The 72,089-nt window shown below is 44.5% G+C and overlaps 3 protein-coding genes across 3 annotated transcripts; 2 read left to right on the forward strand and 1 right to left on the reverse strand.

Moving 5' to 3' along the window:
* Positions 1 to 26,116: 26,116 nt before the first annotated feature.
* On the reverse strand, positions 26,117 to 26,648 carry LOC109557005 (late cornified envelope protein 3B-like). Its single transcript, XM_019958361.2, has one exon. It carries the CDS (start codon positions 26,630 to 26,632, stop codon positions 26,369 to 26,371), a length of 264 nt encoding a protein of 87 aa, XP_019813920.2. The 5' UTR covers positions 26,633 to 26,648; the 3' UTR covers positions 26,117 to 26,368.
* An 11,900-nt stretch (positions 26,649 to 38,548) lies between these two features.
* Positions 38,549 to 39,141, forward strand: LCE3D (late cornified envelope 3D). The gene has a single exon (XM_019958362.2). It carries the CDS (start codon positions 38,558 to 38,560, stop codon positions 38,819 to 38,821), a length of 264 nt encoding a protein of 87 aa, XP_019813921.2. The 5' UTR covers positions 38,549 to 38,557; the 3' UTR covers positions 38,822 to 39,141.
* A 22,392-nt stretch (positions 39,142 to 61,533) lies between these two features.
* On the forward strand, positions 61,534 to 62,592 carry LOC109557007 (late cornified envelope protein 3D-like). Its single transcript, XM_019958363.2, has 2 exons — positions 61,534 to 61,563; positions 62,085 to 62,592. Exon 2 carries the CDS (start codon positions 62,106 to 62,108, stop codon positions 62,367 to 62,369), a length of 264 nt encoding a protein of 87 aa, XP_019813922.2. The 5' UTR covers positions 61,534 to 61,563; positions 62,085 to 62,105; the 3' UTR covers positions 62,370 to 62,592.
* The last annotated feature ends 9,497 nt before the right edge of the window (positions 62,593 to 72,089 follow it).

Below are 72,089 nucleotides of genomic sequence, written 5' to 3' on the forward strand. Positions count from 1 at the left end.
TGAAGCAATAGGTGCAGTTTTATTCGAGTAAATAGGATCTTCTGTGCAAACTACTTCAGTGACATGGCTATTTTTTTATCATTAATATTTTTCCAGTCTCATGGAGATATAATTGACATGTAACATTGTATAAGTTTAAATTGTAAAGCCTGTTGATTTGATATAATTATGTACTGAAATGTGATTCCATCTTAGTGTTAGCTGACATCTCTATTATACCACATAATTACCTTTTTTTTTAGTGCTTAAAACATTTTATTTTTTTATTTTTAATTTTTTTAATGCTTAGAACATTTTAGATTTATGCTCCAGCAGCTTTCAAGTATATAGTACAGTATTGTCTACAGCCACCAAGTTGTGAGTTGAGTTCGGTTGCTCAGCTGTGTCCGACCCTGTGATCTCATGAACCGCAGCACGCCAGGCCTCCCTGTCCATCACCAATTGCCAGGGTCTACCCAAACCCATGTCCATTGAGTCAGTGATGCCATCTAACCATTTCATCCTCTGTTGTCCCTTCTCCTCCTGCCCTCAATCTTTCCCAGCATCAGGGTCTTTTCAAATGAGTCAGCTTTTCGCATGAGGTGGCCAAAGTACTGGAGTTTCAGCTTTAACATCAGTCCTTCCAATGAACACCCAGGACTGATCTCCTTTAGGATGGACTTGTTGGATCTCCTTGCAGTCCAAGGGACTCTCAAGAGTCTTCTCCAACACCACAGTTCAAAGGCATCAATTCTTCTGAATTAGATCCCAGAACTTATTCCTATTCAGATTGGAAGTTCATATTATGAACAATATCTCCCCATTTCTCCTACCCCCTGCTAATATTTTTTTTTAAGTCAGACTCATCTTGGAATTCTAGGCAACCCTTCTTTATGGGCGTTACATGAAACAGCAACATTTTAAACTCTCTTGAAGATATGCATACATTAAACATGAATTCATGAATTAATTGGTTGTTTTTTCTTCATTATATCTGACTTTCTACCTAGGGAAAAAAGATTGGCATTTAGGTAAGAGAGAAGAAAAGTGGAATAAAAACTACAAATAGGGAAAGGAATGCTTAAAGTTGCAAAGCAAGGCTTTAGAGTTTTTCCAACAATCTGAGAAATACAGATACCTACATGAGGCCAATAGAATACAAAACCCAAGGCATAACATGGATGGCTTTTGGGAGACAAATTTTCCCTGTTTATTTAACTGATGAGGGCCCAGAAAGGAAAGATATGAGAGAAGAGGGTAAAACCAGGCAGCAGTAGGTCCTTTGTCCTTTCATTCTTCCAGTGCCCTTCCTCAGTGCTTCTTGTGGTCTGGTCAAGGTCAGCAGCAGCCCCCAGGGCCAGCCATCACAGCATCCGCAGCCCCCTGAGGACTCACATTCACAGCAGTAGGGGCTCTGGTGCCCGGGCTGGTGGAAGAGACAGGTTCTGTGTGGCTCAGGCAGCAGCCCCCATACGTGGGGCCACAGCAGGAAGAGACAGGAGATGGATAGGGAGTTGGACACTGGAGTGGGCACTTTGGGGGACGCTTAGGGGTGGGACAATTTGGGAGCACTTGGGAGGGGGTTGGCATGGCTGCTGGTTCCTCTGACAGGACATCTTGGTGGGATTTCAGTAAACCTAAATGACAAAATAGAAACATATCCAGAAGCTTAATATCCAGAGCCATTCAGTTCAAGTTCAGTCACTCAGTCATGTCTGACTCTTTGTGACCCCATGGACTGCAGCATGCCAGGCTTCCCTGTCCATCACCAACTCCCAGCGCTTACTCAAACTCATGTTCATTGAGTCAGTTATGCAATCCAACCATCTCATCCTCTGTCATCCCCTTCTCCTCCTGCCCTCAATCTTTCTCAGCATCAGGGTCTTTTCAAATGAGTCAGTTCTTTGCATCAGGTGGCCAAAGTATTGGAGTTTCAGCTTCAGCGTCAGTCCTTCCAGTCCTTAGGATGGACTGGTTTGATCTCCTTGCAGACCAAGGGACTCTCAAGAATCTTCTCCAATACCACAGTTCAAAAGCATCAAGAGCCATTACATTTTTGCTTATTTTAAAATCCATCCCCAAAGTTGGGGAGGGATATCTAGATTATGTGCAGAGATCTCTTTGAGACAATGAGTATGTCTTTTCCACCTTTGTGCCTCTAGAGTCATTTGTGGTTTTTAAGTGGTTAATAAAAGACTGCTGAGCTAAGAAATCTAGCAATGTTTCAAATACTAGAATGGGTATCTCATAGCAATTCAAAGACATGTTAAATCCTTTGCAATTCTAAATACCTGAATCTATCTGGAAATATTTCCCAGGAATTTGTAGAAGAGCTGTCATATCCTGATATACATGTATATGAAAAGTAAAAGTCGCTCAGTCGCATCCGACTCTTTGTGACCCCATGGACTATACAGTCCATGGAATTCTCCAGGCCAGAATACTAGAGTGGGTAGCCTTTCCCTTCTCCAGGGGATCTTCCCAACCCAGGGATCGAACCCAGGTCTCCTGCATTACAGGTGGATTCTTTACCCGCTGAGTCACTGTGTGTGTGTGTGTGTGTGTGTGTGTGTATAGTACATATATATAATACATATGTGTGTATAGTACGTATATATAATACATATGTGTGTATAGTATGTATATATAATACATATGTGTATAGTACAAACATATAATACATATGTGTGTGGTACACATATACAATACATATGTGTGCATAGTACACATATATAATACATATGTGTGCATAGTACACATATACAATACACGTGTGTGTGTGGTACGTATATACAATACACGTGTGTGTGTGGTACGTATATACAATACATGTGTGTGTGTGGTACGTATATATATAATACATGTGTGGATAGTACATATATATAATACATATGTGTGTACATGTATATAGTACATATATATAATACATATATGTGTATAGTACATATATATAATACATGTGTGTGTACATGTATATAGTACATATATATAATACATATGTGTATAGTACATATATATAATACACATGTGTGTACATGTATATAATACATATATATAATACATATGTGTGTACGTGTATGTAGTACACATATATAAAACATATGTGTGTAAGTGTATATAGTACATGTGTGTGTGTATGTGTATATACTACATATATATAATACATATGTGTGTGTGTGTGTGAACTCAGCTGCTCAGCCATGTCTGACTCTTTGTGACTCCATGGACTGTAGCCTGCCAGGTTTCTCTGTCCATGGAATTTTCCAGGCAAAAATACTGGTGTGGGTTGCCATTTCCTCCTCCAGGGGATCTTCCTGATTCAGGGATCAAACCTGCATCTCTTGTGTCTCCTGCACTGGCAGACAGATTCTTTACCACAGAGCCACCTGGAAAGCCTTGGTATATGTATATATACATACCTCTGTATAATAAATTTGGGGTTTGCACAGTCAGGGAAAGTTTCCCTTAGAGCAATGGGCTCAGCACCAGCAGAGCAGTCGCTGCAGAACTGTAAGCTGTCCTAGGTCACTTATCACCCCACTGTTTAACCCCAGGGACAACTCTTCCCAGGTGGTTCCTTCTTGGTTTAGAGAAAACTTTAGTCCTGACCCTCTGTCCTGTCCATTACTTTGTCTCCCTTCTCCACAGTCCACTGTGCCCCATCCCCAAATCACTCGTCAGTCTCACCTCCATCCTGATCAGTACCTCTCTCTCCCACCCCACCTACAGCTTCTAGAGAAGACTCACCATGGTCTCAGGCAGCCACAGACACGTCCCTGAGGAGGCCAACAGATGAGATGCTGACTGCAGGGACACAGTTTATATGGGCTCCAGGACTAGGCTCAGGTGAACCAGGCTTCTGAAAGGAGCAGAATGTGGCCACTGCACAAGTGAAGCACAAGCGGATTCTTCCTGGTATTCCCTGGCCACCTTGTTCTTTCCACCCTGAGCTGGGAGCTCCCTCTCCCAACCTGGAGTCAGGGCTTTGGGAGAAGTTCTATGTGGCATTCTACAAAGCATACTCTTTCTAAGTTTTGGGGAACCCATGGTCTTTAGATATTCTAGTGCTACAGCCCCTGAAATTCTTTTTGAGGGGGAAAAAGAATTGCCCTTCTTTCCAATCTCTGTCTTGAACTTGATCTTGTCTATCCCTGAAAAAGAGTCTTTTGGCCACATTGGGTTTAGACCTACCTCTTCTTTGGGCTCCAGCCACTTTTAGCAAGGTCTACTAGGTGCCATGAGGTTCTTCTTCCCAAAGTGCAGTCAGGTTTGGCCTGGCACCCCCAAATCCAGTGGTGAGCTGGACATCCAAATGTGTGCATCTCTTCTTAATTCTGAATTCAATGTCATCAATTTGGTAGCTTGAAATCTTCACGTTGGGAATATTTACACCATTGATTTGTTGTTGTTCAGTCACTAAGTCATGTCCTACTCTTTATGACCCTATGAACTGTAGCCTGTCAGGCTCCCCTGTCCTTTACCAACTCCCAGAGTTTGCTCAAACTCATGTCCATTGCACACGAATCCCTCGGACTGCAAGGAGATCCAACTAGTCCATCCTAAAGGAAATCAGTCCTGAATATTTATTGGAAGGACTGAGGCTGGAGCTAAAACTCCAATACTTTGGCCACCTGATGCAAAGAACTGACTCATTTGAAACGACCCTGATGCTGGGAAAGATTGAAGGCGGGAGGAGAAGGGGATGACAGAGGATGAGATGGTTAGATGGCATCACCAACTCAATGGACATGAGTTTGAGTAAACTCCGGGAGCTGGCGATGGACAGGGAGGCATGGCGTGCTGCAATCCATGAGGTCACAAAGAGTCAGACACTACTGAGGGACTGGACTGAACTGAACTGATGTCCGTTGAGTCGGCGACTCCTTCTCCTCTTGCCTTCAATCTTTCCCAGCATCAGGGTCTTTTCCAATGAGTCAGCTCTTCCTAACAAGTGGCCAAAGTATTGGAGCTTCAGATTCAGCATCAGTCCTTCCAATGAGTATTCAGGGTTGATTTCCTTTGGGATGGACTGGTTTGATCTCCCTTGCAGTCCAAGGGACTCTCAAGAGTCTTCTCCAGCACCACAATTCAAAAGCACTACACCATTGAAACTGACAATTCATGTCTCTTTTTTACCCCGAAATCCCATTGTTAAACTTTACCAGTGTACTACTTTTCCAGATTTCAGTCCACTCCTTATGGGATAAATATTACCCTTACTTTTAATTAAGTCAAATCCATGAGCCTATGCATGGGTATAACACCTCAGTCAGTGCACCAACATCTTTTACAGAGCTGCTACTTTAAGAACCCCTCAGATTGAATCTCAAAGGCTACCATCTTTGTCCTTGTTCTTGGGTTAAACTATGGAGTTGGGGATATAAAATAGTTTTATGTATGGAGTATTGACTTTGGTTGTTACTGTGCTTTGACTCTGCCCTGTCTCCTGGAATGCACAATGAGAGGCTTTGTAAGCTGGTCTATACTTCTACTAACTTGCAACATTTCTTAGAGAGTTTCTCTCCTTTCCTCTCTCCTTTTTCTCCCATTTCTCTCTCTCTCCCTCTTTCTCCTTCAATATGTTTTTCTCTTTCTATGTGCACACACACACACACTCACACACGGAGACATGGGCACATATAGACTGTGGGAACCAATAAGAAAACAAGTGAGTTTTCTTAACGTACAAGAAAATTAGTGTACATAAGGAATTCTTTCCATAATTAAAAAATAAAACAAAAAATACACTGACAAAAACAAAGCAAGGAACTCCACAGAAACAAAACCTGCCCTTCTGTCCCAGATCATAGACACCTAGGATAAGAAAATTTATTGTTGGAAGTTGTCACTCACAGAAAGTTCCCTGTGGTATCTAACTCTTTTCATATAATATATTTATTTATGTGCCTTCTCACAAGGCACATCTAGCAATATCTGCTCTGGAAAATAGATCCCTAATGATGACAAAGTTGCTACTTGTGTGAATGATATTCTAACAAGGACAAGGAAGATGACTAAATTTCAAACTTGCATTCCCTCCCTTCAAAGACCATGAACTAACTGACTTTGTGGTAACTTTGACTGCCAGCTCAGAATGCATAGGTTGAAATAGGGGTGGAAAAGAGTTTTCTGACAAGTGTCTTTCTAGAAATGTCCTCCTCCTGTCACTCCACTAATACAATGTCCCAATCTCGAGGCATTCAAAACTCACAGGAGAGTCTCACAGAAACAGGGATAAAGTAATAGGTTACAGGGAATAGTTATCATAACAAACTCACCCACATCTTAACCTTTAATCTGTGACCAACTCTGCCCTGTTACTGTGAAAAATACTGATGAACCAACCTAAACCCCTGCACTCAGAGTTCACAACTGAATTGGAGAGAGAAACACAAACATCTAAGTTAGATAGTAACCCTGATACTCAACACAACACAAAGAGTAGACTGGACATGGCAGCAGCCAAATTCCAGAGTCAGAATATTTGTGTGGAACCCTAGTCTCAAGTTAGAAACTTTCAAAATCTGATATGATCAATAAGAAGACAGTAAAACAAATAAGTAAAACACTAAGTGTTTTAAGATAAATGGGTATTATTAAAAAAGAAAATCGAAAAAACAGAATTCAAAGGAATAATAAATATTTGGGCAAAATGCTTCTTTTACATCTTTCCTGACACCCAGACTAACTTAGGTCCCCCATTTTTTCACCCATAACATGAGTTACTGTAACTGCTTGCTTAATCATCTACCTTTCCTAGTAAACTATTGTAATAATGATAGTTTTTGCATTATTTATAGTGGAAAATATATTTTTCCTTTGTTTATCATGTTTTGACATCTTAGGGACCACTGATGGGGAGAGACTGTCCCTCCCAGAGCTAGCTAATTCCACCTTTCATATTCAAACCAACCAATCCCAAGTCTATGCCCCATCTCCTTTCTAACTCTCATACACGAAGACAGTATTTCTCTTGCCCTGAACCATCCCAGGGCCAGGCACCAGGCAACTGGAGACAGTCCCTATTTCCCAAAGCCTGCTGGAATTATTCAAACTACCCAGTCTTAAACTGCTGCTCCTATCCTCTCTTTCCTTTCCCATGGAAAACACAGTAAGGGTTATGGTCTCTGTTTTCCTTTCCCTCCTGCTGTTGCCACCAAAACCCAGTAAGGGCACCCCCATGTGGCCCTGCATGACAAGATGTGCTGACTTCTCTTAGGAAATAAAAGTAATAAGTTTCCCAATTGCAAGAGCCCCTGCATGTTGTCACCTTTATAAATTAAGACTCAGGCATAGATCAACTAAAAGCTCCATGCTCACAGCCAGGGTCTGTCTCATGTCAGGTTCTTGGTAAACAAATTGTTATTATTTGTGGTTCTTCGTCATAACTTCAATTGTTCCCTGAAAATTGTAATTCTATGCTGTGCTTGGTCGTTCAGTTGTGTCTGACCCTTTGTGACCCCATGGACTGTAACCTGCCAGGCTCCTCTGTCCAGGGATTCTCCAGGCAAGAGTACTGGAGTGGGTTGCCAAGCTCTCCTCCAGGGGATCTTCCCAACCCAGGGATCAAATCCATCAACCCGAATTGTAGGCAGATTCTTTATAATCTGAGCCCACCAGGGAAGCCTGAAAATTGCAATATTCATGTTCAAACGATAGATTATTCTTTTCATCTTTGCTGCAACATTTGTCTCCTGTGTGTTTTTTAAAGAATGAACTTCAGTGTACTTTTTCACACTATTTAATGTCTTATGGTTTCTGTGTTTATGGGTTTTTGTTACACAGTTCTGCAAAGCTGGATTTTCCTGGACCAACTTGTAGCAGGAAGTTTCTGTGGAAGCCATAGAGGTGGGGATGGACCTGGTTTAGCCTTCCACGTTTCTTTGCTCAAGGGCTCCCCCTTCTGTTGTTACAATGAAAGACTAAACGACTAAGCACCGGTAGCCATCTCACCTGGACTCTCAGGATCTGATATAGTTCAGAGAAGGTCTACAGCCAGCCCTAAGACCCCCAAACACTGCTCAGCTCCATGTTGCCACTGGCCTCTGCTACCAGGGGATCTACCTCTGCATTCCACTCCCTTTTCTAGGTTGTTGCTTCCAGAGATCTGCCACTGGAAGATCGCATGGCAGAGACCTTCTGCCATGAACAATTTAGTGATCCGCAGACATCCACAACTTCATCTTAGTCCTATTCATGGCTGTTCCCACTCAGGGTGGAGCTCTGTCCTGGGAGTGAGTATTGGCAGATTATCCTGAGGCTTGCCATTGCTAAGCTGCTCTGACCTTGCTGTTCGCCATGGCTCCACCCACAGCTGCCCATGCAGGCCACACCCTCACATCATTGAGAGGCTGTAGGTTTTCTCTGTATCCCAGATTCACCGAACATGTAGGGCTATATATATGTCTCTGTGTATATGTATTTACTCATATGCATCCTGTGCTCCTTTTTGCTTTGTATGACTTCCTGGAGGAAAACTGGTTAAGATGTGAAACTAAGCTTCTATCATGTTTTACAGGAATCAAAACTTCCTGTTGCATAAAATCAGTGAACAGAGCAAGATAACGTATTGCTTTCATCTTAAAATCAAAGATATATAAAAGTGCAAATAGAGGAAGGATACTAATGCCTAGAGTCAAGTGGCCGTGCACTGCTGATTATTTGTATTTTCCAGTCCACATATGTTCTGGGTTTCCACAAAAGCACATTTTCCTTTTTATAATAAAACAAAATTAACATTTATATTTAGACACACACGCACACACACGAGGTTTCTCTGATGAGGGAAGAGGATGATTTGGAGAGGAAATGCCTGCAGGAGAGAAGCCTGTCTGTTGGTCATTTCCTTCATCCAGGTGACAGAAGTGAGAGGACTCCTGGGCTGATGGTCACATGATTTCTCTGTCCTTACAGTTCTTTCTAATCTTCCTGACTCTAAATTCCAATCCTATAGATAAAAGTTTCTGTTTTGGGTAGCTTTTCACTGACCCTGGCTTTATCAGTGTTAGGTAGTTAGAATAAGAAAAAGGAGTCCAGAATGGCGGTGGCTAAAAGACAAGGGAAAAGCCCGCAAAAATAGAACAAAGGAACGTCCAAGGACCGGAGTGAGGACCTCAGGTAGAACAAACGGCACTCCTGGCTGACCCAATCTACATAGGGCAGGCCTAGGGGGAGGAGAAAAACATATAAAAAGAGGAACCAAAGGGCCGGGGTGGGGTGTCTCTTTCCCGCGTGCGCACACTCGTTCTTCCTCTCGTTATCTCTCTCTTTTAGGTCTTTTAGGTCGGCATGCCCTCATGCCTCAAGGATGTATTTTCCTTTATTTTCTAAATAAAACTGATCTGTCCAAAAACTATAACATGGACTGTCCGAGAGCTGTGACACACCGAGGGCTTCAACATCTCTCGCTTCAAATCTTTGTTGTGATGAGACAGAACCGAGGAGATTACACTCCCCTGACATCAGGAATGTACTATCCTCTGCCTTCAGCCTGGTTCTCCCTATTCCCCTGGTGCCTCTGTGCCTCTCTGGCTCCTTCCCCAGGCATCATGGGTGGGTATTTCCTCTCTTCCCTCACCTCATCCTCACAGGTCCTGAGACTTCCTCCCACCTGCCTAGGCCAGCGCTTTGGTCTTGATCTCTGACCATGAGTTTTCTTCTCCATCACAAGATCCTACTTCCTTTCTCTTTTCATATTTTTGGAACAATTATCTGTTGAATATTTTAAAGCAATGACGGATTTCAATTAGTCCACATATGTATGTCTAAACCTTAAAAACAACCATGGAAGACATTAATATAGATTAAATCAAGCTAATTTTCAACTAGCAAGTCATATAAAACACAAATATTTTTTATGGACAACTCACCTGGAACTAATTTGATGAGCAAAAATTTGGCTTTTGGAAAATTGGCATTGGGTGACTTTATTTCCCTAAAAAAAATAATGTGAAGGCCCAGAGTGAGCTTGAGGGACTCAGCATATTTTGAGTTCTCATTACCAAAGCTTTAATTTAGGTCTCTTAAATTCTCTCCAGAGCAGATAGTTTCAGTTCAAGGTGAATGAGAAAGGCCATAAAATATGCCAAAGGCTCCCTGACTCTTTAGGAGGTGTTCTTTCTCACTTCCCCATCCCTCATTACCCAGAGAGCTGGTTAGAGGTGGGATGAAGGAGGAGAAATTACCTACTCATTCTTCATGGTCCAACTGAGAAGTGAAGGAGCTCCGCTGTGAGTGACAGGACAGGCCCAGAACAGCTCTGTTCCTCTAGGCAGAGGCAGAGGGTGAGGAGGAACACAGCAGTGTGACTCTGTATCTACGGGGAGCCCAAGATGGAGCGTGATACCCAGAAGCAGTGCACTGTGGTCCCATTGACAGTTGCTCTGCCTGGAAGAGGGGACTCTCCTCTGCCAGCAGAACATCACTACTGAGCTTCTGTCAACCCTCCATGGAGTCCAAACTTTTTCCAGATATATCTAGCTTATGCTGCTATCTCTCTATTAATGTTTTTCAATTAGTTCTCATGGAAATATTGAATAAAGTCTGAAAGCTAAAAGAATGTGAGAAACCATTTCTTCTGCTTTTGGAACTGGGTATAAAAAAGGTATGGTCTATCCCTTGATAAGCCTTTGTGTTTAAGCCCTGACATGTGCATGCCAGGAATTCAGGGGAGAGAGGGCGTGTGCTGTGTGTTCTCTCCAGACTTACAAGGTGCTTGGTGTATAGACAAAGAGCGAAAACTCTCAGGGCCTGGCAACCCTTCCTCAGGAAGCAGGATGCAGACAGAGGGTATAGACCCCTTTACAGATGCTGATTTTCCCTTACCCAAAAAAGTTGATAAGCACATAACAGACATTCCAAAGTGTTTGTAAATGGAAATAACTCTGCAGGGTACTATGCTACTACAGAATTTCTTTCTGGAATGGCTGGATTTAATTCTGGTAACAATTGGAACAAACCTAATTTGCAACAGCATTCTTTCCTTTATATGGCAAGCTTCTCCCTCTAGGCCCCCCAGCCTCTCTTCTCTGGTGCCTCGCCAGTTCCCACCTCTTTCTGCTTGCAGCCTCCTGCGTGAGGCTCCTGCTCTCACATCACCTTTACCCTGGCTCACTCCTAACTTTAGACTCATCATAGAGGAGTTGACACGAATGACAAGATTGTCCTGGGCTTGCCTTCAGGGGATGCAGGGATTCCAGGATGAGCCACTACGGCTTTGACAGGAGCAGATGGTCCTTGCACAACCTATGTGTGCCAGGTCACTACTGGCATTCCCCGGCCTCCTCGCTGTCTCCTCCAAGGAGGCCTTGGGAATGACTGGAATTCCTCTAGGACCAGCATTGTAGGTTGAGCTACAGAGCATTTGGAAGAGGAGATTCTTAGATCTTGGGATCAGGAGCTTTTTGCTCAGGTCACTGTTATGCTAAGAAACCAAAGGCTCTGGGGAAATGTCTTTCTGCCCGGAGGCCCAGCCACATCTCTGCTTTGGGCCCCCACAATTCCCAGGCTATCCTCTCAGCTTCTCCCCTGTCTCTGCTCTGCTCAGCCCTGCAGCTGGGGCTCTAAGACTCTGAGTCCATCTTCTGCAGCCCCTGGGAAGCTGCAGGGCCAGGGAGCTCTGTACCTGAGGGCAGGAAGCAGTGATGGGTGGAGGAAGGAAGGGAGAAAACTTTGTGGTTTTCCTTATTCCCACACCAGACTCTTGACTATTTTTTATAATAGAGGTGTTCTAAAATAAAGGAAGAAGAGGGATTGACTGTTGGGGGCAGCTAGCAGCTTCAATCACAGTATGACTCTGTAGGAATCAGTAGTTGGACCTCTGGATATCTAGATGCAGCATGTCCTGGGTATGTAGTATCCCAATTGACAGGAGCACCCCTGTGACCTTCACCACAAAAAGTGAGGAAACTCATACCTATGATGCCACCTCCCTGGATCCAGATGTGAGGAGGCACCAATGACCCAGGTGAGGTAGAAACATCGATTTGGCAATCACCTTGGGAGTTCCCAAGAGCTTCTCTTGTGGCTCAGCTGGCAAAGAATCCGCCTGCAATGCGGGAGACCTGGGTTTGATCCCTGGGTTGGGAAGATCCCCTGAAGAAGGGAAAGGCTACTTACTCCAGTATTTTGGCCTGGAGAATTCCATGGACTGTATAGCCCATGGGGTTGCAAAGAGTCAGAAATCACTGAGCGACTTTCACTTGGGAGTTCCCAAAGGCATGGCTTTGGTCGGGGTGTGCACTGTATTTGAGGGACGCTATGGGGACTTTCTGAGGGGAAACTACTAATTTGGCCTTATCTATAATTGAGGAAAACTGTGAAAATGTCTAAAAGTGGAGCTTTAAGAAAGCTCAGTGATGGGGCTCACCAAGCTGGTGGTTGCCTTTTGCCACGTGTCTTCTCTTCTTCTTGCCGGAGACCCAAACATGGTGACTGAAGACCAGCAGCCTGTGTTCTGGCAGTGTTGTAGATGGAAGCCAGAACTAAGGATGGAGAAGGGGCAAGGGGAAAGGGGCCTAGGTCCTTGAGGACATCATGGAGCTACCAAGTCACCCTGAGCTAATCCCTACAGATGTTCAAGATGTGAAACAATAAATTCAGTGCTCTATTTCACTTAAGCACTGTTATTTCAGCCAAACTGAATTCAAGTCACACAATGTCTAACACAGACACATACACAAACAAAAGCAAGGTATGATACAAATACATGCCGGAGCTTGTTACCGAGTCCAAGCTAGCTCTGCTTCCAGCATGACAGGTCAATAAATTGGAGACAAGATATTGAGGCAAGGAATATGACTTTATTCAGCAAGCCAGCAGACTGTGTCTCAAAATAACCGTCTTTTGGGGTCTGGATGTCATCCAGAATGGTAGGGGGAGGTGAGGAAGTAAAGTAAAAAGACCATCCTGCAAATTTCTCCTGGAATGGCCAACCCAGATGTATTCATTTCTTCTTTCTGTAGACATCCACAAGGTCCTGAACAAAGGCACTTTGGTTTAACATTCAGGCAGAGGCAGGATTCCCCGAGGCAAGCTGTTCTGTATCTACAGTGTATACAGAAGAGGCAGATAAATAAAGGAGCTTCTCATCACAAAAGGAGCCCAAGAAGTTCCAGGTAACCCTGGAAAAGAAAAGGCAGCTGCTGTCACTTCAGAAAGAAGTTTCTGTAAGTGAACCTGAGTATCCAACTCCTTTTAGACCTCCTCTGACCTCTGACTAATTGAGATTCCTTGTGAAGAGCATATTATACCCCATCCTTATTGTAACTAATTAATATTGCTTCATTTACTGATCTAAAAGCTTCAATTCAATCCACAATGAATCCTCATGTGAGGTCTCCAGGGCATTAGTAAATAAAGCATTAAACAGATTTTTATGGTGATTACAGGAAGAGCATATTTAGAAAGCAGGTTATGCCAATTAGATGTTAACAAGTTTCTTGATGCTGCAGCTACTGATGCTGCTACTGATGGTGATGTTGGGGAGAGTAGTGACCAAACGTGAATCAGTTCAGTTCAGTCACTCAGTCATGTCCAACTCTTCGAGACCCCATGAATCGCAGCACATCGGGCCTCCCTGTCCATCACCAACTCCTGGAGTTCACCCATACTCACGTCCATTGAGTCAGTGATGCCATCCAGCCATCTCATCCTCTGGCGTCCCCTTCTCCTCCTGCCCCCAATCCCTCCCAGCATCAGAGTCTTTTCCAATGAGTCAACTCTTCCCATGAGGTGGCCAAAGTACTGGAGTTTCAGCTTCAGCATCATTCCCTCCAAAGAAATCCCAGGGCTGATCTCCTTCAGAATGGACTGGTTGGATCTCTTTGCAGTCCAAGGGACTCTCAAGAGTCTTCTCCAACACCACAATTCAAAAGCATCAATTCTTTGGTGCTCAGCCTTCTTCACAGTCCAACTCTCGCATCCATACATGACCACTGGAAAAACCATAGCCTTGACTAGACGGACCTTTGTTGGCAAAGTAATGTCTCTGCTTTTGAATATGCTATCTAGGTTGGTCATAACTTTCCTTCCAAGGAGTAAGCGCCTTTTAATTTCATGGCTGCAGTCACGATCTGCAGTGATTTTGGAGCCCCCCAAAATAAAGTCTGACACTCTTTCCACTGTTTCCCCACCTATTTCCCATGAAGTGATGGGACCAGGTGCCATGATCTTAGTTTTCTAAATGTTGAGCTTTAAGCCAACTTTTTCACTCTTCACTTTCACTTTCATCAAGAGGCTTTTTAGTTCCTCTTCACTTTCTGCCATAAGGGTGGTGTCATCTGCATATCTGAGGTTATTGATATTTCTCCCGTCAATCTTGATTCCAGCTTGTGTTTCTTCCAGTCCAGCATTTCTCATGATGTACTCTGCATATAAGTTAAATAAGCAGGGTGACAATATACAGCCTTGACGTACTCCTTTTCCTGTTTGGAACCAGTCTGTTGTTCCATATCCAGTTCTAACTGTTGCTTCCTGACATGCATACAGATTTCTCAAGAGGCAGGTCAGGTGGTCTGGTATTCCCATCTCTTTCAGAATTTTCCACAGTTTATTGTGATCCACACAGTCAAAGGCTTTGGCATAGTCAATAAAGCAGAAATAGATGTTTTTCTGGAACTCTCTTGCTTTTTCCATGATCCAGTGGATGTTGGCAATTTGATCTCTGGTTCCTCTGCCTTTTCTAAAACCAGCTTGAACATCAGGAAGTTCACGGTTCACGTATTGCTGAAGCCTGGCTTGGAGAATTTTGAGCATTACCTTACTAGCGTGTGAGATGAGTGCAATTGTGTGGTAGTTTGAGCATTCTTTGGCATTGCCTGTCTTTGGGATTGGAATGAAAACTGACCTTTTCCAGTCCTGTGGCCACTGCTGAGTTTTCCAAATTTGCTGGCATATTGAATGCAGCACTTTCACAGCATCATCTTTCAGGATTTGAAATAGCTCAACTGGAACTCCATCACCTCCACTAGCTTTGTTTGTAGTGATGCTAGACTAATGGCCTCTTAGCCTGCTCTTGCTTCCATGGGTATTACCATCACCTGGTGGTAAAGGGCATATTCATGGAATGTCAGAGCCTTGGCAGTTGTACCCTCTCCTCCTTTCCTCATACACCTTAAATAAGATGTCAGTGTTTGTGTGTCTATCCTCTTAATGTTGGACATTTAGACAGTAACTGATTTTTCCTTTACAGTTGATTTCCAACTGTAAGTAAGCTGCTGAACTGCTTTAAAGAGTGTGCTTGTGTGCGCATGTAAGTGTTTGACTACTTAACAAATTTTTAAATTGTTAAGACAGACAGTATGCCATTTTTTGTTGTAATAGTAATGGAAATTTTACCACAATGACTATATGACAATTGACACTCCCCCATAGTCTATATAGTAATATCTCTTTATCAAACTCAGTTAGTATTTAATATTATAAAACTATTGTTTTTCATATTTGCCAAAATGATATTAAACTATTTATTTAAATTATAGTTCTCCAAATAACTATAAGGTTTGGCATCTCATTTTATGCTTATTTACTGTGTGAATTTTTTCTGTTGTGAAGGGCCTGCCCATTCAGCTATTCAGCTCCTTCTTTTTTTAAGGATAAATAATATTCCATCACATGTGTATACCACATTTCCTTTATCCTTTTATTTGTCAATGGACATTTAGATATTATTAGTTTCCATATCTTGGCTATTGGGAACAATGCTGCAGTGAACAGGAGATACGGATATCTCTTCAAGAACCTAATTTCAATTTTTGTTGGATATACACCCAGATTGTTGGATCATATGGTAGTTCTTATCGCTATCAAAACCCTAATGGCATTTTTACAGAATTAGAAAAACAGCTATTAGGATGGCTACCACAAACATTTTTTTTTAAGATAAACTTTGGAGAGGGTATAATAAAACTTCAACTCATATATTCTTGGTGGGAATATAAAATGGTGTACTCACTATGGAAAAATGGTTCCTCAACAGTCAAAAATAGAACCACTATGAGCATTCTTATACAAGTTTTCATGTGGATACATGTTTTCATGTCCCTTGGAGACAAATCCAGGAGTGGAATTGCAGGACAATATGGCAACTCCATGTTTCATATTTGGAGGAACTATCAAATTGTTTCCCAAAGTGGTTGCATCATTTTATATCCATGCCAGCAATGGGTTCCAATTTCTTCACAACTTTGTAAACTGTTGCTATTTTCTGTCTTTTTTTTATTATAGTCATCCAAGTAGGTGTGAAGTAGAGTCCCACCCTGGTTTTGATTTGCATTACTCCACAGCTAATTATGCTGAGTGTCTTCATGTGCCATGATGAATTTATGTATCTTCTGGGAGACATGCCTATTCAGAGCCTTTGTCCATTTTTAATTGGGTTATATGTCCTTTCCCTTATTGAGTTGTTGACTTCTTTATATACTCTGCATGTGTGCGTGCTGAGTTGTTTCAGTCGTGTCCAACTCTTTGTGATCCTATGGACTATAGCCCACCAGGCTCCTCTGTCCATGGGATTCTCCAGGCAAGAATACTGGAGTGGGTTTCCATGCCCTCCTCCAGGGGATCTTCCTGACCCAGAGATTGAACAAGCATCTCTTAACATCTCCTGTTTTAGCAGGTAGGTTCTTTACCACTAGCACCATCTGGGAAGACTTTATTGTTTGTATACAATCTCTTAAGTCAGATTTATGATTAACAAATACTTCTTCCCATTCTGTGGATTATATTTTCCCTTTCCTGACAGTGTCCTTTGAAGTATAAAAGTATTACATTTTGATAATTCAACTTGCCTGAAGCTCAGCTATGAGCCAGGTGGCAGAAATGAAAGTGGGCCTAGCCCAGATCCTAGTTTTATACCCTGTGACCCTCAGGCCATTCTGTCTCTCTTAGCCAAGGACTGAGCCAGAGGGACTGGGCAGGCTCAGACTTCAGTACCCCTCAGCCTAGATTATTTAAACATTTATGTAAGATTTGCTTGAAGGAGAGGCTGAGACATAAATGAAGACAAGGATGAGGCAGACTCACCCTCCCCAGAAGAAGGTGAGTGACAATGAGTTATCATTTAGACTTGTCCCTCCAGGGTACCAAATCTCACACCAAGCATTTTATTTTACTTTTTTTAATTGCTAGAAAGTTATTTTACATTTTGTGTTGGTTTCTGCTGTACAACAACATGAATCAGTCAATGGGGGTGGGGGGAGGCAGGCTCAGGCCCTTCCCTCCTGAGCCTACCTCCCTCCCCCCATTCCATTCCTCTAGGCCATCTGTAGTGAGGTTGGTGAACCTAGAGCCTCTTATATAGAGTGAAGTATAAGACCAGAAAGAGTAAAACAAGTATCATATATTAATGCATAAATGTGGAATCTAGAAAAATGGTACTGATGATCCTAGTAGAGAATGAACCTGTGGACACAGAGGGGGAAGGCGAAGGTGGGATAAACTGAGAAAGTGGCCTTGACATATATACACTATCATGTGCAAAATAGATAATGGGAAGTTGCTAAATAACACAGGGAGCCCCCCCTGTCACTCTGTGACGCCAAGCATTTTAAATCAAATGGAAGGAGTTCTGTTAAATGTACCTTTCTCCATCTACTTGAATTTCAAATAATTTTCAAATGTGGTTGTCATGGTATGCAGAAAAATTAAAATAATTTACACATAGCATGATGGATTAAACTGACCAGTCTGCTGGTGGCCTAAAATGCTCAGCCCAGGGATCCCCAGGTTCTTCCAGTGACTTCTTGGGCTAAGAGGACCCAGGGCTCACACTCCATGATTGCCCAGGGCAATCCCATTGAGAAGCTCTATTAAGCAATCACTCTTCTGTGATTACCTTTCCGGAAAATCCTGGGGCTTCCCTGGTGGCTCAGATGTTAAACTGTCTGCCTGCAATGCGGGAGACCTGGGTTCGATCCCTGAATCGGGAAGATCCCCTGGAGAAGGAAATGGCAACCCACTTCAGTATTCTTGCCTGGAGAACCCCATGGATGGAGGAGCCTGGTGGGCTACAATCCACGGGGTCGCAAAAAGTCGGACGCGACTGAGCGACTTCACTTCCAACCCTTTCTCAGACTCTATTCTTACCAAGCCATCCTAAGTCTGTGTGTTGCAAGGACTCTGAGCTGTAAGGGATTTCAAGAGAATGGGATGGACGATGTCAAGGGCATCTTGTAAGTAGGCAACAGAGCTTTCCTGTCACGAGAAGGGAAGTAGGAAGGGGTCAGGATCCAGTAAAAACCTTGGGTGATCAGAACAAACAGGACATGTCACAGGTCTTCAGAATCCCAAGAAGAGAAGAGGAAGAGGGAAAAGCTTCACTCTTGAGGTTCGTCTATGGATTTCTCTGTGATACCAAAGGTCTGGGTCAGCAACAGCCCCAGAGCCTCTGCAGCACCTGGAGCCCTGCAAGGACTGGCTGCAGCTGTCAGAGCTCTGGGGTCTGCAGTGGTGGGATCTGCAGTGCCTGTGGTGGCTCAGGCAGCAGCCCCCACACCCAGAGCTGCAGCAGCCCCTGGAGCTGACACCGCAGTAGGAGGAGACGGGGAGGGGGGTGATCTTCTGGGGTCACTTTGGAGGGCACTTAGAGGCTCAGCACTTGGGGGGTGAACTTGGGAGGTGGCTGGCACTGCTTCTGGTTCTGCTGGCAGGATATCTTGGCAAAAGATCGATCAACCTGCAAGAGAATAATTAGAGGTTTTGATAGGTTAAATCAAGAGCCATGCTCTTTATCTCCTTTAATGAATTTAATGAGTTCATGATAAATACATTCTGAGACACGTGGAAAAGCATCTAGAAGGAAATAATATAAAATTTCCCCCGAGTTAAAAGTACATAGATTTAAATAAAATGTAGTGAACATTTTATTCTCCTTGGAAGCAGGGATTGCTCCATCTTCAAAGACCTGCATGCAGAATTCAAGTCTCTCAAGTGCCATCATCCTAATATAAACAGGCCCTTAATCTCAGTGAAGTCAATACACACCTTTTACCCCAGGACAGCTTCCAGAGTGGAAGAATGCTAATGACTTCTTAGTGATGTGTTGTTAGTTGGTCGGTCGTGTCCAACTCTTTGTGACGCCGTGGATGGTAGCCCTCCAGGCTCCTCTGTCCTTGGGATTCTCCAGGCAAGAATACTGAAGTGGGTAGCTGTTCCCTTCTGCAGGTGATCTTCCTGACCCAGGAATCAGACCCAGGTCTCCCACACTGCAGGCAGATTCTTTAATGCCTGAGCCACCAGGGAAGCCCAAACACTTCTTAAGTCACAGTCTTTTCCTCTTCTTCTGAATGTCATTCCTGCTCAATGTAGCAGGAATCAAAGACAGCCCCTTCTTTCCACAGCCTCCTTCCTTCCTCCCCACCTTCTGCTCTGTTCTTAATCTCCCAGCAGTCAATTCCTCCCCAGTCCTGCTCAGAGTCCCTCTGGCTCCACTTCCCACTCACTCTGGTCACAGGTAGGAGTCCCTGGGGAGTCAGAGTGGATGAGATGCTAAAGCCAGGATGTCTTTGGCTCCATAATTGGCCCAGGAGGGGCAGGAGGTGGTTCTTACACAAACAGGCACGTGCTGGGTCATTCCTGACATTCCCTTGCTTCCTGGTCCCTGCCTCCCAAGAGACCATGGGAGCTTCCAGAATCTCCTCTAGGGCCAGGAGCTAAGGGGCTTTCCCAGCCACAGCCTCCCTCAGGCTGAGTACTGAGGAACTGACTGTGGATCCCTAAAGATCCAGGTCCCCGATGAAGACTCATGAGGTGACTTCTGAGGAAACCAGAGAAGTGTTTTAGCCCATCTTTCTCCAATCCCCAAGTAAGGTCTTTGAGCCTGTTTCCATGGCCTGGCTGGTTTCTTGAGGACTGATCCAGGAACCATGTCCTTCCTTTCTAATACACTCGACACATTCTTCCCTCCCTGGTCAGACCCTCATTCCTGATGCCCATGTCCCTGGGTAACACGATCATTAGAGGACCAATGTGGTTCTTCAAGTTCCTTTGGTGGCAATGACGGTTGTGACTAAATCCCTTCCCTCGTACTATTTAACATAGCAGTTCTATTATACATAAATCCTCTCTCAAATTGAAGCCATGATATCAGGGATCACAGCATAGCTCTGCTGTTTATGAACTATGTGTGCGTGTGTGCTCAATCTTGTCCAACTCTTTGCCACCCCATGACTGTAGCCCGCCAGGCTCCTCTGTCCATGGAATTCTCCAGGCAAGAATACTGGAGTAGGTTGTCATTCTCTTCCCCAGGGGATCTTCCCAACCCAGACATTGAACCCAGGTCTACATTGCATGCAGATTCTTTACCATCTGAACCACCAGGGAAGCCCCATATAAAAACTTAAGCACAGTTATTTGGTAGGTGAAATGCATACGGCCCCATCAATCTCATCATATCAACGAATTAACCAAAATCTTTATCAATTTTCAGTAAAATATATAAAATTAGTTGTGACCTCATGTATTCCACTGACGACCACATGACAGATGCCCTTTGTCTTCCATTCACTGTGATTTCTGTTAGCCCAGCAGATGCAGGTCATATTTTGACATTGTCCCACTCCTCCACCAAGTCCTACCTCAGCTTCACTCCCTTCTTACCCAGCACTCCATGCTGCAGATGCCATGAAGTTCTCTCAAGAGTTCAGTGTCACACGCCATTGTCCCAGCTTCATCCTTCCACTCCTTACCCATCCCACTTCCAAGATCCAGTAAGCTCAGCTGAGTCAACACACATAAAACACAAGGCAAAGACTTCATTCCCATCAGGGAATCTACAGAGCAGTGCATGTACATGTGCCCCATCACTTAGCACACAGGATCTACTGAGTTGTTCAGTTGTCCATCTGTCTCTCTGAGCTAGTCAAAAGCAGTTCTATGTGTCTCTGCATTACCACTGCCCACAAAGGATAAATCCTGAGTGCAGGGTATGTGAGCTGAATGAGTAAATAAAAGTAGAATGGCAGCCAGCAGGCCTGAGCTATGGGTAATTGGATTGTCACTGAAATTTCCTGCTTCCTCTTTGTCCTTCCTCAAAATCTGTGCCTCAGAAAATGCTGACAGCCTGATCCTGGGAGGATGTGGTCCTGTCACCTTGGGCTGAGCTTGAGGACACACACCTGGGCTGTGCAACAGAAAGCTCAGCCTAAAAGGGCTCAGGTCCTGGGATCCAAGGTCCACAGTCACCTCAACAAGAGCCTCTCCTGCTTGCACAGACTCAGGTGAGTGTCCAGCTGAGCTGAAGGGGCTGAGCAGATGAACCTGTGCTTCAGCCAGGAGAGGGCAGCAGGAAGACAGGATGGAGGTGGCAGAAATGGGCCCATGGTGAGCAGCAAGGGTGGGATTGTGAGGGAGTAGAGTCCACAAGCCATGTCAGGGGGTCTGTGATGCAGCAGACCTCAGCATCTCTCCTTCCTAATTTTCCCAGACCTGCACCCCTTTCCTCCTCACACCCTCAGTGATCTCCTGGCTCCTCACTTGGTGTCCGGAATGTGCTTAGTCGCTCAATCATGTCTGATTCTTTGTGACCCCATGGACTGGAGCCCACCAGGCTCCTCCTTCCATGGGGATTCTTCAGGCAAGAATACTGGAGTGAGTTGCCCTGCCTTCCTCCAGAGGATCTTCCTGACCCTGGGATCAAATCCAGGTCTCCTCCCTTGCAAGCATATTCTTTACCATCTGAGCCACAAGGGAAGCCCAAGAATACTGGAGTGGGTAGCCTATCCCTTAGCCAGGGGATCTTCCCGACCTAGGAATCGAACCGGGATCTCCTGAACTGCAGGTGGATTGGGTGTGTAAAGAGAGGAGAGATTTATGGGACAGTTGTGGGTCGTGTGCGCTGCCTGCCTGCAGGGGACACCATTCACGCTACATCTGTAGGGTGTTTGCAGTGTCTCTGGAGACTCACCTGGACGTCTGTCAGCTTTCTTTCCTTCCAGGAGAGAGATGAAGCAAAGACAACTCATTAGGCACATTTAACTCCAAATCAGTTCCCACCTTTCTTCTGATCCTGACTCCAGGAGCAATTGGTCTGAGGGGAAAAGGACCTACAAATAAATGAAACAGTGGCCTGAAGCCTCTGCGTTGACACATACTTGCTTCATTTCTGTTTCGCTCAGGTTTGCCGACCTCCCGCCGAGATGTCCTGCCAGCAGAACCAGCAGCAGTGCCAGCGCCCTCCCAAGTACCCCTCCCCCAAGTGCCCCCAAAGAGCCCAGCACAGGGTCTGCCTCCAGCCTCCTCAGGCTGTGCCCCCAGCTCCAAGGGCGGCTGCTGCCTGGACCCCCACAGGCGCCGCAGGCCCCACCACTGCTGGCGCCAGAGCCCAGAGTCCTGTGATGGTGCCGGTGCTCTGCAGTCAGGATGCTCTTGCCGTGGCCAGGGATCTGAGGCCTCGTGCTGACCTGGATCATGAGATTAAGTAAAAACATTTGGTTCTAACGTGACTGGAATCTACCCCTCCTGGTGCATTCCATTCCTGTGCCCTTCTCTCCTGCAAAGATCTCCCTTGGAGATTTCCAAGTGTTTTCCCAGAAGGTTTTCCCAGAAGGCTTCAGGAGCTCAGAGCTTCACCTCTCCTTCTTGATGTCCCTGTGAAAAAATAAAGCTTTTCTTTCACATGGCAACCTTTGTCTAACATGTCCATGTCTTGGCCCAACCCCAGGATGCCCTAAGTTGGGTGCAGAACCCTGTCTCAGAACACAAACATAGCAGCTCATACTCTGCTCAACTCACAGGTACCTTTGGGGGATCGTGTACTAGGGTGAAGGTGGGGTTAGGGGAGGGTATCAATGGGGCAAGTTAGTGAAAGTCTTGAGTTTTCCTGTAGGAAAGAGAGGAGATAGTACGGATGTTGAAATCCTCAAGGTCAATTCACGGAGTTCCTGTAAAAACGTTCTGGGCTCCCCAGCTGAATGGCAGGGCTGAGAGGGCAGAGAATCAGAAAGAGGCCAAAGAAGGACAAGATTAAAGAGGATGGAAGAGGAGACTATTAAGCTAGCCATCAATGAAGGATGAGAGAGGAGAGGTTGTAGAGTGTAGATGTGAAGAATTTGAAATTGGGGGACGGGAAGGAGTGGATTGGAGAAGCTCACCAAATGAAGGGGTTCTGAGAGTGTGAGCTGGGAAGGGACGAAGAATGAAGGGCCTGGGTGGATGGGGAAGGAGCAGCACTCAAGAGTAAAGTAAACTGCAAAGAGTAAAGGGGCTGCAAAGATGCCCAGTGAATGCAGAATCTTGCTCTGCACAGGAGGTCTCTTTCCCTGACAGTTCCTGACTTTTCACCTGACTCACTCTCCGGAAAGCTCCATTCAGGTGGAGGAAGACCTCCTTTCTCCCCCTGCTCCGGTCCTAAGGTTGCTTTCACTCACAGTGCTGGGCTGTTCTCTGGGAATCAAGGAGAAAGGAAAATCCCTGGAGTGCCTGGAAAGGGGAGGATGGGAGTAGAGTGGTGCAAACGCAACCCACAGTCAGATGGTGCTCAGCTGGAGAATCTTTATAATTCCACGAGGTCACAGACAGAGGGTGAGCTGGGAGTAGCACAAAGCTCTGGAAAGCCATGGAAATGAGCTGCATGGTCCAGCTGGGGCCCCTGAGTGGCACCCTGGGAGCCCATCCATAGGCATGCCAGGGAGGGAACGAGAAACACCAGACTGGGCAGCTCCTTGGCCCCTGGGCTGCCCCAACCCTGATGCTCTGTGGTCCTTGTGACCCAGAACAAGAGAGGTTCGCAGAGCTGTGACAGTAACAGGGGTCTCCAGAATGCTCTGGTGTAGTGTCAGTGGGACGTGTGGTCCTTGTGAGGGCTCAGGTAGCCTCTCCCCCACCTGAGCTGGAACCATAGCAGAATGAGACTGGAGACAAACAGTCTAAAGGATACGTGAGGGTTAGACATGGGGAGCGAGATGACATTGTTGGTTTTTCTTGGCAGGACATCTCTGACCAGTGACACTGTGGGAAATAAGTAAACCAGGTATAACATTGAAGTGTGTGTGTATACACACACACACACACACATATGCATACATATCCTGTCCTTTTGCCCTTTCAATGACATTTTGCAGATCCTGACTCTGTGACTCTCAGCCCACAGTGTAAGGAACCTGAAGGCAGCAAGGAAACAGAAAGTCTTTTGGGCAGAGATGATCTGGATCAAGACTGTTGATCAACCCTGAGATTTTCTCTTTTCCTCCTTTGATTTATAGTGAAGGGGGAAAAAAGGGGGACCTGACATGGACAGTGGCGACAGTGAAGGGTTATCATCTGAGTGGCAGATCCTCAAACTCTCCAGCCCCAGGCCTTCAATATTCCCTCTGTAGATTCCCAGACATGTTTCTGATAGAAGGGAGCTAAGTAGACCCTAAGCTGCTCAAATGTCTGCCCTTGACCCTCAGGACTTTTGAAGGCTGGGTGTTTATAATTCTTCATTCATTCAAACAACGTGCATTGAGTACACATTTCAGAAATGTGTTGAACACAGAGAACTCAGCACTGTATCAGACACAGTTCCCAGACTTGAGAAGCTCATAGTGTAACAGACGCAGTGTAGACTGACATGAAATGAAATTATCATTAACTGGAACGGTACTTGCTATACGTGTGTGGGAAGTCCTTGGAACTTAGGTCATAGACTTTGGACCTCAGTTCCCATTTGACAAGAGTGAGGCATCTAGCCATCATCACTTGTGGACAGTGAGTGAGGTCTTCAGACTTCAAAATGGCTGTTGGTATAGGGCAGGAGCTAAGATGTTGTTCTGTGGCAACCCAGTTAAGGTGTTCAAGAGGAACTCATGGGATTCAAGAGCCAGGAGTCCCTGGGCTGGAGATTTCCAGAAGGAAGGAGAAAATAGCTGCATTTTTCTGTTGTATTTTATTTTAACTTTGTAGAATGAAGTAATGACTTAATATGACATATGTAAAAAATGGATGTCTTTGATAAGACATTACAGTTGCAATAATGATTCTGAACTTTCTAGATACACAAAGGTTGTGGGAACAGTCTTTCTCTTCAAAACTTGAATATTTTGTAATCATGGCCAGTATTTGAGCCTTTTCAAAATTTATACTAAGGCTTCAAGAATAGATAATGTGAGCTGGAAAGAAGTGAGGTTAGTGGTCAATATACCCACTGAGATAATTTTAAAACATAGCTAAAAATTCCTTGACTTTCTTCTCATTGAGAAATAAAGTCTGTGTTCCCGCCTCTTAAATCTAGACAGGCTTATGACAGCTTTAACCCATAGACTATGGTAGAAGTGATGCTATGTAACTTCTGAGCCTGGACCATGAAAGGTCATGCAGATTTCTCCTGGTCCTCTTGGGATGCTGTCTCTGGGAGGTACCATGTGAAGAGTCTCAGGAACACTCTGAGATCAACATCATGCTAGAGAGGCCAGGAATAAAACAAGCAGCTGAAGCCAGCATCAACTCCGGTTATTTGAGTGAATGAGTCTTTATTGCTATTGGATTTGAAAACTAGCATTCAATAGCCAAAAAGTAACGGAAATGAGTTCCATTCTACATCAAATCTCTTGAAAAAAAATGTACAGGCATCCAGTTTGTAACCCTCTGAGACGCTTCTCATGTCCTCTTTTTCTCTCGGTTTTCTCAAAGCCCAGAGGCTCTCATTTCCTGGATGCCGCATGCATTCTTTCCAGGAAAGCCCTCACTTTGGGTTTCTTGAGAGTTCACTGCCTGTCCAGTTCACCTCTCTCTCCCAAGTTCATTATTTTCAGATGAACTTGCTCTTTCTTCACCAGGTCTTTCTTTCTGCCTCCAAGTTCTCCATCCTCTTTGGTCTCATTTTCCTCAATGTCTGATCCGTCATACTAGCCTCAACAGAGAAACGGATTCCGAGGACAGCTCATCCCTCCTCTCCGATGTTATACACGGCCTTTTTCTGAGAGTGTTCTCAGCAACCAGACAGCTCCTCTTCTCCCACCTGCCACCCCCAAAACTCCCACTGGGCCACCCCCACAAACCCATGTGAGAAAAAGCAGACCTATTAATGAGCTAGGCCCCTGCCAGGATCATTCCCTGGTGCAAGCAAGCCGTACCTTCAGGAACCGAGGGAGGGGCCCACCGGGCAGCCTTGGGTGGAGCACTCAACGGACAGGTGAGAGGCATGTGGTGTAAGAAGAAGTTTTATTTCTGTATGTGGTCAAAGAGCGGTGAGAACACTGTGAGGCACAAAGCAGGGGAGCCCATGGGCTCTTGGGAAATACACCTTAGAGCCTTCTAGGGAGAGCGCACCAGCCTGCTGTGAACATTTCAGCTCGTCAGCCTGGGAAGCAAAGACCAGGGTGTCCAAGAAAGGATGCATCAAGCTGGGGCTTTTCCTTGGCTTTTGGCTTCTTGTTTCCTCTGAAATCACGTGTCTCGGCATCAGGAGGCCAGGTCAGCAGCAGCCCCCAGATCCCTGGCCACAGCTAGAGCGCCCGGACTGCAGACCACCATCACCATCGCAGGAGTCGGAGCTCTGGCGCCGGCAGCAGTGGGACCTGGGGCGCCTGTGGGGGCCTAGGCAGCAGTTGCCCTCGGACCTGGGAGCACAGCCCGAGGAGGCTGGAGGCAGACACCGTGCTGGGCTCTTTGGGGGGCATTTGGGGGAGGGGCACTTGGGAGGGGGCTGGCACCGCTGCTGGTTCTGCTGGCAGGACATCTCCGCGCGAAGTCAGTGAGCCTGGACACATTCAAGGAGAAAAGATCAGTGCACAAGCTCCAGGCCAGTGTCTCCCCTGTGAGCGGTCTTACTAGGGCCTATGCTCCTAATCCCAGCTGCCTCCTGAGTTGTGATGTTCAAGAGGAAAGCGGAAATGGATCTCAAGTTCAACTGACCTGGCAAGACAGTTCCCTCACTCTCTAGTCCTTCCCAGAACCATGCTGTCATCCTCTAAGTGGGCCCTGTAGAAACACAGAGGGAAATACACCCACTGGGAAGTGACCCCTGGAGGATGTCTCTGGTGCATGTGTGTTTCAGGATGAAGCATGGGGGTGGTGCTGAGAGCCATGTGTCCCAGACCCCAATGCCTCCCACACTGGTCCTTGCTCACTGTCCCCTGCCCTGTTCCCAGTTGCCCCCCAAAGTCTGATTCTTGCTGCCTCCACAGACACCTCTGCTTTCCTCTTCCCCACCAACCCCAAGTTTGTCTCCCCCACACTCCTAGCTGAGGCTCTGTCTCCTTCCAGTCACTCACCACTGCAGTGGAGGCAGGAGAAGGATGCCCCTGAGCAGGCTGTGGATGCGCAGTTCAGAGCAGAAGCCCTTTTATCCTGTGCTGGGTGTGTGATGCATGGCCCGAGCATCCTGCTGCTTTCACAACAAGGGGGAGGGCAATGACAACACACACTTCCTACTTGCTTGCCTCGTGTCTTCCTGGGCATGAATCTAAAATTCTACTAAGGTGGAACCAGGATGTCCCTGTGACTGCTGAGCCACTTGCTACTCAGATCTGCTCTGGATCTATTGCTATGTCTTTAGTCATTCATTCACTTCCGTTCCTAGACCAAGCTCTGGCCATTTTACTTCATTTGACAAGAATAATATAGAGAGATGTATGACAGGTTTCTTCTCTGATTATCTCACAGGTTAAATAGATCATGACACAGAGAAGTAAATATATATTTTAAAATAATTTTTAAAAGTCTTTATTGAGTTTGTTACAATATTGCTTCTATTTCATGTTTTGGTTTTTTTTTTTTTTTTTTTTTTTGGCCACAAGGCATATGAAATCTTAGCTCCCTGACCAGGGGTTGAACCCTCACCTCCCATATTGGAAAGTGAAGTCCTAACCTCTGGGTGGCCAGGAACCTCCCTAGACAAGTAAGTATATTGATCTGTTGAGATATGTGCTATCATAGAAGTGTTTATAAAGACCTCAAGCCTAAGATTTTAGCTTATGATTGGTCCATCCCCCTTGTCCCCGCATTGCACTGCAAGTCCCAAAGGGTAATGAAGACTTCTGCGTTCTCTGAAGTCTGGTGACAGCTGGTCAAGGTCATTATCCTGAGGGAGATGGGAGATGTGTAGGGTAAGGGATGGAGGTGGGAGCCATTTCTTGTCTAAGACAGACAGGTTCCTAAGAGGACCTCACTGTCCCATGTGGCAGCATGGGCAGCAGTAGACGAGTCCCACTAAGAAGGGGCCTACAGCTCTAGATGTGACTAGATTCACAATTGATATAATTAAGAAGAAGGAGGAGAAGGGGAGATGGGGAGAAGTCCACTCTTCACTGAGGCTCTGTTGTGTCCACATCTGCCAATGTGCACTATTGATTCTAACACTGGAGAAGCTAATAGAAGGAAGTGGTTCAGATATTGGAAGAGCTAAGGGAAGGAAAATAGTGCAAATGATAATAATGAACCATTTTACAAAAATGGTTGGTAATTTTAAGATTGACCATGGTGGAGGTTTTATATGAGCCTCATTTGATATCATAGGCCTTATAATGGCTAAAGTGAAAGTGTTGGTTGCTCAGTCATGTCTGACTGTGACCCCATGGACAGTAGCCTGCCAGGTTCCTCTGTCCATAGAATTCTCCAGGCAAGAATACTGAAGTGGGTAGCCATTCTCTTTGCCGGGGGATCTTCCTGACCCAGGGATCAAACCCGGGTCTCCTACATTGCAGGCAGATTCTTTCCCATCTGAGTGCTATTTTCCCATTGAATTTACTGGTGACATTACATATCTATTCCTCATCAAACTGTCTCCAATATGAAAAATATATTACACTACACCTACCCAAAATAAATTTATCATTGACACTTCAGCATTCACATACTTAAATTTAATTAAATAGAATTACATAAAACTTTATTATAGTAAATGTATCACATTGCATTCCAATTTCTTATAAGCTTAAAGGACTAGCTACCTGTTTTTAGACACAAAATTAATAGTAAAGGCTATGGTGTCCTTTTTCTCATCAATGTACAATTTACTTGTTTTGAATCAGTGATTCCAAAAGTTCTTTCAGGATACATGTGAGAACATAAATGGTCCTGGACAGGGGGAGCTGATATGTATTTTCACTCTGATATCCCAGTTAGAGTGAATACTAAATATATATTCCAGGAAGATCCCCTGGAGAAAAGAATGCCTACCCACTCCAGTATTCTTGCCTGGAGAATTCCATGGACAGAGAATTCCATGTTCATGGGGTCACAAAGAGTCAGACACGACTGAGCAACTAACACTTTCACTTTAGCCACTATAAGGTCTACTATATCAAATGAGGCTCATATAAAACCTCCTAAGGCAAATGTGTAGGTAGAAGGGAGGAGAACTGACTGAGTCTTAGGGTTCAAATCTAGCTGCAGAAGGGAGCTAATTATTTGTCCATGCAGTATGCTTTTCTAAAAATAAGCACAGAGGCCATGTTTTGTCCCAGCGATGTGTGATTCTGCATTGCTGTGGGGCTACACTTTGGTGTGACACTTGTCCCCAGTCAGTGTGACTCAGATCATTTCAGAGCCTGCTAATAGAGCTGCCTTCTGGTCCTGGTGCTTCACCAGCTGACTGGTAGCTGGCTTCCTCCCAGCCCCACCCCTGAGCCCCTGTCTTAGTCCCTGTCTCCTGATGTGCCCATTCTCTTCCTCCTTGTGATGGAGCTCCTTAATTTCACACCTCCCTCCTGGAACCTTGCCAGGTGGCTCAGTGGTAAAGAATTCACCTGCCATTGCAGGAGGCATAGGAGACACGGGTTTGATCCCTGGGTGGTGAAGACTCCCTGGAGGAGGGATGGCAATCCACTCCAATATTCTTGCCTGGGAAATCTCATGGACAGAGGAGCCTGGTGGGCTACAGGTTGCAAAGAGTCACACAGGTCTGAGTGTGCACATTCTCCTGGAACCTCCCCCACCTCACAGCCAGTGTTTTCCTTCTCAGAACAGAGTCCACAATGAGCCTGAGAAGACCAAGGAAGACACTTGAATTCACAGCTCAAAGCATGTATCAACTCCAAAGATGCTTTACTGTGAAGTATGTCAGATTCCTCTGACATCCTGAGGAATCTGAGATAAAACATAGAGAAAAAACTAACATGGAAAAGAAACTGACCTGGTTGGCCTAAAATGAGGATCTTATGACCTAGTAATGTATATGTGAGCTCTGGAGCAGGAAATGCTTTATCTGAGGTCCAGCTCCAAGGCAAGCCTTCTGAGCCACGCATATTAGTAACAAATAAACAAACAAGGAGTAGCCCTTCTCATCTGCAATTTATGACTGATGTTGTGAAAAGGGGAGGATGAGAAAAGTAAGGCCCAAAGTGGTATCCTGGGAAGGTATTTCTCCTTGGAGTTTATGTCCTTTAGTTTTCTTATTATCAGATATTTGGTGTAGACTGGAACAATAAACCTTGGTTTTTAATGTATGCTGGTCATTGGTCCACATATGCCCCCTCTTAATTTATCTACCTATCAATCATTTAAATAAAGACACACAAAAGTCTACCACCTAAGTGAAATAATAACTTTATAGGACCTACTGAGTTCTCTGTCATCCCATGTCCCAGCCAACTGACATAACCAAAATCCTGAATTTTGTGCTTAATGTTCTTTCTTTCTTCCTTTTTAATATATTTTTGTCATATTTGTATATATTCCTAAAAAGTATTGTTTTAAATTTTTTCTATTATTAAGTCAGATTCCTTAAGGTATATTTTGTTGTTGTTTAGTCACTAAGTCGTATCTGACTCTTTGCAACCCCATAGGCTATAGACCACCAGCCACCTCCATCCATGCTTTCCAGGCAAGAATACTGAACTGGGTCACCATATTCTTCCCCAGGAGATCCTCCCAACCAAGGGTTTGAACCTGCATCTCTGCATTGGCAGTAGGATTCTTTACCACTGAGCCACCAGGTAAGCCAAGGTGTATGTTACATACTCTAAAAAAATCACACATTGGAGTATACAATGCCATGGGCTTTAACTAATAGATAATTGCTGTCATGTAAATGCTGCTACAATTAAGATATGGAACAAGTCCATCACCCCAATATATTCCCTCCCCCATCCCAACCCTGGGCAACCACCAATCTATTTTTTAGTCTTTATAGTTTTATCTTTTCCAGAATGTCATATAATTCAGTTCAGTTCAGTCACTCAGTCGTGTCTGACTCTTTGCAACCCCATGGTCTACAGCACGCCTATCTGTCCATCACCAACTCTCAGAGCTTACACAAACTCATGTCCATTGAGTTGGTGATGTCATCCAACCATCTCATCCTCTGTCGTCCCCTTCTCCTCCCACCTTCAATCTTTCCCAGCATCAGGGTTTTTTCCAATGAGTCAGTTCTTTGCATCAGGTGGCCAAAGTATTGGAGTTTCAGCTTCAGCCTCAGTCCTTCCAATGAATATTCAGGACTGATTTCCTTTAGGATGGACTGGTTGGATCTCCTTACTGTCTAAGGATTCTTAAGAGTCTTCTCCAACAACACAGTTCAAAAGAATCAATTCTTTGGTGCTCAGCTTTCTTTATAGTCCAACTTTCATATCCATACGTGACTACTGGAAAAAACAAAGCTTTGACTAGACGGACCTTTGTTGGCATATAATTAGAACTATATAATATGTGACATTGATTTTTTTAATGTATTTATTTATTTATTTATTTATTTATTGGAGGCTAATTACTTTACAATACTGTATTGGTTTTGCCATACATTGACATGAATCCACCACGAGTGACATGGAAAGCCTGACTTCTTTCACATAGAAAAATGTATTTAAAATTCATTCCTTTTGTTTCATATAGTAGTAGCTCATTCCTTTTTTACTGCTAAGTAGAGAAGGCAATGGCACCCCACTCCAATACTCTTGCCTGGAAAATCCCATGGACGGAGGAGCCTGGTAGGCTGCAGTCCATGGGGTCACTAGGAGTCGGACATGACTGAGCGACTTCACTTTCACTTTTCACTTTGCTGCATTGGAGAAGGAAATGGCAACCCACTCCAGTGTTCTTGCTTGGAGAATCCCAGGGACAGGGGAGCCTGGTGGGCTGCCGTCTATGGGGTTGCACAGAGTTGGACACAACTGAAGCAACTTAGCAGCAGCAGCATTCCACTGCATGGATGTATCAGATTTTTAATCCATTCACCAGTTGAAGGACACTTGGTTTATTTGCAATTCAGGGCAATTACAAAGCCACTATAAACATTGACTTACAGGTTTTTCTCGGAACATAAATTTTATTCCTTTTGGCCAGTTGCCTAAGAATAGGGCTCTGGGGCAAATGGTGAGTATACATTTCTATTTATGAGATACTGGCAAACTATTTTCCAAACTGGTTGTATAATTTTGCATTGTCACCAGCAATGTCTAAGAGCTCTAAATGCTCCACATCCTTCATAGAATGTGGTATTGCCAGTTTTTTTTTTTTTAACCCTTCTAATGTGTGTAGAGTGGTATCTCATTTTGCTTTTAATCTGCATTTCCTTAATGACAAATGACAAATGACAGATGTTCAGTGTCTTTTCTTGTGCTTATTTGCCATCCAGGCATTTTCTTAGTTGAGATGGCTGTCTGTTTTCTGTTTTCTGATTTTTAGTTTTCAAGTATTTTTTATATATTCTAGACATAACTCTGTAAGATATATGTTCTGCAAATATTTTCCTCAAGTCTCTGAATTTTCTTTACATTTTCTTAACAATGTCTTTTGAAAAGTTAACGTTTTTACTTTTGGTGAAGTTCAGTTTATCAAGGTTTTCTTTTTTGAATGACTCCTTTTTTGCCATATCTAAAAAATGTTTGTATAACCCAAAGTCATAAGAGATCATCTATTATGTTTTACTTTAGAAGGTTTATGTTTTACATTTTGGTTTAATATCCTTGTTGAGTTAATTTTTGTATATAGCATGAAGTAAAATTTAATTCTTTTTTAACACAGAGATGGCCAAGTGTTTCAGCATCATTTGTTGAAATGACTGTCCTTCCTCCATTCAATCGCCTCTGTACCTTTGTTTAAAATAAATTAATCCTCTATACTCGGTCTAGTTTTGAACCCTATGTTCTTTTCCATAGATCTACCCTTGCCTTGCTCCTGATTTTAGGAGAAAAACATTCATTGTCTATATCAAGTATGAAAATATTATGAAGTTGAGGATGCTCTTTATAAAGTTGAGGATGTTCCCAAGGAATCCCTACAAGATTCATTGTCTTTCTGAAAGTTTTTTTTTTTTTTTTAATCATGAATTCACACTGGATTTTTTTCAAATGCTTTCTCTGCATTTATTAAGATGATAATATGTTTTTATTTTCCCTTTAGTCTGATGTGAATGCAATAATGTCTCAAATATTTCAAGATTCTCCTTAGAATTGCTGGACTGTCTATATTTTTTTTTTTACATTTACCAAAAGACACATAATTTTACAAATTATGAGTATCTCATATAATGTATAATCTAAATATCAGCTACTTTTTTTCAGCCTGTGAGTACAGATAAGACTATAATACATACATTTGGCCAAATAACAGTGTATGGAAATGACCATCTAAACAGTCACAAAGTGTCTCTACACCATTTCCTGGAATTTCCAAAGATGAGTGTCACATGGCCGTACCAGCCAGCCTGACAGCTCTCATCACCGCATATCCGCCCAGCTCATCCTGTCCTGATTCAGCTCGCATCCTTAATGTCCATCCTCCCTGATTGTCTGCTGGGAAAATCATCCTCTGTTCTGACATTCCTCATAAAATTCCTGGCATTCTATTTTCATATGGCAGTGTTAATGAGAGAGATACTTCTACAGTTTCTTAATATACATAGAGGAAATCTGGGACTCTGCCAATGCGCTCTTTAGAAGTTAAGGATATTTAGATGCTATGGTTTTAGGGTTGGGGCTCGAATATTCTGTAATAACCAATATGAGAAAAGAACCTGAAAAATAATAAATATATGTATAAATGAATCACTTTGCTGTACACCTGAAACTAACACATTGTAAATCAACTATACTCAATATAAAATGAAAGTTAAATTAAAAAATAAAACCCCAAAAATAAAAAATATATACAATACTGAGAAAAATCCCAAACCAATATCATGTTAAGGTTTTAATTCATATGGAATATTTTCAATATTTCCATATGAGGACACATTTTACATGCCCAAAGTGTTAGACACCATCTGGGGAGGAAATTTTATATGTGGAAGCTAGGAAGAAATGTCCTCAATTAGAAGATTGGGAGGCATTTTCACACTCCTTTGCACCATTTTCCCTAAAAGAAATTGAGCCACTGGTCACAAAAGCTTCACACAGTCACCTCCTGGTCCCATCCCTGAAAGAAGGAAGAAGTTTGTCTTTGTTTCATTTCTTATGTAAGATGACAGACTTGATTGATGAATTGAGATTTAATTCCTCCAAGTGCATTTTAAGGAAGATGCATCAGAAATAAAGTGCATTCTCTCTGATAGCTCCACACTGCAGGATGCCCAGCTCCTGAAGATGAGCTACTCACACTGGTCCTCACAGAGCTGCCCTAATGGCCTCACAGCATCTTCTTCCATCATCAAGGACATCTGCTCCATCTGCAGGCCTGTTTGGGAGAAGTGGAAGGGGCTGTGAAGAGGGGTTTCCTCCCTGAGGTGGATATAAAATGGGAGAGCAGCAACTCCAGGACTAAACCAGGTGCCCATAAGACAAGGAGCGAGGAATGGAGCCTGAAACCAGAGAGAAGTCCACTTACATTTTTAAAAATATTTATTGATGTATTTGGCTGTCCTGGGTCTTAGTTTCGGCATTCGGGATCTTTAGTTGCAGCATGTGGGATCTAGTTCACTGGCCAGGGATTGAACCCAGGACCCCTGCACTGGGAATGTGGAGTGTTAAGTCACTGGGCCACCAGGGAAGTCCCCCACTTACATTTTAAGGAAGATGGAGAAATCTTCACACTGAGAGCCACCCAGAAGTTTTGGAACTTATTCCACCACTGAGATTGATACTACCTTTCAGCTGTTGTTGGCTAATGACTCGAGATAGAGATTGTACTCATTTGGACCAAAAAGAGCCTTTGTACTTGCTTCTATTAAACAAGTCAAAGAGGAAAACTATTCACATTTTGCAGAGGTCTGAACCCTGGACCGATTCAGGCCTTATCCTTACACCTGCCACAGCACCTGCTATCTCTCTTTAATGTATGCTGCTGCTGCTGCTGCTAAGTCGCTTCAGTCATGTCCGATTCTGTGCGACCCCATGGACTGCAGCCTACCAGGCTTCTCCGTCCATGGGATTCTCCAGGCAAGAACACTGGAGTGGGTTGCCATTTCCTTCTCCAATGCATGAAAGTGGAAAGTGAAAGTGAAGTCACTCAGTTGTGTCTGACTCTTAGCGACCCCATGGACTGCAGCCTACCAGGCTCCTCCATCCATGGGATTTTCCGGGCAACAGTACTGGAGTGGGGTGCCATTGTCTTCTCCCCTCTTTAATGTATAGACAGTTGTAATTCATCATGGTGTCCCTCCTTTCTGCTAGACTGGCAATCCTGTGAGGGCAGGCTATGTTTCCTTCATAGCTGGACTCCCAGTGCTGAGACCAGTCCATGACCCACAGCTGACACTCCATTAAAGTCTGTTGAATGTAGAAACTTGGGGATTAATAACTGGATGGGAAGAAATATTCAGGAAGAAGGAGGGCTAGCAATAGGAGAATCTGGTCTGCAGGGGAAGAAACAGTGGGTGACATCCCCCTCCCAGTCATCCCCCCAGGTCAGTTTGGACATTCAGAGGAGCCCCAAGGGTGATGTTAGCACCACTTCCTTTAGGCTGCCCACTTCTCTCTGTATTATACCACAAATTAGGACATGGCTGAGTAATCACGTTGGGACACAAGTTGTAGAGTAAGACTTCCCTGATGTACCAGGAGGGACAGTAGCCATAGTTTGTGGCATTACTGAAGGCTTTCCCCATCCAGAAAAGCTGATGAAAATAAATATGAGTTGCCTTCTATCCTCTCCTTCTGCATCCTCGCCATGGAGTCCAAGAGAAAAAATAATGTCTCTTTTCATAGCTCATATTTTCCCCTTTGCAACCCAGTATCCAGTTGTAGGGCTCTCAGTGAAGTGAGGCAAATAGTGGTCAAACTGAAAGGGAGGCTGGGACTGACAGCAAGGCCTCAGGGCTGTCAGGAACCTCACTCTGGAGACAGGATAAGGTCAGTGAGGCCACAATTCCCTCCACACCATCTCCACCACCTCCATCCTGAGCTAACACTCTGAAGGTCCACTCCATGCCAAGTCCTTCCTGCACAGGGTCTTGAAATACTGTACAGGTGCCCTATGCTTTAGTGTTGGGTGAGTGTTGAGCAGAGGGAGAAAAACAAAATTTTCTGAAGGCAGGAAGCCATTCCTAGAGGTTTTAATGGTCATAATAGAATAAGATACCTTCCTCTACAAAAAGACTTCATTCAAAATCTCACTTATTTGGGACTTCTCTGGCAGTCCAATGGTTAAGACTCTGACCTCCTAATCCAGGGGACATGGGTTTGATCCCTAGTCAGGGAACTAAGATCCTGTATGCTGCCAGGCATGGCCAAAAAAAAAAAAAAATCACTTAACTATGTGCACTGCTTTATCACCTGATTTTTACTAGTTAATAGACCATGAACATTTTTCTCTGTAAGAAAATATGTGTGCTAAGTTGCTTAAGTTGTGTCTGACTCTCTGCAACCCTATGGACTGTAGCCTGCCAGGTTCCTCTGTCCATGAGATTCTCCAGGCAAGAATCCTGGAGTGGGTTTCCATGCCCTCCTCCAGGGGATCTTCTGGACCCAGGGATCAAACCCGAGTCTCTTATGTCTCCTGCATCAACAGCCAAGCTCCTTACCACTAGCACCACCTGGGAAGCCCTGTAAGAAAATATAGGACCATGATATAATATTATTATAATAGCAAAACTTGTTTAAATTAGCTATGGATTATTAAAGCTTACAGCCTTAATTATATATTTGAATGATAGTATAATAGGTTTAAGTGTGCAAATAGTAATTTTTTTAACCATATAGAGTTTTATTTCTCATTATTACATGAATTTTAATGTATGCATGATTGACCTGTGCCCTTGCAGATGTTATATCAGATCTCTTTTTATTTTTTATGTCACTTCCCTCTTGAACCTCCCTCCGATCTCCCTCCTTAAGTGTGCAAATAGTTTTGAGTTCAGATGATGCACCAACAGCTTTTTTTCAGCTCAGATCAATTTATTTATTTGTCCATCAACACCTAATTTGGCTCTGCTCCCATGCATGAAGCTGCCTGCTGCCTGGTGCCATGAGGTCATCAGAGGGGCTCACTGCCCCCAGACAGGGTGCAGGTACAGTCAGTCCCCTTCCCTTGCCTGTATCTCACTGCGAGGAGCTCAGGAGGCAGCAGTGCATTATTCTGAAGGTCCTGGTCACTGGGGCAGCCAGGAAACATGGTCCACTTGGAATTTTTTCTATGATCTATTAATTTGTTTGTCTGTGTGTCTGTCTTGGTAGACTCATGATCCAATAACAGAATTCTTCTGGGATTTCCCTGGCAGTCTAGTGGTTGAGACTGAGCTTCCAAAACAGGAACATAGGTTCAATCCCTAGTCAGGGAACTAGGATCCCACCAGCCACATGGTGGTGGAGGGAGGTGGCGGCGGCGGGGGGCGGAGGGGGGACAAAACAAAACAGAATTCTTCCATAGCTGTACCTATTCCCAGGAAAGAAGGTGAGTCAGAATCTTAATGGAGGCAGATGGTCTGAAACAACGAAGGAAGGAAGGAAGGTTGCCAGGCTCCTAGCTGCCCCAGGGGAAGGTGTGTGGACAGTCATCATGCTTCTTGATGGAAACTCCTTAGTTGGACATTATGTAAGTGCCCAGGAAAAGGGCTTGAAGTCTAGTCCTGGGAACATACCAGACTGTCACCCTCCCCCTGATTGTGAAAGCAGTGGCATGCTCAAATCATGTATCACACACCCAGCACAGGATAAAAGGGCTCTTGCCCTGAGCTCTCCATTCACAGCCTCCTCAGAAACAGACTTCTCCTCCCTCCTGGCACCTGGTGAGTATCCGGCAGGGAATGGAACTCTACCTGAGATGCTGGAAAGGAACCCTGAGATCATAGCAGAAGAGTGGAAAACAAAGGGGCCTGAAATGAAATCCCAGAAGTATGGTTGCAGAGAAGGTAGCCAGGGGGATGTAAGGGTCAAGAAGGAATTCCTTTGGGATGTGACAAGAATTCTGGGAACTGCAAAGGTCACAGGAGCTCATGACAATTCCCATGCTCTTTCTATTCATGTCTACACACAGTTTCTGTGATAATCAGTTTTCAGAATACTTTCCTCAAATGGGTACATCCCTTGTGTATTTCCTTTGAGATACAAAAGTCTGGATGCTCAGTTAGATTGGCACCATGGGATCCTGGGCAGAGAGCAATGTAGGAGGCATCTTGCATGGTCAAATTAACTCCCCATCAGTGTTCCTCTCCCTCCTGCGGCCCTGGCTTAAGAAGCAGCTGGCCTGACAAGAGAGGGATCAGGAAACCCAGAGTGGGGAAACACTGGACTGTGGATTCCAGGCTGACAAGGTGATTTCATTTCCCCAGGCTCACTGACCTCCTGCCGAGATGTCCTGCCAGCAGAACCAGCAGCAGTGCCAGCGCCCTCCCAAGTGCCCCTCCCCCAAGTGCCCCCCAAAGAGCCCAGCACAGTGTCTGCCTCCAACCTCCTCAGGCTGCACCCCCAGCTCCGAGGGCGGCTGCTGCCTGGGCTCCCACAGGCGCCGCAGGTCCCACCGCTGCCGGCGCCAGAGCTCTGACTCCTGCGATGGTGATAGTGGTCTGCAGTCCGGGCGCTCTGGCTGTGGCCAGGGATCTGGAGGCTGCTGCTGACCTGGCCTCCTGATGTTGACACACATGATTTCAGAGGATACAAGAACCCAAGGGCCAAGGAAAAGCCCCACCATGAGGCATCCTAGCCCCACCCTGAGGCATCCTAGCCCCACCCTAAGGCATCCTTTCCCGGACACCCCATTCTCATTTGCCCAGACTGAGCCAGGAGATGTTTCCATGCAGAATTTGGAACTCTCTCTGGAGAGCTCTTTCTGTCTGATCTCCAGGATCTCACAGGTCCCCACCTCCTGCACCTGCTGATGATCAGCAGAGCCTGTGCCTGACCCTGTGAGAAAAATAAAGCTTTTCTTCCTCATTTCCAGGCGGCTCATGTGTCATTTCACTCTTTCCCTCCCCAGATCCCCTGGTGGCCAACACAGTCCACACAAGGTTCTGGAGGCAGAATCTGAGCTCTGGATCAGGAGAAGAGAGCAGTTCATTTCCACCTCCATTCATGAAGGACCATGAGTTTTCAGTTGGAATGGAGACCTATTGGTTTAGGTCCTGCACCTCTCAGTGAAAGGACTAACTTCCCTCAAAACCTGCAGTGGGTCCTGATACAACCTGGAAATTGCCAGGGTGTGATATGGGAGTTCTGTTATTTTAATAAGCTGTTTCTGAGTCCTAAATAAAGAGACAGTGACTCCAGAGGCAACGAAGGTGAACAGACTTTTGGACTCTGTGCGAGAAGGCAAGGGTGGAATGATGTGAGAGAATAGCATTGAAACATGTATATTACCATATGTGAAACAGATCACTAGTCCAGGTTTAATGCATGAGACAGGGTGCTCAGGGCCGGTGCACTGGGATGACCCTGAGGGATGGGATGGAGAGGGGAGGTGGGAGGGGTTTCAGGATGGGGAACATATGTACACCCATGGCTGGGTCATAAGAAAGTATGGCAAAAACCACTAAATATTGTAAAGTAATTAGCCACCAATTAAAATAAATAAATTAATTTACAAAAAAAAAGAGTAAGAACATACATCTCAGGAAGGAAAGTTAATTCCACTGACTCTATGAAAATGCAGGGGGAGATGAAAGGTAAGTGAAGGATTGAATGAGGTCTAGGGGGAATGGTGTGGCTGGGAGTTTAGTTAATGAGATGACTGGAGCACGTGAAATGATAATTTTAGGAAAAAGAGAAAATGAGAAGTGTTGCTGGGATTCTATATAATTGATTAAATTTGAAATCGACACTATCATGAAGCTAAATAAAGTACCATGTTTTAGCCTAAATTGTGAAACTCAGACATTTCTGAGGCTGAGTTCCTAAGTGTGAGCCAAGAGTAACATCTCAGTTGGACACCTGAAAAGTCAGACAGTGTCAGAACTCAAGCTACAGTCAATTGTAAATACTATGTGAAATTGATGTTAGGAACTGAGCCGCAGGGGTTGGCGGGGGGGCGGTCAAAACTGGATAACTTTGCAACCTTAAATTATGAAATGATTTTATCAAACCTGGAAGTTAATTCCTAAAATTTGGAAGTCAAAAAGCCTCTGCTGCTGCTGCTAAGTTGCTTTGGTCATGTCCGACTCTGTGTGACCCCAAAGATGGCAGCCCACCAGGCTCCCCGTCCCTGGGATTCTCCAGGCAAGAACACTGGAGTGGGTTGCCATTTCCTTCTCCAATGCATGAAAGTAAAAAGTGAAAGTGAAGTCGTTCAGTCGTGTCCGACTCTTAGCAACCTCATGGACTGCAGCCTACCAGGCTCCTCCATCCATGGGATTTTCCAGGCAATAGTACTGGAGTGGGTTGCCATTGCAAAAAGCCTCAGAGGAGATTAATTCCAGATACACACCAACTCCATCTAACAAATGAGACATGATTCCCTGGAGCAGGAGTCCCAGCTCTGGCCATTAGTTTAAGTTGGGTTAGAAATCAGCAGAATGCTCAGCCTTCGGCAGGGCAAGGTAGCTCCTGGAAGTGGCTAACCCACTGGCTCCCAGGGAAGAGTTGTGCTTCGCCTGATATAGCCTGCAAACCCGGAATGCAAGGTGTGAGAGCTGGAGACCGCAGGCCCTGCAGCCCCGTGCAGGCTGGAAACCTTATTCACAAGCTGAACAAAACTGGAGGATTAGAGCATGCCACCTGACAGAGGCTGTGGAAGAAGACGTGGAGATTCAGAAGCACCTCAAACTGCCACCCGAAGAGCTTACAGAGTTACAGCTATGGTTGAGTTAAAACTGTTTAAGAGAGAGAGAGAGAGAGAGAGAGAGAGAGAGAGAGAGAGAGAGGAGAGAGGAAAGGGAGCAGGGTCAACCAGGAAAGCTCCTAGCTAGCATTACAAGGGGGTCTTGGGAAGCTAGAAGTAACATGAGAACATCTTTAACATGGAGCCCAGCTACGGAGAAAATCAGATTTCCCAAAGCTCATCAAGGTCACTCCAGGTCCTTTCCTTGGACCAATTTATCTACTCAGTTCATTTTTATTGTGCATCTATTGTGTGCACAGTTCTAGGCACTGGGGATATGATTGAGAATCAGAGACATTTCTTCTCTCGAGAACTTGCGTTCAAATGGGTTCAACAGGCAGCAGTTGATTGTTTTATACACAACGTCGCAATGTCGAGTGAAACAGAGTAACTCTCTTCTCAGTTGGCCTCATACTCAGGGTGAGTGGACACTGGTGCTGGCTTAATAAACCCAGAGAAAACATCTAGCCTGGAGAAAATATTGACACTGTGAGATACTGGCTTTGGTGGTAACAAAAAAAGGACATCGAACATATGCTAGCTTCCATATCCAAAGACAGCAGCCAAGAGTGGAGAGGGGGCAGATTGTTACAAACCACTGGAATAATGTTAGTGCACGAGCAGACCTCATCCTCATGCCTTTCTCCGGCCCCCTCCATTATTCTGCAGCCCCAGTGGGAAAACACCTTCTTAGAGGTGCTCTTTTCTTCCATGAATATTCTTTTTTAATCATCTGAAAAGGGATGGCTGCACATCAGGCCTTCCTGTACAAAGATAACCAGACACATACTTTTCATAAATGTTCATAGAAAATAATAATATTTTGTCATCATTGTAATTAATAATCATTGGGACTGAAAGGATGTGTCCTCTTCTTAAATGTGATGTTTCAGAGAGCAATGCATCTCCAATGTTATAAAAGGTGCAGTGGCAAAAGAGCAAACAGCTTACATAATTGAAATTTCCAAAGCATTTGGTTAATCACTGCTACTCACCATTATCACCTGTCATCACCACACCCAGTCAGTGTGATTCACAGCTGAGCTAATCTCCCTTAACCACCCCAGCCAACTTGAATCCCTCCCTCACCTACACTATTTCTGGAGCTAGAATAAAGAGCACAGTCACTAAGGCACTGACACAGTGGCCTTTAGATATGTCTTTTTTTTTTTCTTTAAAGAACCAGCCAGTTTATTATTATTATTTTTTTGACCACACCACGTGGCGTGTAGGATCTTCCCTGACCAGGAATAGAACCCGTGCCCCCTACAGTGGAATCAGAGTCTTAACCAATTGACAAACTGGGTCACTACACCTTCTGCAGAGTTCTTGTCTCTGTCTCTTATTTTACTCCTCACATCTTTGATCTCTCGTGCCTCTATCACTTTATAGTTTTTGTCTTTTTTTCCCCCTTTCCCAGATACTAGCTGTTAACTAGAAAAGCCAGAATGCAAACACAAACAGAGATGAATGCCCAACACCAATGCCTTCAGCACCAGCAGCACCTCAGCCCTCTAATGAGGACTCTTGGGTTCTGTGAGCTCCTCTTGGCATCACCATCTGGGCCGACTGCCCATGGACACACCAAAGACTCTGTTCCTGCCAGTTGTCCAAGTACTGTTCTCACGGGCCAGGGTCCTCATCCCGTCCTTCAGCCACAAGTGGTCCCAAGTGACAACATCTGGATGCAACTTCCCCTCAGAGTCACTGCAGACAAAAGGGGACTGATGCCCAAAGGCTCTGACCCAGGGCCCAAGGACCCCCACCTACACACACACACATACACGGTACAGCTGACGCAAAAGGTATTTGAGGAGTCCTGTGACTTTCCTCACAAGAAAACTCTTGGCAACTGCCCAGGAAGGTATGGAGGACCTAGGAATGAAGATTGTTGATGGTCTGTGTGCTTAGCTGTGTCTGACTCTTTGCGACCCTTTGGACTATAGCCCCCCAGGCTCCTCTGTCCATGGAATTTTTCAGGCAAGAATAGTGGAGGGGGTTGCAATGTCCTCCTCCAGGGGATCTTCCTGACCCAGGGATTGAATCTCCTGCATTGCAGGCATATTCTATATCTGCTGAACCGTCAAAGAAGCCCAGGAATGAAGATTACAAGGACCCAACTCAGCTCAATATATGTTAGAGAAGGAGGGATGGAGGGAGGGAAAGAATATGGAGTAAAAGAAAAATAAGAAATGATAAGCTCACAGAAAATTTTAAATGACAGGCATTTGGACAATTTGGGGGGCTTCCAAATCCCTTCCATCAGGAAAGCTCCTGTTCCCTTTCCCTCCAACTGCCTTAGCACTGAACCCTGTGGTGAATGATGCAGAGATCTCTCACGGTCCAGAAGGACCCTGAGGACCCAGGAGCAGTCATTAAGCTGTCCCTCCTACTCAAGGCACAGGTACAGATCATTCAGGTCCACTTTCCTCTCCACTGTCAGGATGTGCAAGAAGTTATGAGAAAATATGATTGGGGTGAAATTGGGGTCAAGAGATGAAGGAGGTAGCCAGTGAGAGTAGAGACCAGAAAGATTTCATGTTGTTTTATGAACGACAGGTGAGTGACACACAGGTGTTCACACCCTCCAATCCTTCAACTGTGTCTCCTCCATCTCATGGGACTTGATCTTCTAAGAAGTCCATATCCATTGAAGCTACTAGGCTGTTCCAGGGATCTCATCCTCTCTGATCTTCAAACTCCATCCCCTCTCTTGGTAACTGCTTGGCTCCCCCTCCTAGGTGCTGGAAGGTAAAGGCGCACACCTTTGTGAATTAATGACTGTTCCTTCCAGCTCCACCTACCTGCCATCTGCCAGTCCTTTGTACCTGAAGCCCCCCAGCCTCACCACTCAGTGGGCCCACCCATTCCTCAGCATTTCCAGATCCCCACAGTGACCTGAAACAATGCCCAAGGACACAGAAGACGAGTTCCTAGTCACCAGCAGGTGACTTATACAAACTGAGGACCTGGTTGGGGGTTGGGGCTCGGTAGAGATGAGGTTTGAGAACATATAGTTTCTCAGAGCTGATGTCTTATACAGCATTTCATAGTTTCTTGACTATGAAATATTGATCTCTTGGAGTAATGGTTGTATGTTGTTGCTTGTCACTAAATTATGTCTGACCCTTTTGTGACACCATGGACAGAAGACCATCGGGCTTCTCTGTCCTGGGATTTCCCAGGCAAGAATACTGGAGTGGGTTGCCATTTCCTTCTCCAGGGGATCTTCCCAATCCAGCAGTTGAACCAGCATCTCCTGCACTGGCAGGTGGATTCTTTACTACTGAGCCACCTGGGAAGCCCCAGTGAAAACATTAAGTAAGCAAGTGTTAGTTGCTCAGTCATGTCTGACTCTTTGCAATCCAATGGACTGTAGCCCCCTACCCCCAACCAGGGTCCTCTATCCATGGGATTCTCCATGCAAGAACACTGGAATGGTTTGACATTCTTGTCTCTAAGGGATCTTCCCGAGCCAGAGATTGAACCTGGGTCTCCTGCCATTGCAGGTGGATTCTTCACCATCTGAGTTACCTGGGAAGCTCAAGGTGAGTTATTGGAGTAATGGTTAATAATATTAAAAAGGAAGTTTGTCCTAAATGCAACCTGTTGAACACAGCCCAGTCCTTGTCATTATGTTCCTGATTGGCTTATAGTGGAAAAGGAGAAAGAGCTCAGAGAAAGCCTTGGAACGGAGATCTTCAGAGGGCCTTCTAACTGCTTTATTAAGCAAGCTGAACTCAGTGAGTTACAGAAAGAACTTTTATCTTCATCCAGTCACTATCTTCTGCACTGTGCCAAATTTCTCTTAATACTACCTCAGGCAGACTCCATATCTAGGACAAAAAAAGCCAGTGCAGCTCCATGTAATTCAGCATACAACTTCTGTCTCTAGCACTCCCCTCCCCCAGCACAGACCAGCCCTCCTGTAGGAGGTAGGGACACACTGCTCAGCCTCTGTCTGTATGGAAGATAATCCACTTGTCAGCTCTCTGCTGTACACCCTGGGCCAGTCTGGTGGGAGTGATTGTAGGGGCCAGAGCAGCTCTGCTTTTTCTGAACAAGTCCTGGCGGGATGAGACTGGGCCTCTCTAGTTTGTTTAGAAGATGAACTTGCATGGATATTTTCTTTTCAGCTTTGGTACTTTCAGCATAGCAACAAAAAAACCCTCTGATCCTGAAATCCTAGAACATTCTGGAACATTCTCCATGGTCATAGAGAGGTGTTGTATATCTCAAAATGTGAAAATATTATTCAAGGAGGGGTTAGGACTCAAAAAAGAATAGAAAGGAAAATGTCTTAAATTAGAAGACCAGGTGGCATTTTTAGACCCTTTCATCCCCTCCTTTTTAAGAATGACTCAGCTGCTTGTCACAGCCTTACTAATAGTTTTGGTGATGGGATGGTCCTGAACTGAGCAGGAGCTGTGTTTTTCAGTAAACAGAGAAATATTTTTCACGGTTCAGTTTATCATTTATTTTTAAAGGAAGCTATGACAAATCTAGGCAATGTATTCAAAAGCAGAGACATTACTTTGGTGTCCAAGGGCTGTATAATCAATAGTTATGGTTTCTCCAGTAGTCATGTGCAGATGTGAGAGCTAGACCATAAAGAAGGCTGAGCACCAAAGAATTGATGCTTTTGAACTGTGGTGTTGGAGAAGACTCTTGAGAGCCCCTTGGACAGCAAGGCGATCAAAACAGTCAATCCTAAAGTAAATCATCCCTGAATATTCATTGGAAGGACTGATGCTGAAGCTGAAGCCCTGATACTTTGGCAACCTGATGGGAAGAGCCAACTCATTGGAAAAGACCCTGATGCTGGGAAAGATTGAAGTCAGAAGAAGAAGTGGGCAGCAGAGGATGAGATGGTTAGATAGCATCACCAACTCAATGGACATGAATTTGAGCAAACTCCAGGACATTGTGGAGGACAGAGGAGCCTGATGTGCTCCTCCATGAGGTCACAAAGAGTTGGATGTTACTTAGTGACTGAACAACAACAAATAATTCACATGGCCTGATTACAGTGTTTTCTGAGGAGCCAAACCTGGGCATCTCCACCACTGTTGGCATCATCCCATTGGCACTACCAAGCCATGGAATCCCCCAGGATTTATCCAGCCAGGCCAAATTCCACCCCAGGAAACCAGAGCTCCAAGGATGGCATACCTCATAGAGGTGACCCTCAGAGAGGCCCTCTCGTGTTTGGAGCAAGTGGCCAGGCTATGGTGTCCCAGCCACTGGTCTGTTATCACAGCACATATGCTCAAACTCAGGCCCATAGAGCTTCCACTCTGATGAGAAGTGGAGGACTGAGAAATGGGAGCTCCTTGAAAGTAGATCAAATTGATGAGCAACATTACCCCCAAGCCATGCAGTCTAGGATGGGGCTGCAGAAAGGCCCACAGATCCCCACTGCACATCATGAAGATGAAAGAAACCTCCACACACAGTTCTGGAATGTCTAGAAATTTCAGAACTTCCTCCCCAATTTTGAATCCCTGTAACAAGAGATTTTATTCCTAAGAAGCAAATAGGCCACTCAACTACAGTTACTTTCAGCCCTACCATCCAGCTACCATGAGAAAGTGCCTCTTTCCAGTCTATGATCTACTGAGAGAACTCTCAACAATATGAGTAAAATGGCAACTCAATCATAGATCCTGAAACTAGCTCCCATGCTGGAGGCAGGAAAAGGCTGGTGAGGATGTGAAATGCCCAAACTCTCCCCACCCCACCCACGTCTAGAATGAGCTTTCCCTCCCTGTGGCACAGTGTAGTTATGCTCCCAAAGGCAATTTGAAGTAAGTCATGGCACTGCTATATTTTCAAGTGCCAGGTGGAAATGGAAGATGAAAATTGCACCCCTCCCTGTCATGAAGATAATTTAATTTCCATTGAAAAATATAATTTTAATTTAATTCAGATATGTGTAACATTTGGTTATAATCCTGACTATGAATTATCTTAAAAGCATCCAGCAAAACATAGTAATTTTAATATTAGAGAGTAATTGGATGAGAAATTCATCTCTAAAATTAAAATGAAATTCACAGGGGAAATAACATTCAAATGGATCATACACAAAACATCGGCCCTATGAGGTCAGCTCCAGTACGTGAGATGCACCCAGCACCACCATAGACCTCATAACACATTCAACAAAACCATCTCTATCCAAGCCAACTTATCATTCGTCTGCATAACTTCCTTAACTAGTTCAAGCAGAAGAATCGAATCACTCCTGACTCTGTATGGTTAGGAGTCTCCCTTCCTTTACGGTCTTCAAATGAAGAACACACATTCCCTCAGATCTTGATTTTGTCATAGGTGAACTGTGATTCTTGCCACCCTAATTATTGCAGTTTCCTTCTCTAACTTGCCCTCCAGTCCAGCACTGATTTGTCTCCACTCCTTATCTGCCCACGGGTTCCATGCTGCTTTCCAGGTGCCAGTAAGCTTCTCTCTGGAACCCCCACCTCCCCTTCTTCACTTTTCTATCCATTTTACACACACAGCCCACCCTGAATGTCCAGTGTCCTCTGTTCAGTCACCACCCCACAAGGCAAGAGATGATCACATCTCTTGTGTAAATGTGATCATGAGACAAGGGATCTCATGTCCCTAAAGAACATGCAGGAAAATTAGGATATGCAAAGAACTAGGAATTGTAGTAAGTCGCTTATACTACAGCACTTACCAACATGGTAACAGACTGCTTATTTACTTGACTGTCTATCCAGTTAGTTAATTACTGTAAGTCAGGTTGTGTGTTGTATTCACCTCTACAATCCACTGTAAAATATGCACATGGGACAGGCCTCTGATAAGTACCTATGTAGGTTTCCTGGTTCCCTTTCATCAGACACATTGTCTTATGCCCGGAGCTGGGCTGGGAATATTTGGTGCTGTCACCCTTCCCCAACAACACATTCAAGCTGTGCAACACTAGCCCAGGAGCTCCTGTCCTGGGCAACTCAGTCTACAATCTACTCAGAACCAGCTTTCTCTGGCTCCTATGAAATCAACAGAATGTCCAACTAGGGTGGACCTGAACTAGCAAGGTTATGAAGAAAGACAAGCCCAGGACTCCATCAGAGGAGAGGGAAGCAGAGGGTCCAGAATAGAGGCAGAAGGAAGAGTGTGGGGTTAATGAGCATCTTTATGGGATGTTTCCACAGTTGTGTGACTTGCAGAGGCCGCATGTATACCCTCATCCTTTTCCTAGACTGGTTCCAAGAGATGCATGTATCCCACCAGACATCCTCAAGAAAACTTTACCTAAAAGGATTTGTTCTCCTCCGTGATTACATGGAGACAAGACATTGTTTTCAGTTAGAAGAGAGTCAGTGTGTTTTCCTAGCAAGAGGACAAAGAAAGAAGAGCACCTTTCCAGACTAACTCTAAATTGGGTTTCATTTCCTTCCCACATTTCTTAACTCAAAAGTAGAACACATGATCTATGAAACTCATTAGAAAAGAGACGATCAGAAGCTTTGGCAATACAATGTGTATCTTATTCTGTCTAGGGTCATTTACCCATGCTGAGATGCCCAGCTAGCAAAATCAGCAACAGTGCTAGCCTCCAAATGTCTCCCAAAGTGCTCACCTCAGCGGCCAGCCCCTTGTCAGTCTCCTGCTGGGACCCCAGTCTGGCAGCTGCTGCCTGACTCCTCACAGCTCTGTCTCTTCCACTGATATCAGAGCCCCAGACCTCCAGCAGCTGGAAACATCTACCAGCGATCTCTAGAATCAGGCTAAAGGACTCAGTAGTGCCTGTTAAGTGCCACCAGAATTCCCAGTCGTAGTGAATCTACTTAGACATGAAGAGAAATGAGACCATAATTAATCAACAAAATTTATATTGAGGGACTTTCTGGTGGCATAGTGGATAATAATCTGCCTGCCAATGCAGATGACACAGGTTCGATCCCTGGTCCGGGAAGGTTCCAAATGTAGCATTAGCAACTAAACCTGTGGTCCACAACTACTTAGCCTGTGCTCTAGAGCCCAAGAACCACAACTACTGAAGCCTGTACATTCTAGGGCCCATGAGCCACAACTAATGAGCCCATGCACTGCAACTACAGAAGCTGGCATGCCCTAGAGCCAGCAAGTCACAACTACTGAAGCCTGTGTGTCTAGAGCTCATGCTCTGCAACAAGAAAAGCCTCCACAATGAGAGGCCCATGCACTTCAACCAAAGAGTAGCCTCTGCTCTCTGAAACTAGAGGAAATACTCTGTCAGCAACAAGAAGAAAAAGCACGCAATGCAGCCAAAAATAAATAAATAAATAAGTTTATATTGAGACATAGGGTAGAAAAGGGTAGCCAGAATTTATGTCAGTTATGATTCTATCACTAAAAGTTGCCGCCTGGCAAGTGAGTATTCTGCAGTTACAGAGAGACAGATTCTTCCATCTTCACCTGGGAACTTCCCTGGTCAAGCCCAAGTCCATTTGCTCAGTCATTCATTCATTCAACCAGTGTTTATGTGGTACTCATTTGGTACTTGATTCAGTGAGGAACAAAGCAGACAAAATCACTGCTCTCAGGGAGCTTACATTCCAGTGGGTCATGGGAGGCCTCCTCTGATTTCCTTGCAAGGCAGCAGGTTTAGACAAAGGTGGTTCTATATTCGGTTCGATTCTCATCCTTGGGCTTTGGATAGATACTGGTAAATGGTTGCTAAACCCAGTGAAGGCACTCATCAGGGACAAATCTTTGAGAATGGGTATTGTTGGTTTGGGGGTAACAAAAAGGACATCTAATGTCTGCTTGCTTTCATACCAAAGGTGAGAGGTAAATAAGACAAGGGGATTGAATGCTGGTGCCAATGGTGACATGTTTGTTTTAAGGTTGGCCTGTCTTCCTCCCCTTCCAGTCTTCCTTAGTCAGTCCCTAAGGCTCAGCAAAAAAAATCACATTGGCACAAATATCTTCTACTTGGTTTTCTACTCAGTTACAATATATGGAGCAACTAAAACAAGATGGCCATGCTATACAGCCTTTCTTGTGTCAAAATAATCAGATGCAATTAATATAATAATAATGTTTTATCAAAATCAATCATTTTAAGATATATTTGAAATATAAATAATTCGTCCCATTCTTTGGGATTTTAAATGTATAATGATTCAGTGGGGAATATATGTCTATTATCACAGAAAGAAAACACTACATGGCTAAGGTAACTACACTTTCCACAACCTTGGTCTACTTTACAGGAGGTGTTCACATTTATTATCATTATTAGACTCATCATTGCACCCATTGATTAGCATTCATCTTTGGTCTAATCTCTTAGCCATCCCAGCCAATCTGAATCACTCTCTTTCCTTAGTGACTACCCCTGGCTCTCTTAGAGTCAATACTGCAGTCACTAAGATACTGACACAATAGCCCTTAAAGGTTAGTTAATTTGCAAGACATGTCACTGTGCCTTTGTAGGTTTCTTATGCCCATCTTTAGTTGTACCTGTGACAGCTCTGGTTCATTGTACTTTCATATGAAAAGTTTTTTCTTTCCTTAAGGAGGAGAATGCTTCCTCCTTAACAAAGCTATGAAGATAAGGGAGGGATTCAAACCTGGCAGTTTCTGTCTCCAGAGTAGACAATCTTAATTACCCTATTATTCTGCCCCCAATGTCTTAAAAACCTCCAGTGCTTTCACAGCTCATTCTCCCCTCCACACTAGCATTATCTCTTCTTCCTGGCGGACCACTAGATGCCTCTTGCATTCTATAAGCTCCTCTTAGTTGCCCTGCCTGAATTTACTGTGCCTGGACAGAGTACAGTCTCCACATCTCTGCTCATCATCAACCATCCTGAGTGATAGCAGATGACAACATCTCAGTGACTCATTCACTCAGAGTCACTGCAGAGGAACAAGGGACTGATGCCCCAAAACTATGACCTCCAGCCTGAGGACTCCCCAGATGTGTATTGCAACATCCTCTGTTGGTTTATGTTTATTTCACTACTTGCCTCCTGGCCCTACTACACTGTGAAATCTAAAGGTAGGGTAGCATCTTCCTTGTTTTTTAATCACCTTTGCCCAGCACAGCATGTTCTGTCATCTCAATATTAGTGGTTTGAAAAAAGTAATGATTTTTATAAGTAAATGAATAAAAGAAAGAATGGCAGAGCCATAGGAAGACTGAGGAACATATTTGAACTGTGTTGGAAGTTCTTGGATTCCTTTCTCCTCAAAACTCTTGACACCATGGAGACTTCCCTGGTGGTCCAGTGGTTAACAATCTGCCTTCCAATGAAGGGGATGTGGGTTTGATCCATGGTCAGGAAACCAAGATTCCATGTGCCTCAGGGCAACTAAGCCCACATGCCAGATTTACTGAGCTCTTACCCTCTGGAGCCCACGTGCCACAGCTAGAGGGAAGCCCATGTGCTGCAGCTAGAGTATATGTGACCCACATGCCACGGCTAAGATTGGATTCAGCCAAATAAAGTAATAAATATTTTTTAAAAAAGAAAAAAAACTCTCAACGCCATGGAGATGCAAAGGGCCTGCAAAGGAATTAGAGATGTAAGAAGCTTTCCCTTAAATAAGACTTGCCACTCTTACGCTCTCCAACTCCCATCCATTTTTCTGCCTGCAAAGTGAAATAGGAAAAGACCTCCAAGGTTTGGTCTCTTCTCTCTGGAGTCAGGTTCCCTCCATTTAATTTAGTTTCTATTTCCCTACTCCTTTTTGTTCAGAAATTTTCCCTAAGTTGTGGTCTCAGAACCACAAGCACTGAAATAAAGTCATTTTTAAAAGTTGATGTAGTCACATACAATTATTTGCCTTTTTACTACCTCTAGAGGCAATAAACAGAGAAGGCAATGGCACTCCACTGCAGTACTCTTGCCTGGAAAATCCCATGGACGGAGGAGCCTGGTAGGCTGCAGTCCATGGGGTCGCTAAGAGTCGGGGCATGACTGAGCGACTTCCTTTTCACTTTTCACTTTCATGCATTGGAAAAGGAAATGGCAACCCATTTCAGTATTCTTGCCTGGAGAATCCCAGGGACAAAGGAGCCTAGTGGGCTGCCATCTATAGGGTCGCACAGGGTCGGACACGACTGAAGCGACTCAGCAGTAGCAGCAGCAGAGGCAATAAAATCCCCCCAAGATGCCAAGGAGCAAAGCTAAGAGTATCAAGTCCCTGCCGAAGGTCCCAGAAGTCCCTGCTCAGGGCCCCAGGCCCACCTGCTGTCCTTTCTGCTGAGCCTCTGCTCTCCGGGCTGCCACAGCTTCAAGAGGAAATTAGGATCATAAGAACTTTGGGAAAACACACCTTCAAACTGGCATTGAAGTTGTGAGGTAGTTTCTGGCTACCTATCCTGATTTTATCTGTTTGTAAGACACATATTAAGTTAACCTTAAAAAAAAGCATTCCAATATACATTATGTGCAGCAAATACTGTTTGAGTCCACTTATATGAGATATCTAGAATAGTCAAATTCGTAGAGTCAGAAAGTACATGGGTAAGTGCCAAGGGCCAGGGGTAGGGGTGGGGAGAGGGAATGGGGACTTACTGTTTAATGGGGACAGAGTTTCACTTTAGCAAGATAAAAAGATTCAGGAGATGGGTGATGGTGAGAGTTTCACAACAAAGTGAAGGTACTTAGTGCCGCTGAACTGTACAGTTTAATATGGTCAAAGTAGTATGTTCTACATTTTGTGACTTTTACTCCAGTAAAAAAAATTTTTTTTTCCTTTTAAAGAGGGCTTCCCTGGTGGTCCAGTGGTTAAGAATTTGCCCTGGAATGCAAGGGACACAGGTTTGATCCCTGGTCTGGGAAGATCCAACATGCCATGAGGCAACTAAGCCCTCACGCCACAACTACTGAGCTCATGAGCTACAACTACTGAAGCCCATGTGCCTAGACCATGTTCTCTGAAATGAGAGAAGCCAAAGAGAAGCTCACACACTACAACTAGAGTGTACCGCCTACTCACAACTAGAGAAGGTTGAGGTGTAGCAATGAAGACCCAGTGCAACCAAAAATAAACAAGTAAAATTATTAAAGGAAGAAAAAGAAAGACTCAGCTGCTTGCCATGGAAGGAATTGTGGGGGTGGGAGGAGCCAGAACTGAGCAGCAACTGTGAGTTGTAAGCAAAGGATTTTTCGTTTGTTGATTCATCCTTGACTGCCGATACGAAACGTCCAAAATACACTCCAAGGAGTTAAACTTGAGATCCTGCATCTCCTGTTCCTATAATTACCAATTGTAATGACTAAGTCATGAAATTGTCCCAAGGTTCATTCAGTCACACCTGTCTCTTTATTTCCTTGATGTTTCTGGGCCATAGGAAGCCAAGGCTCCTCGGGATGGGTCTCCTGAGATTGCCGACTCTCAGGGAGTTGCCCAGGTACTCTGGGGGAAGTGACCAGGCCATGATCTTATGACTGTTCTCTGTCATCACAGGATGTCAGCTCTGCTTGTGGGGCTTGCAGAGCACCTGATCTCATGAGAAAAAGAAGGGGTGAGAGACAGGAGCAACTCATCAGGGTGGAGGTGAGATTAATGAGCTCTGTCTTCAGGTCTTCTGTGGAATCATCCAAGACAGGCAGATGGGGATGGGGCTAGGGCAAAGCCTGGGTGAGAGTCCTCCACTGATGTTTCATGAAGGACATGGAAAACTGCCCATTGACAGTCATTGACAAGGATAGTTTGACCCTTTGAAACTATCCCAAAATGTGTGACTTGTGTTACTTTTTCACAAATTGCTCCCTCCTCACTCCTCCACTATCGCACCCACTCGCCTACATTCCATGCCTAAGCCCTACCCCCACCAATGACTCAGGGTTGCCATTCATGGTGGAGAAATGGCTTCCATGCTTACTTCTTTCAGAACAAGCCTTGCATCTGATCACCACAACATACAGAGATATAAACATTCATTCATTTTTGCAGCAAAGTCTAAACCCCAACAGCTTATTTTTGATGTGCCCCATGGCACTTGAATTCTGTACAGGGACCATTACATCTGGCATGGGCTCCCCTAATATCTCAGTTGGTAAAGAATCTGCCTGCAATTCAGGAGACCCCAGTTCAATTCCTGGGTCAGGAAGATCTGCTGGAGAATGGATAGGCTACCCACTCCAGTATTCTTGGGCTTCCCTTGTAGCTCAACTGGTAAAGAATCCATCTGCAGTGCAGGAGACCTGGCTTCAATCCCTGGTTTGAGAAGATCACTTGGAGAAGGGAAAGGCTACCCACTCCAGTATTCTGGCCTAGAGAATTCCGTGGACTGTATAGTCCAAGGGGTCACAAAGAGTTGGACACAATTGAGCAACTTTCACTTTCATAGCTGGTATAAATAATTCTTCAATGTTTGCTCAGTCTGCTAGAGTCTCCCTTAAGGAAGATATCATGCCCTCTTTCTCACTGCTCTATTCCTATGCTGATCATGGGGTTCAGTTCAGTCACTCAGTCATGTCTGGCTATTTGCGACCCCATGAACCACAGCATGCCAGGCCTCCCTGTCCATCACCAACTCCTGGAGTCCACCCAAACCCATGTCCGTTGAGGCCATGATGCCATCCAACCATCTCATCCTCCGTCGTCCCCTTCTCCTCTTGCCCTCAATGTTTCCCAGCATCAGGCTATTTTCAAATTAGTCAGCCCTTTGCATCAGGAGGCCAAAGTATTGGAGTTTCAGCTTTAACATCAGTCCTGCCAATGAACATCTAGGACTGATCTCCTTTAGGATGGACTGGTTGGATCTCCTTGGAGTCCAAGGGACTCTTAAGAGTCTTCTCCAACACCACAGTTCAAAAGCATAAATTCTTCAGCACTCAACTTTCTTTATAGTCCAACTCTCACATCCATACCTGACCACTGGAAAAACCATAGCCCTGACTAGATGGACCTTTGTTGACAAAGTAATGTCTCAGCTTTTTAATATGCTGTCTAGGTTGGCCATAACTTTCCTTCCAAGGAATAAGTGTCTTTTTAATTTCATGGCTGCAATCACCATCTGCAGTGATTTTGGAGCCCAGAAAAATAAAATCAGCCACTGTTTCCACTGTTTCCCCATCTACTTGCCATGAAGTGATGGGATCATGGTTATTGGCCTATAATTGTTACTGAGAAAAGAGCAGACCCAGATTGCTGTCAATAAGCTGCCCTAGATCTAACAGTTAAGCTATATATTCTCCAGTCCAATAAAAACAAGTTCAGAAAACATCAGACAGTCAACTCTGTGACCATGAGGGAGTAAGATAAAAACAAGAACCCTCTAAGAACGAAGAAAACAAGATGTTGGCCAAACCACAAAAATGACCAGCATCCCCTTTTCTCAGCCAACATAAACAAATGCCCCTTCTCTATGAATTAGATCTTTCAGTTCACTTCACTCACTCAGTCATGTCCCACTCTTTGCGACCCCATGGACTGCAGCATGCCAGGCTTCCCTGTCCTTCACTATCTCCCAGAGCTTGCTCAAACTTATGTCCATTGAGTCTATGATGCCATCGAACCATCTCATCCTCCTGTTATCCCGTTCCCCTCCTGCCTTCAGTCTTTCCCAGAATCAGGGTCTTTTCCAATGAGTCGGCCCCTCCCATCAGGTGGCGAAAATACTGGAGCTTCAACTTCATCATCAGTCTTTCAGATGAATATTCAGGGTTGATTTACTTTAGGATTGACTAGTTTGATCTCCTTGAAGTCCAAGGGACTCTCAAGAGTCTTCTCCAACACCACAGTTTGAAGGCATTAATTCATCGGCAGTCAGCTTTCTTTATAGTCCAACTCTCACATCCAGACATGACTTCTGGAAAAACCATAGTTTTGACTATACTTTGTCAAAAGGATCTTTGTCAGCGAAGTAATGTCTCTGCTTTTTAATATGCTGTCTAGATTGGTTGTAGCTTTTCTTCCAAGGAGCAAGTGTCTTTTTAATTTTTCATGGCTGCAATAGCCATCTGCAGTGATTTTGGAAGCCAAGAAAATAAAGTCTGTCACTGTTTCCATTGTTTCCCCATCTATTTGCCATGAAGTGATAGGACTGGATGCCATGATCTTAGTTCTTTGAATGTTGAGTTTTAAGCCAATTTTTCACTCTCCTTTTTCATCTTCATCAAGAGGCTCTTTAGTTCCTCTTCACCTTCTGCCATAAGGGTGGTGTCATCTGCATATCCGAGGTTATTTATATTTCTCTCAGAAATCTTGATTCCAACTTGTGCTTCATCCAGCCTGGCATTTAACAGGATGTACTCTGCATATAAGTTAAATAAACAAGGTGACAATATACAGCCTTGACATACACCTTTCCTAATTTGGAACCAGTCTGTTTTTCCATGTCTGATTCTTACTGTTGCTTCTTGATCTGCACACAGATTTCTCAGGAGGCAGGTAAGGTGGTCTGGCATTCCTATATCTTTAAGAATTTTCCACAGATTATTGTGATCTACACAGTCAAAGTCTTTAGTGTAGTCAATAAAGCAGAAGTAGATGCTTTTCCGAAATCCTCTTGCTTTTTCTGTGATCCAACAGATACTGGCAATTTGATCTCTGGTTCCTCTGCCTTTTCTAAATATAGAATGAACAACTAAAAGTTCTTGATTCACATAATGTAGAAGCCTACCCCTGGGAGAATTTTGAGCCTTACTTTGCTATCCTGTGAGATGAGCGCAATTGTGCGATAGTTTGAACATTCTTTGGCATTGTGTTTCTTTGGGATTGGAATGAAAACTGACCTTTTTCCAGTCCAGTGGCCACTGCTGAACTTTCCAAATTTGCTGGCATATTGAGTATAGCACTTTAATGGCATCATCTTTTAGGATTTGAAATAGCTCAACTGGAATTCCATCACCTCCATTAGCTTTGCTCGTAGTGATGCTTCCCAAGGCCCACTTGACTTCACACTCCAGGATGTCTGGCTCTAGATACGTGGTCACACCATCATGGTTATCTGGGTCATTAAGAACTCTTTTCATACAGTTCTTCTTCATATCTTTTGCTTCTTCTAGGTCCATATCATTTCTGTTCTTTATTGTGACCAGCTTTGCATGAAAAGTTCCCTTGGTATCTCTAATTTTCTTTAAAAGATCTCTAGTAGTTCCCATTCTATTGTTTCCCTCTGTTTCTTTGCACTGATCACTTAGGAAGGCTTTCTTATCTCTCCTTGCTATTCTTTGGAACTCTGCATCCAGATGGATATATTTTTCCTTTCCTCCTTTATCTTTCACTTCTCTTCTTTTCTCAGCTATTTATAAGGTCTCCTCAGGCAACCATTTTGTCTTTTTGCATATCTTTTACTTGGGGATGGTTTTGATCACCACCTCCTGTTCAGTGTTACAAACCTCAGCCCATAGTTCTTGAGGCACTCTGTCAATCAACTCTAATCCTTTGAATCTACATGTCACTTCCACTGTGTAATTGTAAAGGATTTGATTTAGGTCATACCTGAATGGATAGTGGTTTTCCCTATTTTCTTCAATTTAAGTCTGAATTTTGCAATAAGAAGTTCATGATCTGAGCCACATTCAGCTTCCAGTTTTGTTTTTGCTGACTCATAGAGCTTCTCCATCTTCTGCTGCAAAGAATATAATCAATCTGATTTCAGTATTGACCATCTGGTGATGTCCATGTGTAAAGTTGTCTCTTATGTTGTTGGAAGTGGGTGTTTGCTTCCAGTGTGTTCTATTGGCAAATCTCTACTAGCCTTTGCCCTGCTTCATTTTGTACTCAAGGCCAAACTTGTCTGTTACTCCAGGTATCTTTTGACTTCCTACTTTTGCATTTCAGTACCCTATGATGAAAAGGCTTCCCTGCTAGCTCAGAGGTTAAAGCATCTGCCTGCAATGCGCAAGAGCTGGGTTCGATCCCTGGGTTGGGAATATCCCCTGGAGAAGGAAATGGCAACCCACTCCAGTATTCTTGCCTGGAAAATCCCATGGACAGAGGAGCCTGGTGGGCTACACTTCATGGAGTAGCAAAGAGTTGGACACAACTGAGCGACTTCACTTTCACATGATGAAAAGGACATCTTTTGGGGAGGCATTAGTTCTAGAAAGTCTTGTAGGTCATCATTGAACTATTCAACTTCAGCTTCTTTGGCATTAGTGGTTGGGGCATATACTTGGATTACCATGATATTGAATGGTTTGCCTTGGAAATGAACAGAGATCAGTCATTTCTGAGACTGCACCCAAGTACTACACTTTGGACAGTTTTGTTAACTATGGGGACTACTCCATTTCTTCTAAGGGATTCTTGCTCGCTGGACTCTTTTGTTGACTATGGATTCTTGCTCGCAGTAGTAGATAGAGTGATCATCTGAATTAAATTCACCTATTCCAGTCCATTTTAGTTCACTGATTCCTAAAATGTCGATGTTCACTCTTGCCATCTCCTGTTTGACCACTTCCAGTTTATCTTGATTCATGGACCTAACATTCCAGGTTCCTATGCAATATTGTTCTTTACAGCATCAGAATTTACCTCTATCACCAGTCTCATCCATAACTGGGCATTGTTTTTGCTTTGGCTCAGCTTCTTCATTCTTTCTGGAGTTCTTCCTCTTCTCTTCTCCAGGAGCATATTGGGCACCTACCAACCTGGGGTATTCATCTTTCAGTGTCATATCTTTTCATACTATTCAACTCAATTCCATAATGTCTAACTCAATTAGCCTTTAGCCTTGTCCCATTGCTCTTGTTTTCTCACTAAAAATTATTAAGATACCCTATCACAGAAGTACCTCTGTTTTCTTATAGCACCCAATCCAAAAGAAAGCTTCATTTCCTTGAACCCTTGGACTTCCCTTGTGGCTCAGCAGGTAAAGAATCCACCTGCAATGTGGGAGACCTGGGTTCAATCCCTGGGTTGGGAAGATTCCCTGGAGAAGGGAAAGGTTACTCACTCCAGTATTCTGGCCTGGAGAATTCCATGGACTGTACAGTCCATGGGGTCGCAAAGAGTCGGACATGACTCAGCAACTTTCACTTCACTTGAGCCCTACACCAAAATTACCTAACACGAGCCCAAATTCTTTAGTGAGCACATCTTAATATTTCCCCATCATGTACTATATCATTGCAGCAAGCCAATCAACACAACTTTGTTCTACTGTATGTGTACTCCTGGTGATCTTTGCATGGGGAATATAGATGATGCTCAACAGAAGTTTATTAAGTAAAGGAAATGACTTAAAGGAGAAGGAATTACATAGGAGAGTTGGTGGGACAGTTAGTAAGGGGAAGGGACTCAAGGCAAATATCAACCTGTAAGAAGAAAGACAAAAGGTGGTGTCTCCATCCAAAGTCACAGACCAGGAACCATGATGGACATTTTAGAAGATCTGAGCTCCCTAGGAGCATGCCATCATTAGAATGGCCATTTTCATATCTTGCATTCTGATAGCCTCCATCACCGGCAAAACCAGGAAAGCTGGCTAGGAGGTTTTCGATACTGTATGTCCCACTTCTGTATTATCACTAGTCTCATATGAGAAAGGACAAATATCACCATTCACTAGTAATTCCTTCCAATGCACCATCAATTGGTGGGTCCTCAACAATGTGAGGACCCACACAATGTGAGGACTCCAGCACAGTCCTAGGGCTAAGCCTACTTATCCCCTCAGCAAGAGATGCCTTCTTAAGGCAGGAGAATATCAGCACAGAAGGTCAGTGCCAGCTCTGACCCTTCCCCATTCCCTCATCCCCAAGTTACTATTCCTTATGTACCACTTCAATTCATTCTGCCATACACAACTCAAAATAAAATAGGGAACCCCCAGGCTTTAAAGTAGGTAAGCTGTATAGTGCAAATCTGTATAGGGACTTTTGTACCTAAAAGCAATAAAATACAGAAAATAATCACACATATTTACCATAAAAATATTTCATTTAAAAATGTGTTTAATTTAAATATAAATAATTAAATTTCTGTTGTACTTCTGACTGTGTTCTTTTGGAAACAAACAGCAAAATGCAGCTATTGTGATAGTAGAGATGAAATCAACGGCAAATTCACCTCTAGTACTTGAAAAAAAAATCCAGTGGGGGGGCTTCCGTGGTAAAGAATCCTCTGCCAATGTGGAAAACATGAGTTTGATCCCTGCTCCAGGAAGATCCCACATGCCATGGAGCAAATAAGCTCTTACATGTGTACTCAGTTGCTCAGTCACGTCTGACTTTTTGGGACCTCATGGACTATAGCCTGCCAGGCTCCTCTCTCCATGGAATGTTTTAGGCAAGAATACTGGAGAGGGTTGCCATTCCTTCCTCTACGGGATCTTCCTGACCCAGGGATCGAACCCGCATCTCCTGCATCATCTGCATTGACAGTGGATTCTTTACCACTGAGCCACCTGGAAAGCCCAACTATGCCTGAGCACCACAACTACTGAACCTGGGCTCTAGAGTGCAGGGGCTGCAACTGCTGAAGCCCGCGCACCCTGGAGCCTGTGCTCTGCAACAAGAGAAGCCACTGCAATGAGAAGTCAGCACACAGCAACTAGAGAGCAGCCCCTGCTCGCCACAACTAGAGAAAAAGCTACACAGGAACGAAGACCCAGCACAGCCACAAAACCAAATAGATAAATAAAATCATTTTTTAAATGCAATGGGAAAATGGGATTCAGATTTTTATACAAAATCATCATATACAAACCTGAGAAACTCTCGGATCTGTTCCACTAAATGTGATGTATATAATATCACCATCATCATCAGCCTCATCAACAGCATCATACTGGATAAATCATCTGCATGACTCTCATCAATCACATGAAGCATTTCACACTAGGAGATCATTTTATTTCTTATAATCAATATCATTGTATCTCACAGGAAACTAACTATGGACAAACTGGATTTTTCTCACAAGTATGAGTCTTGTGATCTCAACTATTGTGCGTCCTTTTGATACTTAAACTGCTCATTTATATAATTCTGTCTTAGTTCTCTTAAGGGGTCTCTCTGCACCCCACCCTACATCTGTTGCCCAACACATCTCATCCCCAGGGTCCAGTGGTCTCAGACCACTCAATATCTCCAGATGTCAGGAGCCAATTACATCTGAAAACATCATTACCCTTGGAAATATGCAGAAACAAGACAGTGGCATTTGGAGACAACTGTATCACAGGACAAATCACACGGTATCAGACATATGTTTTGTTTCTGTGAAGTCTGTCCACTTAAACTTGAAATGTTCAAGGTCAGGAAATATGTCACATATATGTCTACATCCTCACATTTATTCATTCAGCAAAGATGCAAGAGGCAGAGCTGAAATTAAAGCATCTGAGCTGCATGAATGAAAGGAGAAACGGCAGGTCCCCAACACACCTAAGGAGTCGTCATCCACATTTCCTGATTCCCTCTCACCTGACATCTTGGCAAGGATCCAGGAAGAAGCTGGAAAGCCAGGATGGGAGTGTGTGTCACCCTCCCCCTGATTGTGAAAGCAGCAGGATGCTCGGGCGGTGCATCACACACCCAGCGCAGGATAAAAGGGCCCCTGCCTTGGGCTCCACATCCACAGCTTCCTCGGGAGCATCCTTCTGCCTCCACTGCAGCGGTGAGTGACTGGAGGGGACAGAGCCTCAGCAGGGAGTGTGGCGGAGACAAACTCGGGGTTGGTGGGGAAGAGAGAAGCAGAGGTGTCTGTGGAGACAGCAAGAAGGGGACTTTGGAGAGCAGTTGGGGGCAGGGCAGGGGACAGTGAGCAACAACTTGTGTGGGAGGAGTCAGGGTCTGGGACACACCAGAGCCCTGGCTCTCAGCATCCCCCCACTCATCATTCTGAAACACATACACGCACAGACATCCTCCAGGGGTCACTTCCCAGTGGGGTGTACTTGCCTCCGTGTTTCTATGGGGCCCACTTAGAGGATGACAGCATGGTTCTAGGAAGGAGTAGAGAGTGAGGGAACTGTCTTGCCAGGTCAGTTGAACTTGAGATCCATTTCCGCTTTCCTCCTGAATATCACAGCTCAGGAGGTAACTGGGATTAGAAGCATAGGCCCTAGTAAGACAGCTCACAGGGGAGACACTGGCCTGGAGCTTGTGCACTGATCTTTTCTCCTTGAATGTGTCCAGGCTCACTGACTTCCCGTTGAGATGTCCTGCCAGCAGAACCAGCAGCAATGCCAGCGCCCTCCCAAGTGCCCTTCCCCCAAGTGCCCCCCAAAGAGCCCAGTACGGTGTCTGCCTCCAGCCTCCTCAGGCTGCACCCCCAGCTCTGAGGGCGGCTGCTCCCTGGGCTCCCACAGGCGCTGCAGGTCCCACCGCTGCCGGCGCCAGAGCTCCGACTCCTGTGATGGTGATGGTGGTCTGCAGTCCGGGCGCTCTGGCTGTGGCCAGGGATCTGGAGGCTGCTGCTGACCTGGCCTCCTGATGCTGAGACACGTGATTTCAGAGGAAACAAGAATCCAAAGCCATTGTCAGCCTAGTGTTTTCCTTCCCAACACCCCAGTCTCTGAGCCCTTGGCCATTGCTGAGATGCTCCTGGAGAGCGGCTGAGCCCTCCACAGTGGCTCTTGCTATCCACTCTCCAGAAGCCCACTGGATACCCACCTCATCTCTGCTGGAAATTATAGTATCTGCCCCCTTGATTGTCATCACCCCTGTCTGATCCTATGAAAGAATAAAGTTTTTGTTTCCTCTGTATCCTAGACTGTCTGAGACTTTGCTGCAGCGCAGGCTATTCTGTGGGAGAAGAAAATGGCAAACCACTCCAGTATTCTTGTCTAGGAAATCCCATGGCCAGAGGAGTCTGGCAGGCAACAATCCATGGGATCACAAAAGATTTATTTGGGCTTCCCTGGTGGCTCAATGGTAAAGAATCCGTCTGCCAATGCAGGAGATGCCAGTTCGATCCCTGGGTCTGGGAAGATCCCCTGGAGAAGGAAATGGCAACCCGCTCCAGTATTCTCACCTGGGAAATCCCACAGACAGAGGAGCCTGGTGGGCTACAGTCCTTGGGGTCGAAAAAGAGTTGGACATGACTGAGCAGCTAAGCAATGATAGCAGGCTGCTCTGTGAGTCTCTCTCCCCTCTGTTCCTCCAGCCACCACCACTTTGCATAAGGAATAATACACTGATTCTAGACCAGAAAAATTAATAGCTCCAACTCCTCCAAAAGGGCTTGTAGGAAAACTTTATGTTGGTTCATGAGGGGGAGAGGGGTTACTGGTTTTGATCCCACACCAATGAAAGGCCTTACTGCCTACTAAGTAATGGTGTGAAAAGTGCTCTGACTCCGAAGCAGACTTCTCAGGGAGGTGACCACCACCACCAGAATGTGAAAGGCAATTCCAGGATCCCCACTGAAGAGACAGGGATTGGGAGCTGAAGAATCCAAAATCAGCAGAAAAGTTGTTGAGAGACCAGGGGAGGAATGGAAGCCCTAACGGGTAACTACTAATTCAATTTCTTCAGTAAAGATCTGGGGGCAATTAAATGGTGAAAGTGAAAACTGGAGTGGTTCTAGATGTGGAGAAATAGGATGCGGACTCTGCATGTAAACATCTGACCTAAGAAAATTTGGAAAAAGAGAAAAGTGATAGTGGGAGATGGCCCTGGTTTTGAAAATGAAAATAATCATAAGATCAAATATTCATTTAGCACCTACTGTGAGCCAGGCATAGTTTTAATTGTTTGGCATACAGATCCTCAAAAGCTTCTGACAAGACTTGGATGTCGGTTCTCTCTCAGCTATGGACACAAAACCATTGCATGTTTCCTTAACTTGCCAAGGTCACACAATTTGGCAGCAGGGCCATCAGTGCAACCAGCGTATTACCCTGATTTGCTTCAAAGCAAGTAATAGGGGACTTCCCTAGTGGTCTAGTGATTAAGAATCTTCCTGCCAATGCTTGGGGCCTGCGTTTTATCCCACATGCCTTGGCGCCACAGCTACTGAGCTGATGCCCTGGAGTCCAAGCTCCACAACAGGAGAAGACGCTGCAGTGAGAAGACCATCACTGCTGCTGGAGAGTAGTCCCCACTATTTGCAACTAGAGAAAGCCTACACGCAGCAATGAAGACTCAGTGACACCATGAATAAATAAGCAGCAACTAACAGAATTCTTTCTAAACTACTTTGTTCCAATCCAGCTGTGTTTAATATTGCTTTTTTAACTCTATATCACTAAGATTCCAAACCACATAAGTCATAGCTGCAAGAGCACCCATCTGGGGAAGGAAGGTGCTCTTCCCAATTTTAAAAGAAAGTCCAGCCATTGAACAACTGACCACGTCTCCTTATCGCCTATGGAAATCACCTCTTTACATGAGGATCAAGACTACAGATTGTGAAATAACGGAAAATCAGAAATGATCAGCCAGATTTGAGCCAAGATAGTTCTTAAAAAAAAAAAAAAAAAACTAAAAAACCAATAAGACATCATAGAATTCCACTGCTAAGTATATACCCAAAGAATTGAAAACAGGGACACAGACACTCATGCAACTTTGTTCATAGCCGCACTTTGCAAGCTAGCAAAATGGTGGAATAAACCCCAGTGTCCATCAACAGATGAATGGATATACATCTAAAAATGGTTAAAATGGTAAAATTTATGCTATGTGTATTTTACCACACACACAAAAAATAATACAGTGTTTCCTACACACTTATGAATTCCATTCTGAGTACATTCATTTAAGTCCAATTTGTTTATAAGTCCAAGAAAGTTACCCTAACTACCCAACTAACAAAATTGGCTATATAGAGGGGAAGGCACCAAGATGGCGGAGGAGTAGGACGGGGAAAACACTTTCTCCCCCACAAATTCATCAAAAGAGCATTTAAATGTCGAGTAAATTCCACAAAACAACTTCTGAATGCCGGCAGAGGACATCAGGCACCCAGAAAAGCAACCCAACTCCTCGAAAGGAGGTAGGAAAAAATATTAAAGACAATAAAAGAGACAAAAGAGGGAGGGACGGAGTTCCGTCCCGGGAAGGGAGTCTTAAAAAGAGAGAAGTTTCCAAACACCAGGAAACCTTCTCACTGCCGAATCCGTACCGAGCTTTGGAAGCACAGAGGACAACATAACAGGGAGAAAAAATAAATAAACAATTAAAAATCGCAGATTGCGAGCCCTACGGTAACTCCTCCAGCGGAGAAGCAGCGCAGACGCCTGCATCCGCCATTAGCAAGCGGGGGCTGGGCAGGGAGGCGCGGCGCGGGCTGCATCGCTGAGAGTAAGAATCTGGCCTGAATACCCTGAGCACTATCTGAGCGAAATAATTTGGGCTAGCAAACCAGACTGTGGGATATCTACCATGCGAAAAGCCAGCCCTAACCTAAGACACCGCCAGCCCGCGCACGGAACAAAGGACTAAACAGAGGAAGCCGGCTGCAAACCTTCCCCCTCCGGTGATAGGCAGCCAGAGCCGGAAGGGGGCAATCGCAGCCCCAGAGAGACATTATCTATAAAACTGGCTTCTTTGCTAACTAAAACTTATTGGGGGTCTGGACGGTCAACATCTGCCTGAGAAGGTGCGCCGGTTTTACACCCAGATAACCCAAGTGGCGGGGAGGCGATAAGTCGCAGCATCGGCGCTCGCCAAACACCTCATCACCTGAGCTGCTCGGACCTGGGAAGAGCACAAAACGCAGCCCCAACTGAGTCTGCGCCTCTGAGGACTACCTGAGTGCCTGAACCTGAGCGGCTTGGACCTGGGAGGTGCATACAACCCAGGGCCAGCCTCGGATTGTTCCCGGCGGAACAACCTAGAGCCTGAGCAGTGTGGGCAGGGAGGCTACACGCGCCGTGAGCGGGGGCAGACCCAGTGTGGTTGAGGCACTGCGAGCGCACGCCAGTGTCATTTGTTTGCAGCATCCCTCCCTCCCTCCCCACAGCGCGACTGAACAAAGAGAAGAAATACAGCTCCACCCACCAGAACACCAACACAAGCTTCCCTAACCAGGAAACCTTGACAAGCCACCTCTACATACCCACACAGAGCAAGGAAACGCCACAATAAAGAGAACTCCACAAACTGCCAGAATACAGAAAGGACTCCCAAACTCAGCAATTTAAACAAGATGAAGAGACAGAGGAATACCCAGCAGATAAAGGAACAGGATAAATGCCCACCAAACCAAACAAAAGAGGAAGAGATAGGGAATCTACCTGATAAAGAATTCCAAATAATGATAGTGAAATTGATCCAGAATCTTGAAATTAAAATGGAATCACAGATAAATAGCCTGGAGACAAGGATTGAGAAGATGCAAGAAAGGTTTAACAAGGACCTAGAAGAAATAAAAAAGAGTCAATATATAATGAATAATGCAGTAAATGAAATTAAAAACACTCTGGAGGCAACAAATAGTAGAATAACAGAGGCAGAAGATAGGATTAGTGAATTAGAAGATAGAATGGTAGAAATAAATGAATCAGAGAGGATAAAAGAAAAACGAATGAAAAGAAATGAAGACAATCTCAGAGACCTCCAGGACAATATTAAACGCTACAACATTCGAATCATAGGGGTTCCAGAAGAAGAAGACAAAAAGAAAGACCATGAGAAAATACTTGAGGAGATAATAGTTGAAAACTTCCCTAAAATGGGGAAGGAAATAATCACCCAAGTCCAAGAAACCCAGAGAGTCCCAAACAGGATAAACCCAAGGAGAAACACCCCAAGACACATATTAATCAAATTAACAAAGATCAAACACAAAGAACAAATATTAAAAGCAGCAAGGGAAAAACAACAAATAACACACAAGGGAATTCCCATAAGGATAACAGCTGATCTTTCAATAGAAACCCTTCAAGCCAGGAGGGAATGGCAAGACATACTTAAAATGATGAAAGAAAATAATCTACAGCCCAGATTATTGTACCCAGCAAGGATCTCATTCAAGTATGAAGGAGAAATCAAAAGCTTTTCAGACAAGCAAAAGCTGAGAGAATTCTGCACCACCAAACCAGCTCTCCAACAAATACTAAAGGATATTCTCTAGACAGGAAACACAAAAATGGTGTATAAACTCGAACCCAAAACAATAAAGTAAATGGCAACGGGATCATACTTATTAGTAATTACCTTAAACGTAAATGGGTTGAATGCCCCAACCAAAAGACAAAGACTGGCTGAATGGATACAAAAACAAGACCCCTACATATGTTGTCTACAAGAGACCCACCTCAAAACAGGGGTCACATACAGACTGAAAGTGAAGGGCTGGAAAAAGATTTTCCATGCAAATTGGGACCAAAAGAAAGCAGGAGTCACAATACTCGTATCAGATAAATTAGACTTTAAAACAAAGGCTGTGAAAAGAGACAAAGAAGGTCACTACATAATGATCAAAGGATCAATCCAAGAAGAAGATATAACAATTATAAATATATATCCACCCAACATGGGAGCACCGCAGTATGTAAGACAAATCCTAACAAGTATGAAAGGAGAAATTAACAATAACACAATAATAGTGGGAGACTTTAATACCCACTCAAAAAAAAAAAATTGGCTATATAGTACCATAGTTTAATAGGTTTATAATGCTTTTCACAAAAATGGTACATAAAAAAGAAACAAACACAAAAAATAAAACATTTTACATTTTATAGTACAGTACCTTGTAAAGTACAATAGTACAGTACAATGGCTAGCATATAGGGGTGGGCATTGAGTGAATAGGCAAGAAGAGTTACCGACTGAAGGACAGAGAGGAGCTGGGAGATGGTAGAGCTAAAGGATTGTCAGCAATAAGAGACAAAGGGCAGGCTGCAATGTCACTTATGTCTGACGCTGACGGCACAGGCTCTGGTTCCTTGGTGGAACCAGATGCACATTTGCATCTTTGAAAGTTCACAACTTGAAGGTCCTTATGTAAGGAACTTACTGTAATATAGACATAATAGTGTCTGAACTAAAGCCAAACTGGCACAGTAAGTTCATAAAATTAAAAGATCTTTAAAGCCCTTAATGTGTCTGCAGCCATGAAATTAAAAGACACTTACTCCTTGGAAGGAAAGTTATGACCAACCCAGACAGCATATTAAAAAGCAGAGACATTACTTTGCCAACAAAGGTCTGTCTAGTCAAGGCTATGGTTTTTCCAGTAGTCATGTATGGATGTGAGTGTTGGACTATAAAGAAAGCTGAGTGCTGAAGAATTGATGCTTTTGAACTGTGGTGTTGGAGAAGACTCTTGAGAGTCCCATGGACTGCAAAGAGATCCAACCAGTCCATCCTAAAGGAGATCAGTCCTGAGTGTTCATTGGAAGGACTGATGTTGAAGCTGAAACTCCAATACTTTGGCCACTTGAAGAGGTGACGTGAAGACGTGAAGAGGTGACTCATTTGAAAAGACCCTGATGCTGGGAAAGATTGAGGGTGGGAGAAGCAGGGGACGACAGAAGATGAGATAATTGGATGGCATCATCGACTCAATGGACATGAGTTTGGGTAAACTCCGGGAGTTGGTGATGGACAGGGAGGCCTGGCGTGCTGCGATTCATGGGGTCGCAAAAAGTCACTGAGACATGACTGAGCGACTGAACTGAGCTGAAAGCCCTTGGGAAGTGGCAAACTAGAAATCAACTTTCTAGCACGTATGGAAATCCAGTTCTTTAGACGTTAGGAACAAAAAAGTACCAAAGATAATTCACAAGATGGAATTAATGTCAGACTTACTCTGAAACACACAGCCCTGCTCGACTGGCTGACACAGGATTGTTTGAGGATGCAAACGGAGGTATGGGACTCACACTACAGCATGCTCTGGATCCACAGCATGGACAGACTGTTTGCTACCCAACTGCAAAAAATTCTTAGGTAGTACTCAGCCTTCATTGACTACATGAAAGCCTTTGACTGTGTGGATCACAACAAACTGTGGAAGATTCTTAGAGATGAGAATACCTCATTACCTGCCTCCTGAGAAACCTGTATGCAGGTCAAGAAGTGACAGTTAGGATTGGACATGGATCAATTGACTGGTTCAAAATTGGGAAAGGAGTACGTCAAGGCTGTATATTGTCACCCTGCTTATTTAATTTATATGGAGAGTACATCATGTGAAACCAGACTGGATGAAGCATAAGCTGGAATCAATATTTCCAGGAGAATATCAACAACCTCAGATATGCAAATGATACCACTCTAGTGGCAGAAAGTGAAGAAGAACTAAAGAGCCTCTTGATGAAAGTGAAAGAGGAGAGTGAAAAAGCTGGCTTAAAACTCAACATTCAAAGAACTAAGATCATGGCATCTGGTCCCATCACCTCATGGCAAATAGATGGGGAAACAATGGAAACAGTGACAGACTTTATTTTCTTGGGCTCCAAAATCACTGAAGATGGTAAAACCGCAGCCATGAAATTAAAGGACACTTCCTCCTTGGAAGAAAAGCTATGAGCAACCTAGACAGCATATTAAAAAGCAGAGACATTACTTTGCCAACAAATGTCCATATAATCAAAGCTATAGATTCCCAGTAGTCACGTATGGATGTGAGAGTTGGACCATAAATAAGGCTGAGCACCAAAGAATTGATGCTTTCAAACTGTGGTGCTGGAGAAGACTGTTGAGAGTCCTTTGGACGGCAAGGAGATCAAACCAGTTAATCCTAAAGGAAATCAATCCTGAATATTCATTGGAAGGACTGACACTGAAGCTCCAATAAATACTTTGGCCACCTGATGCAAAGAGCCGACTCACTGGAAAAGACCCTGATGCTGGGAAAGATTGAAGGCAGGAGGACAAGGGGACAACAGAGGATGAGATGGTTGGATGGCATCACCGACTCAATGGACATGAGTTTGTCCATTCCAGGAGATGGTGAAGGGCAGGGAAGCCTCGTGTGCTGCAGTCCATTGGGGTTGCAAAGAGTCGGACATGACTGAGTGACTGTACAACAACAACACTCAGCCAGGAAGCACAGAGGATGCTGAGTTATGGTTCAGATAACACACTAACACACACATCACATAACACACTCATAAATACAGACACACTGATGTTCCAGGATGGAAAAACTTGGCCTCAGAGTAAGATATATTTCCAGTAGTTTGAGAATCCTGGTGTTTAGGAGACACCTGTGCAGCTTTCACAAACTTGGGGAAGACCTCAGTCTGGAAAAGTCCTCAGGTTTGGATGTGGTGGATGTGATGGATGTGATGGTGGTCAGTAGCCTTGCGAAGCAGTGAGGTGTTGCTGATAGGACACAATCCAGCCTTCCCCTTTGGCCCTCTCCAATCCAGGCTGCTCAGTGCTCTCCTCTTCACTCTGAACCCTCGTCCAGGAAGATGCTGGAGTGTGGGCATGAGGAGGATGCCACAGGCTGTGCCACACACAGCGTCACCAGGCCCATGAAAAAGAAAACTAAATACGAGGGACACCCCCAGTTCTGGTTGTCCCTGTACATGATTCTGACCTCTGCACTACAACCTTGACTTTATCACTTTGGAAGAGCCATTGTTCCCTTCCTAACCTCACATGCTATTCCTAGGATTCCTCACTTAATTTTTCACCTTTAATCTCCTTACTGCCTCCTCGTTCCTGGCTCTTTTCATTAGATACAGAGGCAGAAGGAGAGGGTGCAGAACAAAATGTGATCATGCCAGAACAGAGGACAGGCATGGAGAACAGCCGAGAGGGGTCTGGCGCACAGCTCAGCGACTGAGTGGTCTGGGACAGAAATGACAACTACAGGCTGAGAGGTTAGGGAAAGAGAACAACCAAGGGTGACCCTTGACCTCGGGCTTTTTCCAGAGTGGACAGTGGTGTTATTTCATTTCTGAGCTGAAGGGTGACAGGACAAGGTGCTGATTCAAAGAAACAAGTGCAGCCTTAGACATGTAAACCTTTAAGTTTATGAGATTTTCAAGTGTGTAGAATGTTAGAGTCACTGCAGAGATACGGAAACTATCTAAGAACTTTGGGGTCAAATATGTGTGTGTGCTTAGTTGCTCAGTGGTGTCCAACTCTTTTCAACCCCATGGTCTCTAGCCCACCAGCCTCCTATGTCCATGGGATTCTCCAGGCAGGAACACTGGAGTGCTTTGCCATACCCTCCTCCAGGGGATCTTCCCAACCCAGGGATCAAACCCAGGTCTCCTGTGTTGCAGGTAGATTCTTTACTGTCTGAGACACCAGGGAAGTCCATATATATAGAGTCAAATATATCCTGATTTAATTCCCAAATTCTGCTATTGTTTAAGTGTGAGCCTGGACAAATTGTTTAACTTCGCTGAGCTTCCAATCCTTTATATCTAAGTGAATGATACTTTTAGCATCCCCCTCACAGTGAGTGAGGGTTGCAAAAAATAAATGAGATCAGTGTATCAAAAAACACAGTGTCAGACATCTCTGGTGGACCTGTGGTTAAGACTCCGCCTTCCAATACAGAAGGCTTGGGTTTCATTTCCGGTCCAGGAATTAAGATTCCACACGCCACATGGTGTGGCAAAAAAATAAAATAAAATAAAAGCACAGTGTCTAACACAGAGATAGCGTTTAGTAAAGAGTAGTTGGGCTTCCCAGGTGGCGCTAGTGGTAAAGAACCCACCTGCCAATGCAGGGGACATAAGAGATGCAGGTTCGAAATGGGTTTGATCCCTGGGTCGAGAAGATACCCTGAAGGAGGGCATGGCAACCTACTCCAGTATTCTTGCCCAAAGAATCCCATGGACAGAAGAGCCTGGTGGGCTACAGTCCATTCTCAAAGAGTTGGACACCACTGAAGCGATTTAGCACGCAAGCATGCAAACAGTAGCTGTCATCATCATCACTGTTGTTGCTATTGCTGTTATTAAAACATCAGCAATTGGTCAGTAAATGGAATTCAGATCTCATATTCTCCCATCATACCAGCTCTTCCCCCTGATTTCCAAATTTCTGCATTGACACCAAGTCTCAGTTTCCAGTCCTGGAAGTTCCAAAGATATTTTGGGGTTCCCCATCCAGCCAACCCCTAAGCCCTAGGGAATCAGTGAGTCAGCCTCCAAGAGAACTCACACAGCTTCTCCCTCCTCCTCATCCCCAGAGCCACGAGCCTCACTTGAGTCCTTCTCATGTTTTGCCAGGCAATGCCCCAGTCCATCTCTTTCCCTCCTCTCCTCTTTCCCATTG

Source organism: Bos indicus, chromosome 3 (assembly GCF_029378745.1).
Source record: "Bos indicus isolate NIAB-ARS_2022 breed Sahiwal x Tharparkar chromosome 3, NIAB-ARS_B.indTharparkar_mat_pri_1.0, whole genome shotgun sequence".
NCBI lineage: Eukaryota > Metazoa > Chordata > Mammalia > Artiodactyla > Bovidae > Bos > Bos indicus.

Bases quoted from the DNA above. Each gene is read 5' to 3' on its own strand.
- LOC109557005 (XM_019958361.2), bottom strand. From the start codon at position 26,632: ATGTCCTGCCAGCAGAACCAGCAGCGGTGCCAGCCCCCTCCCAAGTGC.
- LOC109557007 (XM_019958363.2), top strand. From the start codon at position 62,106: ATGTCCTGCCAGCAGAACCAGCAGCAATGCCAGCGCCCTCCCAAGTGC.
- LCE3D (XM_019958362.2), top strand. From the start codon at position 38,558: ATGTCCTGCCAGCAGAACCAGCAGCAGTGCCAGCGCCCTCCCAAGTGC.